Source organism: Mus musculus, chromosome X (genome assembly GCF_000001635.26).
Source record: "Mus musculus strain C57BL/6J chromosome X, GRCm38.p6 C57BL/6J".
Lineage (NCBI taxonomy): Eukaryota > Metazoa > Chordata > Mammalia > Rodentia > Muridae > Mus > Mus musculus.
In genome coordinates this window covers 76,487,081-76,559,169 of record NC_000086.7, presented here as the reverse complement: position 1 = coordinate 76,559,169, position 72,089 = coordinate 76,487,081, and the positions used below count along the sequence as shown (strand labels likewise).

Genomic DNA, 72,089 nt, shown 5'->3' with positions numbered 1-72,089 from the left:
TTCCCAAACATAAAGAAAGAGATGCCCATGATCATACAAGAAGCCTACAGATCTCCAAATAGACTGGACCAGAAAAGAAATTCCTCCCGACACATAATAATCAGAACATCAAATGCACTAAAGATAGAATACTAAAAGCAGTAAGGGAAAAAAGTCAAGTAACATATAAAGGCAAGCCTATCAGAATTACACCAGATTTTTCACCAGAGACTATGAAAGCCAGAAGAGCCTGGACAGATGTTATACAGACACTAAGAGAACACAAATGCCAGCCCAGGCTACTATACCCAGCCAAACTCTCAATTACCATAGATGGAGAAACCAAAGTATTCCACGACAAAACTAAATTCACCCATTATCTCTCCACGAATCCAGCCCTTCAAAGGATAATAACAGAAAAAAACCAATACAAGGACGGGAACCATGCCCTAGAAAAAACAAGAAGATAATCCCTCAAGAAAACTAAAAGAAGACAGCCACAAGAACAGAATGCCAACTTTAACAACAAAAATAACAGGAAGCAACAATTACTTCTTGTTAATATCTCTTAATATCAATGGTCTCAACTCCCCAATAAAAAGACATAGACTAACAAACTGGCTACACAAACAAGACACAACATTTTGCTGCTTACAGGAAACTCATCTCAGAGAAAAAGATAGACACTACCTCAGAATGAAAGGCTGGAAAACAATTTTCCAAGCAAATGGTATGAAGAAACAAGCTGGAGTAGCCATCCTAATATCTGATAAGATTGACTTCCAACCCAAAGTCATCAAAAAAGACAAAAAGCGGCACCTCATTCTCATCAAAGGTAAAATCCTCCAAGAGGAACTCTCAATTCTGAATATCTATGCTCCAAATACAAGGGCAGCCATGTTCATTAAAGAAACTTTAGTAAAGCTCAAAGCACACATTGCACTTCACACAATAATAGTGGGAGACGTCAACACACCACTTTCACCAATGGACAGATCATGGAAACAGAAAATAAACAGGGACATAGTGAAACTAACAGAAGTGATGAAACAAATGGACTTAACAGATATCTACAGAACATTTTATCCTAAAACAAAAGGATATACCTTCTTCTCAGCACCTCATGGTACCTTCTCTAAAATTGACCACATAATTGGTCACAAAACATGCCTCAACAGATACAAAAATATTGAAATTGTCCCATGCATCCTATCAGATCATCATGGACTAAGGCTTATCTTCAATAACAAAATAAATAATAGAAAGCCAACATTCACGTGGAAACTAAACAACACTCTTCTCAATGATACCTTGGTCAAGGAAGGAATAAAGAAAGAAATTAAGGACTTTTTGGAGTTTAATGAAAATGAAGCCACAACATTCCCAAACTTATGGGACACAATGAAAGCATTCCTAAGAGGAAAACTCATAGCTCTGAGTGCCTCCAAAAAGAAACTAGAGAGAGCACACATTAGCAGCTTGACAACACACCCAAAAAGGTCTAGAAAAAAAGGAAGCAAATTCACCCAAGAGGAGTAGACGGCAGGAAATAATCAAACTCAGGGGTGAAATCAACCAAGTGGAAACAAGAAGAACTATTCAAAGAATCAACCAATCGAGGAGCTGGTTCTTTGAGAAAATCAACATGATAGATAAACCCTTAGCCAGACTCACTAGAGGGCACAGGGAAAGCATCCTAATTAACAAAATCAGAAATGAAAAGGGAGACATAACAACAGATCCTGAAGAAATCCAAAACACCATCAGATCCTTCTACAAAAGGCTATACTCAACAAAACTGAAAAACCTGGATGAAATGGACAAGTTTCTAGACAGATACCAGGTACCAAAGCTAAATCAAGATCAGGTTAATGATCTCAACAGTCCTGTATTCCCTAAAGTAATTGAAGCAGTCATTAATAGTCTCCCAGCCAAAAAAAGCCAGGGACCAGATGGGTTTAGTGCAGAGTTCTATCAGACCTTCAAAGAAGACTTAATTCCAGTTCTTCACAAACTATTCCACAAAATAGAAACGGAAGGTACTCTACCCAACTCATTCTATGAAGCCACAATTACTCTGATACCTAAACCACTAAAAGACCCAACAAAGATAGAGAATTTCAGACCAATTTCCCTTATGAATATCGATGCAAAAATCCTCAATAAAGTTCTTGCTAACCGAATCCAAGAACACATTAAAGCAATCATCCATCCTGACCAAGTAGGTTTCATCCCAGGGATGCAGGAATGGTTCAATATACGGAAATCCATCAATGTAATCCAGTATATAAAAAAACTCAAAGACAAAAACCACATGATCATATCATTAGATGCTGAGAAAGCATTTGACAAAATCCAACACCCATTCATGATAAAAGTCTTGGAAAGATCAGGAATTCAAGGCCCATACCTAAACATGATAAAAGCAATCTATAGCAAACCAATAGCCAACATCAAAGTAAATGGTGAGAAGCTGGAAGCAATCCCACTAAAATCAGGGACTAGACAAGGCTGTCCACTCTCGCCCTACCTATTCAACATTGTACTTGAAGTCCTAGCCAGAGCAATTAGACAACAAGAGGAGATCAAGGGGATACAAATTGGAAAGGAAGAAGTCAAAATATCACTTTTTGCAGATGATATGATAGTATATATAAGTGACACTAAAAATTCCACCAGAGAACTCCTAAGCCTGATAAACAGCTTCAATAAAGTAGCTGGATATAAAATTAACTCAAACAAGTCAATGGCCTTTCTGTACACAAAGGATAAACAGGCTGAGAAAGAAATTAGGGAAACAACACCCTTCTCAATAGTCACAAATAATATAAAATACCTTGGCGTGATTCTAACTAAGGAAGTGAAAGATCTGTATCATAAGAACTTCAAGTCTCTAAAGAAAGAAATTAAAGAAGATCTCAGAAGATGGAAAGATCTCCCATGCTCATGGATTGGCAGGATCAACATTGTAAAAATGGCTATCTTGCCAAAAGCAATCTACAGATTCAATGCAATCCCCATCAAAATTCCAACTCAATTCTTCAACGAATTAGAAAGGGCAATTGGCAGATTCATCTGGAATAACAAAAAACCGAGGATAGCAAAAACTCTTCTGAAGGATAAAAGAACCTCTGGTGGAATCACCATGCCTGACCTAAAATTGTACTACAGAGCAATTGTGATCAAAACTGCATGGTACTGGTATAGTGACAGACAAGTAGATGAATGGAACAGAATTGAAGACCCAGAGATGAATCCACCCACCTATGGTCACTTGATCTTTGACAAGGAAGCTAAAACCATCCAGTGGAAAAAAGACAGCATTTTCCACAAATGGTGCTGGCACAACTGGTGGTTATCATGTAGAAGAATGCGAATTGATCCATTTCCATCTCCTTGTACTAAGGTCAAATCTAAGTGGATTAAGGAACTCCACATAAAACCAGAGACACTGAAACTTATAGAAGAGAAAGTAGGGAAAAGCCTCGAAGATATGGATACAGGGGAAAAATTCCTGAATAGAACAGCAATGGCTTGTGCTTTAAGATCAAGAATCGATAAATGGGACCTCATAACATTGCAAAGCTTCTGCAAGAAAAAAGACACCGTCAATAAGACAAAAAGGCCACCAAAAGATTGGGAAAGGATCTTTACCTATCCCAAATCGGATAGGGGACTAATGTCCAATATATATAAAGAACTCAAGAAGGTGGACTCCAGAAAATCAAATAACCCCATTAAAAATTGGGGCTCAGAGCTGAACAAAGTATTCTAACCTGAGGAATACCGAATGGCTGAGAAGCACCTGAAAAACTGTTCAACATCCTTAATCATCAGGGAAATGCAAATCAAAACAACACTGAGATTCCACTTCACTCCAATCAGAATGGCTAAGATCAAAAATTCAGGTGACAGCAGATGTTGGCGAGGATGTGGAGAAAGGGGAACACCCCTCCATTGTTGGTGGGATTGCAAGCTTGTACAACCACTCTTGAAATCAGTCTGGTGGTTCCTCAGAAAACTGGACATAGTACTACCGGAGGGTCCTGCAATACCTCTCCTGGGCATATATCCAGAAGATATCCCAACCGGTAAGAAGAACACATGCTCCAATATGTTCATAGCAGCCTTGTTTGTAATAGCCAGAAGCTGGAAAGAACCCAGATGCCCCTCAACAGAGGAATGGATACAGAAAATGTGGTTCATTTACACAATGGAATACTACTCAGCTATTTTTAAAATGAATTTATGAAATTCCTAGGCAAATGGAATGACCTGGAGGGTATCATCCTGAATGAAGTAACCCAATCACAAAGGAACTCGCACAATATGTACTCACTGATATGGGGATATTAGCCCAGAAACTTAGGATACCCAAGATATAAGATACAACTTGCCAAACGCATGAAATTCAAGAAGAACGAAGACCAAAGTGTGGACACTTTACCCTTTCTTAGAAATGGGAACAAAACACCCATGGAAGGAATTACAGAGACAAAATTGGGAGCTGTGAAGAAAGGATGGATCATCTAATGATTGCCATATGCAGGGATCCATCCCAAAATCAGCTTCCAAATGCTGACAGCATTGCATACAGTAGCAAGATTTTGCTGAAAGGACCCAGATATAGCTCTCTCTTGTGAGACTATGCCGGGGCCTAGCAAACACAGAAGTGGATGATCACAGTCAGCTGTTGGATGGGTCACAGGGCCCCCAATGGAGGAGCTAGAGAAATTACCCAAGGAGCTAAAGGGAACTGCAACCCTATAGGTGGAACAACAATATGAACTAACCAGTACCCGGGAGCTCTTGTTTTTAGCTGCATATGTATCAAAAGATGGTCTAGTCGGCCATCACTGCAAAAAGAGGCCCATTGGACTTGCAAACTTTATATGCCCCAGTAGAAGGGAACGCCAGGGCCAAAAAGGGGGAGTGGGTGGGTAGGGGACTGGGGGGGTGGGTATGGGGGACCTTTGGGATAGCATTGAAAATGTAAACGAGGGTAATACCTAATAATAATAAAAAAAAGAGCAATTTGAAAATTCATCTGGAATAACAAAAACCTTAGGATAGCAAAAATTATTCTTAACGATAAAAGAAGCTCTGATGGAATCACCATGCCTGACTTCAAGCTGTACTATAGATCAATTGTGATAAAAACTGCATGGTACTGGTACAGCAACAGACAGGTAGAACAATGGAATAGGATTGAAGACCTATTAATGAACCCATACATCTATGGTCAGTTTATCTTTGACAAGGGAGCTAAAACCATGCGGTGGAAAAAAGACAGCCTTTCAACAAATGGTGCTGCGACAACTGGCAGTTATCATGTAGAAGAATGCAAATTGATCCACGCTTATGTCCTTCTACAAAGCTCAAGTCTATGTGGATAAAGAAACCCCACATAAAACCAGAGACAATGAAACTTATAGAGAAGAAAGTGCAGGAAAGCCTCAAAGATATGGGAACAGGGGAAAAATTCCTGAATAGAACAGCAATGGCTTGTGCTGTAAGATCAAGATTCAACAAATGGGACCTCATAAAATTGCAAAGCTTCTGTAAGGCAAAAGACGCTGTCAATAACATAAAAAGGCCACCAACAGACTGGGAAAGGATCTTTACCAATCCTAATTGTGATAGGGGGCCTATATTCAATATATATCAAGAAGCTGGAGTCCAGAAAAATCAAATAACCTTGTTAAAAAATAAGGTACAGATCTAAACAAAGAATTCTCAGCTGAGGACTACCAAATGGATGAGAAGTACCTTAAAAATATTCAACATCCTTAATCATCAGGGAAATGCAAATCAAAACAACCCTGAGATTCCACCTCACACCAGTCAGAATGGTTAAGATAAAAACTCTATTGACAGCAGATGCTGGTGAAGATGTGGAGAAAGAGGAACTCTCCTCCATTGCTAGATGGATTGCAAGCAGGTACAACCACTCTGGAAATCAGTCTGGCAGTTCCTCAGAAAAATGGACATAGTACTACTGGAAGATCCAGCAATACCACTCCTGGGCATATACCCAGAAGAAATTCCAAATTGTAGAAAGGACACATGCTCCACTATATTCATCAAAGCCTCATTTATAATACCTAGAAGCTGGAAAGAACCCAGATGTCCCTCAACAGAGGAATGGATACAGAAAATGTGGTACATTTACACAATGGAGTACTACTCAGCTATTAAAAAGAATGAATTTATGAAATTCCTAGGCAAATGAATGGCCCTGGAGGGCATCATCCTGAGTGAGAGAACCCAATCACAAAAGAACTCAAATGATATGTACTCATTGATAAGTGGATATTAGCCCAGAAACTTATAATACCCAAGATATAAGGTACAATTTGCTAAACACATGAAACTCAAGAAGAACAAAGACCGACAAGCCCCTTCTGCTCCACTCGAGCCCTGGGGTACCTTGCCAGCGGAGTCGCCCGACACCCGCAAGGGCCCACACAGGATTCCCCACGGGATCCTAAGACCTCTGGTGAGTGGAATACAGCGCCTGCCACAATCCAACTGCGCGGAACCTGAGACTGCGGGAAATAGGGAAGCAGACTACCTGGGCCTGACCTGAGACACAAGTCCCTTCCACTCCACTCGAGCACCGGGGTACCTTGCCAGCGGAGTCGCCTGACACCCGCAAGGGCCCACACAGGATTCCCCACGGGGTCCTAAGACCTCTAGTGAGTGGAACACAACTTCTGCCAGGAGGCCGGTGCGAACACCAGATATCTGGGTATCTTCCCTGTAAGAAGAGAGCTTGCCTGCAGAGAATACACTGCCCACTGAAACTAAGGAGAGAGCTACCCTCCCAGGTCTGCTTATCGAGGCTAACAGAGTCACCTGAAGAACAAGCTCTTAACAGAGACAACTATAACAGCTAGCTTCAGAGATTACCAGATGGCGAAAGGCAAACGTAAGAATCCTACTAACAGAAATCAAGACCACACACCATTATCAGAACGCAGCACTCCCACCCCACCTAGTCTTGGGCACCCCAACACAACCGAAAATCTAGACCCAGATTTAAAAACATTTCTAATGATAATGATAGAGGACATCAAAAAGGACTTTCATAAGTCACTTAAAGAATTACAGGAGAGCACTGCTAAAGAGTTACAGGCCCTTAAAGAAAAGCAGGAAAACACAACCAAACAGGTAGAAGTCCTTAAAGAAAAACAGGAAAACACATCCAAACAGGTGATGGAAATGGACAAAACCATAGTAGACCTAAAAAGGGAAGTAGACACAATAAAGAAAACCCAAAGCGAGGCAACGCTGGAGATAGAAACCCTAGGAAAGAGATCTGGAACCATAGATGCGAGCATCAGCAACAGAATACAAGAAATGGAAGAGAGAAACTCAGGTGCAGAAGATTCCATAGAGAACATCGACACAACAGTCAAAGAAAATACAAAATGCAAAAGGATCCTAAATCAAAACATCCAGGAAATCCAGGACACAATGAGAAGACCGAACCTACAGATAATAGGAATTGATGAGAATGAAGATTTTCAACTTAAAGGGCCAGTTAATATCTTCAACAAAATAATAGAAGAAAACTTCCCAAACATAAAGAAAGAGATGCCCATGATCATACAAGAAGCCTACAGAACTCCAAATAGACTGGACCAGAAAAGAAATTCCTCCAGACACATAATAATCAGAACAACAAATGCACTAAATAAAGATAGAATATTAAAAGCATTAAGGGAGAAAGGTCAAGTAACATATAAAGGAAGGCCTATCAGAATTACACCAGACTTTTCACCAGAGACTATGAAAGCCAGAAGAGCCTGGACAGATGTTGTACAGACACTAAGAGAACACAAATGCCAACCCTGGCTACTATACCCGGCCAAACTCTCAATTACCATAGATGGAGAAACCAAAGTATTGCACGACAAAACCAAATTCACACAATATCTTTCCAGGAATCCAGCCCTTAAAAGGATAATAACAGAAAAGAAGCAATACAAGGACGGAAATCACGCCCTAGAATGAGCAAGAAAGTAATCCCTCAACAAACCAAAAAGAAGACAGCCACAAGAACAGAATGCCAACTCTAACAACAAAAATAAAAGGAAGCAACAATTACTTTTCCATAATATCTCTTAATATCAACGGACTCAATTCCCCAATAAAAAAGACATAGACTAACAGACTGGCTACAGAAACAGGACCCAACATTCTGCTTCTTACAGGAAACCCATCTCAGGGAAAAAAACAGACACTACCTCAGAGTGAAAGGCTGGAAAACAATTTCCCAAGCAAATGGTCTGAAGAAACAAGCTGGAGTAGCCATTCGATTATCGGATAAAATCGAATTCCAACCCAAAGTTATCAAAAAAGACAAGGAGGGACACTTCATACTCATCAAAGGTAAAATCCTCCAAGAGGAACTCTCAATTCTGAATATCTACGCTCCAAATGCAAGGGCAGCCACATTCATTAAAGACACTTTAGTAAAGCTCAAAGCACACATTGCACCTCACACAATAATAGTGGGAGACTTCAACACACCACTTTCATCAATGGACAGATCGTGGAAACAGAAACTAAACAGGGACACAGTGAAACTAACAGAAGTTATGAAACAAATGGACCTGACAGATATCTACAGAACATTTTATCCTAAAAGAAAAGGATATACCTTCTTCTCAGCACCTCACGGGACCTTCTCCAAAATTGACCATATAATTGGTCACAAAACAGGCCTCAACAGATAAAAAAGTATTGAAATTGTCCCATGTATCCTATCAGACCACCATGGCCTAAGACTGATCTTCAAAAACAACATAAATAATGGAAAGCCAACATTCACGTGGAAACTGAACAACACTCTTCTCAATGATACCTTGGTCAAGGAAGGAATAAAGAAAGAAATTAAAGACTTTTTAGAGTTTAATGAAAATGAAGCCACAACGTACCCAAACCTATGGGACACAATGAAAGCATTTCTAAGAGGGAAACTCATAGCTCTGAGTGCCTCCAAGAAGAAACGGGAGAGAGCACCTACTAGCAGCTTGACAACACATCTAAAAGCTCTAGAAAAAAATTCACCCAGAGGAGTAGACGGCAGGAAATAATCAAACTCAGGGGTGAAATCAACCAAGTGGAAACAAGAAGAACTATTCAAAGAATTAACCAAACGAGGAGTTGGTTCTTTGAGAAAATCAACAAGATAGATAAACCCTTACCTAGACTCACTAGAGGGCACAGAGACAAAATCCTAATTAACAAAATCAGAAATGAAAAGGGAGACATAACAACAGATCCTGAAGAAATCCAAAACACCATCAGATCCTTCTACAAAAGGCTATACTCAACAAAACTCGAAAACCTGGACAAAATGGACAAATTTCTGGACAGATACCAGGTACCAAAGTTGAATCAGGATCAAGTTGACCATCTAAACAGTCCCATATCCCCTAAAGAATTAGAAGCAGTTATTAATAGTCTCACAGCCAAATAAAAGCCTAGGACCAGAAGGCTTTAGTGCAGGGTTCTATCAGACCTTCAAAGAAGATCTAATTCCAGTTCTGCACAAACTATTTCACAAAATAGACGTAGAAGGTACTCTATCCATCTCATTTTATGAAGCCACTATTACTCTGATACCTAAACCACAGAAAGATCCAACAAAGATAGAGAAATTCAGACCACTTTCTCTTATGAATATCGATGCAAATATCCTCAATAAAATTCTCGCTAACCGAATCCAAGAACACATTAAAGCAATCATCCATCCTGACCAAGTAGGTTTTATTCCAGTGATGCAGGGATGGTTTAATATATGACAATCCATCAATGTAATCCATTATATAAACAAACTCAAAGACAAAAACGACATGATCATCTTGATAGATGCAGAAAAAGCATTTGACAAGATCCAACACCCATTCATGATAAAAGTTTTGGAAAGATCAGGAATTCAAGGCCCATACCTAAACATGATAAAAGCAATCTACAGCAAACCAGTAGCGAACATCAAAGTAAATGGAGAGAAGCTGGAAGCAATCCCACTAAAATCAGGGCCTAGACAAGGCTGCCCACTTTCTCCCTACCTTTTCAACATAGTACTTGAAGTATTAGCCAGAGCAATTCGACAACAAAAGGAGATCAAGGGGATACAAATTGGAAAAGAGGAACTCAAAATATCACTTTTTGCAGATGATATGATAGTATATATAAGTGACCCTAAAAATTCCACCAGAGAACTTCTAAACCTGATAAACAGCTTCAATAAAGTAGCTGGATATAAAATTAACTCAAACAAGTCAATGGCCTTTCTCTACACAAAAAATAAACAGGCTGAGAAAGAAATTAGGGAAAAAACACCCTTCTCAATAGTCACAAATAATATAAAATATCTCGGCGTGACTCTAACTAAGGAAGTGAAAGATCTGTATGATAAAAACTTCAAGTCTCTGAAGAAAGAAATTAAAGAAGATCTCAGAAGATGGAAAGATCTCCCATGCTCATGGATTGGCAGGATCAACATTGTAAAAATGGTTATCTTGCCAAAAGCAATCTACAGATTCAATGCAATCCCCATCAAAATTCCAACTCAATCCTTCAACGAATTAGAAAGGGCAATTGGCAGATTCATCTGGAATAACAAAAAACCGAGGATAGCAAAAACTCTTCTGAAGGATAAAAGAACCTCTGGTGGAATCACCATGCCTGACCTAAAGCTTTACTACAGAGCAATTGTGATAAAAAACTGCATGGTACTGGTATAGAGACAGACAAGTAGACCAATGGAATAGAATTGAAGACCCAGAAATGAACAAACACACCTATGGTCACTTGATCTTTGACAAGGGAGCTAAAACCATCCAGTGGAAAAAGACAGCATTTTCAACAATTGGTGCTGGCACAACTGGTTGTTATCATGTAGAAGAATGCGAATCGATCCATACTTATCTCATTGTACTAAGGTCAAATCTAAGTGGATCAAGGAACTTCCTGTAAAACCAGAGACACTGAAACTTATAGAGGAGAAAGTGGGTAAAATCCTTGAAGATATGGGCACAGGGGAAAAATTCCTGAACAGAACAGCAATGGCTTGTGCTGTAAGATCGAGGATTGACAAATGGGACCTAATGAAACTCCAAAGTTTCTGCAAGGCAAAAGACACCGTCAATAAGACAAAAAGACCACCAACAGATTGGGAAAGGATCTTTACCTATCCTAAATCAGATAGGGGACTAATATCCAACATATATAAAGAACTCAAGAAGGTGGACTTCAGAAAATCAAATAACCCCATTAAAAAATGGGGCTCAGAACTGAACAAAGAATTCTCACCTGAGGAATACCGAATGGCAGAGAAGCACTTAAAAAAATGTTCAACATCCTTAATCATCAGGGAAATGCAAATCAAAACAACCCTGAGATTCCACCTCACACCAGTCAGAATGGCTAAGTTCAAAAATTCAGGTGACCGCAGATGCTGGCGAGGATGTGGAGAAAGAGGAACTCTCCTCCATTGTTGGTGGGATTGCAGGCTTGTACAACCACTCTTGAAATCAGTCTGGCGGTTCCTCAGAAAATTGGACATAGTACTACTGGAGGATCCAGCAATACCTCTCCTGGGCATATATCCAGAAGATGCCCCAACTGCTAAGAAGGACACATGCTCCACTATGTTCATAGCAGTCTTATTTATAATAGCCAGAAGCTGGAAAGAACCCAGATGCCCCTCAATAGAGGAATGGATACAGAAAATGTGGTACATCTACACAATGGAGTACTACTCAGTTATTAAAAAGAATGAATTTATGAAATTCCTAGCCAAATGGATGGATGTGGAGGGCATCATCCTGAGTGAGGTAACACATTCACAAAGGAACTCACACAATGTGTACTCACTGATAAGTGGATATTAGCCCAAAACCTAGGATACCCAAGATATAAGATACAATTTCCTAAACACATAGTGTGGACACTATGCCCCTCCTCAGAAGTGGGAACAAAACACCCATGGAAGGAGTTACAGAGACAAAGTTTGGACCTGAGATGAAAGGATGGACCATGTAGAGACTGCCATATCTAGGGATCCACCCCATAATCAGCATCCAAATGCTGACACCATTGCATACACTAGCAAGAGTTTATCGAAAGGACCCAGATGTAGCTGTCTCTTGTGAGTCTATGCCGGGGCCTAGCAAACACAGAAGTGGATGCTCACAGTCAGCTAATGGATGGATCACAGGGCTCCCAATGGAGGAGCTAGAGAAAGTACCCAAGGAGCTAAAGGGATCTGCAACCCTATAGGTAGAACAACATTATGAACTAACCAGTACCCCGGAGCTCTTGACTCTAGCTGCATATGTATCAAAAGATGGCCTAGTTGGCCATCACTGGAAAGAGAGGCCCATTGGACGTGCAAACTTTATATGCCCCAGTACAGGGGAACGCCAGGGCCAAAAAGGGGGAGTGGGTGGGTAAGGGAGTGGGGGTGGGTGGGTATGGGGGAATTTTGGTATAGCATTGGAAATGTAAATGTGCTAAATAACTAATAAAAAATGGAAAAAAAAGAAGAACAAAGACCAAAGTGTGGACACTTTGCCCCTTCTTCGAACTGTTTTTTAGTCTTAATGATATCCAATATTCATAACTAGAATATTGAACAATATATTACAGAACATTAAAAAATAAACAACACAGTTATTAATCTCAAAATAAAATGTTAGATTATAACAGGCAAGAATGGCAGGGATACACATATATAAATTTATAGCCCTCTCTAGTTGAGCAAGAATTATCACAGCCTCAAGCTGTAACAATGAGACTCTCAAAATTCAGGAACAAAGTTAAAGACAACATATTTGTATTGAATCCATTACCTCCTGTCAGCTCTTACATCATTTTCTACATTCATTTTTCTAAAGCTAAAACAGTATTATATTAGTATGAATTTTAAAAGATTAACATTTTAAAATATATTTATGTGTATTGGTGTGTTAATTATATCCATATCTATGTGACAGTTTCTTCAGATGCCACTGATGGCCAAAGCAGGACATTCAATTCCCTTGAAATGGAGATACAGTTAATTGTGCTATGCCATGTGAGTGTTAGGAATTGAAACCAGATACTAAGGAAGAAAAACTAATGCTATTAACCCCTAAAATATTTCTCTAGCCACTAAATGTTTAAATTTATTTGTATGTATGTGCGTTGATGAGAGTGTATGCCATTTATGTGGACGTGCCTTCAGAGACCATAGAATAGATTTGAGTATCCTGAAGTAGGAATTATAGTAGCTGTGAGCCTTGTTAACATGAGTGTTTTGAATTAAAATTGCATCCTATAGAAGAGAGGCAAATGCTCCTAATCTGTAAGACATCTCTCCAGCCCAACAGTGACACATTTTGAATATGTGTCAATATATATTCCTATGCATTCCTATGTATTGACACATATAGGAATAATATAAGCAATATAAGAAATCATTTTCAAGTATATTACAGTCTTGTACAGAATTTCTCTAAAAATAGTCTCTGCCATAAACAGCAATTGTTTACTCATTTTATTTTGTAAGTGTGTTTTAGGAGTTTTCACCTTCCACTGCACCTATAATCTCATTGGCTGTACAATTCACGTGGATCTTTTTATACATCCATGTTAATTAACCACTTTCTTTCTTTGCATGTTGATGCCACATTTGTTACACCACTAACTGGGGCAAGCATTTCTATACATGAATCTATGGAGGCTATTCTCATTCACATCACTATACTTCATTCCCTGGTCCCCATGAAGTTTGTAGTGATATCATGAAGCCAAATGCACTCCATCAAGCTTCCACAGTCCCTATAGTCCTTCACAGTCTGAAAATCTACAGCCTCTCCTGATACTCAAGGCAACCTCCTAAACCCATGCAAATACAAAAAGCAAGACACATATTTTCAACATACAATACATCTATACATTGCAATAAATTTTCTAAAAAACTACACAGGGGATAGATATTACTCTTCAAAAAGGGAGAAAAGGGAAAGCAGCTGTGACAAGTCTGAATCAATCAGGTGTATAATGATCATTAGTAGGAAACCCCACTAGTAAATCCACCAAATATTGCAAATGTTGAAATGAAAGTACATTTCAACAAAAAGCACACACAATTCCTCAGTCTCCCCCATAGACTCAATAGTATTTATAAACATTAATGAAAGAACATTGGTAGGTGATGTCAGCAAGGATTAGAATCTGATGAGTCAGTGGAGTTCTTGGAACTGTGAAGCAGGCCAGTAATAACAGGCCAGAAGCTCATAAGCCAACAAGGAGACTCAACGGACAAGTGAGGGTTGCTGTTTCCTTGTTAGCTCCACTGGTATAATTTATTGAATGCTTTGTCACATCAGCTACCAACAATTCACTTGAAGACAGTATCTCTGGTTAGTAGACCTTCTGCCCATCTTTATTGTTTACTCTGAATAATGAGGTTAAAAATTTATTCATATCAAAATTCACCATTAACAATTTTAACTGTAAAATTTCACAGTGGGAAGAACATTCATTGTTGTGTTATAAAACCATCACAACTTTCAATCTTTTCTAACTAAATTCTATTCTTAGTGAATGACATTTCTTATTTTTCCTTGCTCTGGTCCCTAGCAACCAACAGTATGGGTTTCAGCTTGGTGGAGTTAAACTCCCCAGGGACTTCCTTAGTAGAATCCCATGATATTTGAGATACTTTCTATCGTATTTACTGTTGTATTACTGTGAAAACATCATAGGCAAGATAACTCTTATGAATGTAAGCATTTAATTAGAGGCTTGCTTGCAGTTTGGTTAGTTCATGATATGATGTCAGGAAGTATTGAATCTTTGAATCTGTAGCTGAAAATTCACATCTGATCCACAATAGCAAGCAGAAAGAGGCACACACACACATATACTGAGAGAGAGAGAGAGAGAGAGAGAGAGAGAGACAGAGACAGAGACAGAGAGAGACAGACAGAGAGACAGTGACATATTGCCTTCAACAAGGCAACTATCCTTCCCAAGATACTACACTAACTAGAAACAAATCCTTCATTCATACATATGAATCTTTAAAGGTAGTTCTCTTCCAAACCACTGCATTCTGTGACTTAGCTTTCCTAGGATTTGTAGCACTATCATAATGTAAAATGTCCATTCAGGTTAAAAAGTTCTTATAGTCCATCACAGTCTCAACACTGTTTCAAAGTCTATAGTCTCTCTTGATACTCAAATCTCTTAACAGAAATACCATGTAAAATAAAAAAGCAAATCACATACTTCAAATATACAATGGCACAGAATATATATTACCATTTCAAATCAGAAGAGAACAGATATAGGGAGGAACTACTTGACAAATAAAAGACCAAAAAAGAAAAAAAACCTGGAAGAAAAAATTTAAATCATGTCTTTCTGTGTCTGGTGGTAAAGGGTAAAGATGACTCTTTCCTGATAGCGATATACATCTTTTCTCATAGGTTTGTTTCATACCTTTTCTGTTAGCTCCTCTTGGGAGGTATCCCATGAGTCTTGTATGCCTAACATTTTGGGGGCTGTATTGCCTGACAGGCTTTACTTTCACAGCTTCACAAAATGTATGCCTCCTTTTAGTTTACATGCAGGAACTTCCTAGTTATATAACATGCCCTGGTGTCTTTCATTAAACATAGTGGGTGACCCCACAAACACTTTCCTTATCTATCTTGACTCTAAGTCTAAAACCATGTGATTGATGCTGCTGAGTTATTCTCCTTGCTAGGACTGAATCCTGGGCCCTTCGGTTACATTTGCATATGCTTTCAGTTGTTGGTGTGATGGTTTTCACTGCTGCTTAAGCTTGCATTTAATTTCTTTTAAAAAATTGGAAGTTTAACTGAATGAAGACATACACTGAGGCACCACTCCATTTATTCCATTTTAAACCAGGATTTAAAGAGGTAGTATGTACCTGAAGGAAGCAGAAAACAAGGGGTGAGCCTCTCAGGATTTTACCACATCCTTAGTCTCTATCTTTTATTTTTCTCTACTATGAGGTCAGTAGTCATTGCTACCTGCTCCCATTACAGAGATATTCTATTTTTTCATGCCTGAAAAGCAAAGAATTAAAGTCTGTAGTATAACATATCTGAAAATGTGAGAAATATCAAATAGTTTATACTCCTCTTAAGTTTTACGTCATAACTAGAAGGTAGCCAATAAAAATCTGATTTATGATAGTTCAACTGCATCATGTTTTTTAAAAATAACCCAAAACAATATTGCGTGAAAGAGTAAATGTGCTTATTAGAAGTCATACTTGAATTTTTAATTTTTACATTTTTATTTGTCAAACTCTGCCCTCTAGAGATTTTTGTCTGTTTTAGAAGTGTGATACTTGTGAAAGGCATGTTTGTGAACTCTATATCTCTTGACATAGAGCTCATCATACTTTATTTTTTGTGTTCTGAGTACTTCTGGCTCTTCTAATCTCCATCACAAGCACAGGACTGACCTTTCTGCTACCAAATGAAATTGTATAACTGCATTCTTAACTTTCTAATTGTACCAGTGCATACAAGGAGCTTTTGATTCATTTAGGATTGTAAGTAGAAGGACTGGCCCAGGGAAACACAGCATGATTTTTTAAACTGTTGTCAGTTAAAATGACTTCTCTGACTGGAGATTTTTTTTCTAATGAAAGAGTCTGTATTCTTTTACCTTACCAAATGCTGGAGAGCACAGGCAGCTCATGAATTTAATTCAAGTATTAATATTCATTTTCTTCTAAGTGACTATTCTTATAAGTATATCATAGTATCCAGGTGCCAGTAGAAACAAGAGTATCACAACTTCAGATACATTCTGGACTCCAGAATGATTTTTGAGGGTGTTCAGGCTTATTTCATGTTTTTTTTCTCACATCTGGCAAACAAACCTTAGCAAAAATCATGCATACATAGACTACTTTTGGAATTCAGACAACCTTGTTCAACTCTCAACAGCTTGTGTCAATATAACACTTCAATGGCATTGTGCTTAGCTAATATGCATGATGTGCCAATGTTAATATACAGCAACACAGAAAAGACATGTGTATGATTATCAGGTCAAAGAGAATTATGGCTATCAATAAGACTCTTTGCAGAAAGACTCTGGTTATAATAATGATTTTCTGGTTTCCATCTTTAACAAACCCCTACCTTATTGCAACTGTCCAAGTACTACTATTAAAGACTCTTAGACACTCCCCTAAATGTTTTCCAAATATTCATTTGGATGACTTCACTTGCCTGACTGTCTCCATTTCCTTTAATCTATACCTACAATTTGCCTGCACCTAAAACTGATAATTTGAGCTTTCATTTCAGAGTATATCTCAGGTATGAGGTGAAATCCACTCTCCTCATTACTAATACTTAATAGCCTCCATTTGATTAGGTGAAGGAGAATGTCCATTAAGAATTTCTGGCCTCATGTGGCTCTGTCTCTTTATCTTCAGCTCAACTACAGCATACATTTATGTAGATATACACATTGACTTCTGCTGAGCCCATCTTTAACAAGTATAACCTACAGCTCATGCTACAAATGCAATCTATGGTACTAACAAAGGATTATTAAAAGCTAAACCCATAGTGCCCTTCAATGGTATTTATTGATCAGAAAAAGGGGAGTTTTTTTTTTTTAATTGTAAGTTTTCCCAATTCAGTAGATTGTTGACTTCAGGAACATGAGTTCCCTTTGGCCTTTCTTAAATTAGATCCTTATTTTTCTTCTTGGGAGCACATAGAAGGATGCATATGTAGAGAATTCCTGAAAGTGCATCCTGTGAAAATCTCTTCCAGTTATAGGGGCTTAGATTTGTGGCAGAACATTTCACTAACATGCACTAGTCCTGGTAATCTACATTTACAAACAAACAAACAAAACACACACATATGCATGCAAACACACACAGTAAAACCGCCATCACTATAAAAAATAACAACAATCCTTGTAAAATCTATGTGTGGTGGTCTTGCTAATAACCTCAGTTTAGGTAGTCTGGGTAGGATTATTTTATGTATGAGACCGATGTGGACTACATAGAAATTGGTGAAAAGATTGACTTATACTGTCCAATGTAAACAAACAGAAAAAAGCAAAAAAAAAAAAAAATTAAGGTCTATGACAAAATAATGTGGCAGATTTTTAACCTAAGATAAAGGTAGACCAATCTGATTCTGAGATTCAAATTTATCATATTTTATATAGACCAAATGTATTTTAAGAGAGATAGAAGTAAATACATACATGTTAGAATAGATACAATTATGCTGTGTATGTTAATTTCTCTTTATGTTTCTGGCATTAAGCACTACAAAAACATCAAGTTCCTGGAAAAAAAAAGTGTTTATTTGGCTCACATTTCCAGGTAAGAACCCATCAATCTGGAAAAGTCAAGGTAAAAAAGAAGTTGAAGCAGATAGGCACATGATATCCACAGTCCAGAGAGGGATCCAGGTATTACAACATTCCTTTTAGCATTCAGACAGCTTTCTACACTCATGTACAGCTCATAATCCCCTTCTGAGGGTATGGTACTACCCACACCAGGAAATTCTTCCTAATTCAGTTAACATCAAAATAATCCCTGATAGATAATCCTATAGGTCCACCAAATTTAGACAAGTCCTCAATTGAAAGCCTCTCCCCTGATCATTTTTACATTGTTTCAAGTAGACAATCCGACCTAACTACCAAACTATAAATGTACTTATAGTTTCTGTGTATTTTATAAATGTCTAAGGGTGAGCATTATCCATGTTCACACTTTTTTATAGGATTTGACATATTTTAAATATTCTGGGGAAACATGCTTAAATATGCTTTAAGATAAAATATATTATATTGCACATAGCATAATAAGTTAATTTTCTATTACTTTATGAGTTTCAATTAATTTACTGTCTTTCAGTATTGACGTGCTGCTGTATTGCACACAGCCAATGAGAAGGAGGTTATAAAGAAGCTGAAAACTTCCAGGTTTGCTTCTGGGTATGTAAAATTGGTGTGAAACAGTTCTATAAATTCCAAAATACAAACTATATGAACTTGACATTGTATCCCCCCCAATTGAATACCTTAGTATCAACTCAAGTGAAATAACATTACAATGTATAAACACAAAGTTGCATTTATAGTGATCATTAATACGGTGATGTTCTTAACAGGGAAAGGTTAGAGTTAATCCAAATGGCCAAGAATAATGAACGATCAGGCAATGTTTGACGCATCACTAAGACAAATTTCTCACACTTGCTAACCATGGGTGACCCTTAAAAATATCATGCCAATGATCAGATATAGAAGCTCATGCCTTTCAATATAGCTCTTAGGAAGGAAAGGGAGCATGATTTCCAGAAGTTCGTATAAAATGCAGAATTAAGAAATTTAGAGATCATTTGGATTATCTACCTGCTAGGACATATTGCCTCAGGAGCCTTCTCAGACTCCTCTCACCTCACATTGATAGAATCAGTCCTCCAGGTGAAGGCTTACTCTCAAACATAACACTTTTCTCCTAGTAATGTAACCCTAAATATACTGTCCTTCTCCCAAGTAACCATCTTCACCTTGTGTGTCCTTGCAGTTCTCAAGTATTCACTGTCACCATCATGTTAATGAAAAAGTGCAATCACCAAATGGGAGGTTTTGCTTTGACCACTGTGGCCTGGCTACTCTGCTGCATATCCACAGGCCTCCCTCAGTGGCAAGTGTGGCACTATGAAGATCCTGTGATCCTCAAGCCTACAGTGGCTTTAGTGGGCATGTGGAGAGCCTGCGTTTTCCACACTGACAGCAACACCAGCAACACCAGAGTATGTTACCAATACAAATACGGTGACTCCATTCCTTTGTATATTCGAGTAAACCAGCACTTGCTGCTGGTTTCTAGCTTTCTTGGTCTTTTTGGGAAAATCACCACCATTATTGCTCTTTCAAATGTGCGTATGGGAAGAGTACAGAGGAATGCCACCTGCAATCCATTCAGACTTTCAGGCATACTGAACATCATTGCTAGCAGCTTTCTTTACCTTCCTGTTTTGTTCAATTACATAGCCATCATGCTCAAATGGAAGGTTGCCTTCCCACCATCTTTCAATTTTCCTTTCCAGCCAGACACTCAGAAGATGGGAAGTGCCGTGGCTTTGGCAATTATATCTGCAGTTTTCTTTCTACTAAGTGGAACAATTTGCCTTTCTTCAAATTTAGCCATAGGCAAGATGCCCCGTTCTAAAATTTAAAAGTAAATTGCTATTTTAAATTTTTTGAAATGCCAGCAAAGATAATGAGTATTCTTCGCATGTCTACACAAATTTTCAAAGAACTTAAAAGCATGCCAATTGTGGCCTGTGACAAAAAAAAAAAAAAAGTCCTGTTGACTTTCTCTTATCTTTTTTCTCTTCTGTTGTGTTTCCTTAATGCATTATTTGGATTGTGGGCTTTTATTTAATAAAATCTTACTTTATGGGTAGTATTGAATTGGTGTCCTACTTGCTGTCAACAATAACAAATCAATAAACCTACTCTATATTGAAATGAGTATCAGAGCACATAAACCTTTCACATTGCTCTAGGATTGAAGGCCAAATCAGAACCTGGACTGATCACCCTTTCCCCTCTATCCATGTCTGTCTACTCTAAGTCCATTTCCAGAAAATTCATCCTTCTCCCTAGACAATTACTATATAGATAATTTTTGTGGTTCTATAGATTGTACCTTCATTTCTTTTTTTTCTTTTTTTATTGGTTATTTTATTTATTTACATTTCAAATATTATCCCTCTTTTTTCTCCTCTGCAAACCTCCTATCCTAACTCCCATCACCCTGCTTCTATGAGGGTGCTTCCTCACCCACCTACCAACTCCTGCTGCACTGACTTAGCATTCCCCTACACTAGGACATATTGCCTCCACAGGACCAAGCGCCTCCCCTCCCACTGATGCCAGATAAGTCATGCCTCTGCTACATATGCAGTTGGAGCCATAGGTCCCTACATGTGTACTCTGTGGTTGGTGGTTTAGTCCCTGGGAGCTTTGGCGGGGAGGTGTTTGATATTGTTCTTCCTATGGGGTTACAAACCTCTTCAGCTCCTTCAGCCCTTCCCCTAACTTCACCATTGGAGTCCCTTTGCTCAGTCAGATGGTTGGTTGCTAGCATCCTCATCTGTAGTGGTCAGGCTCTGGCAAAGCTTTTCATGGGAAAGCTATATCAGACTCCTGCCAGCAAGTGCTTCCTGCTATCAGAAATAGTGTCTGGGTTTGATATCCACAGACGGGGTGGATCCCTGGGTGGAACAGTCTCTGGATGGCCTCTCTTTCAGTCTCTGCTTCACTCTTTGTCCCTGCATTTGGGGGAGGAGGACAGGAGCAATTCTGGGTTAATATTTTTGAGATGGGTGGGTGCCCTCATCACTCAACTGGGGGCCATGCATAACCTCTGGATATGCTCCCTACAGGTTCTCTCTCTACCTGGCTGGGTATTTCAGCTAATCTCATCCCCCTTGGATCATTGGAGCCTCTTGCTTTCCTAGCATCCAGGACTTTCTAAGTGGCTACCACCATTTCCCCATCCTCTACTACTAAACCCCTCCATTCAATCTCCTGACACTGTACTTCTCCTCCCACACCTGACCCTGATCTGCTTTTCTCCTCCCTGTCTGCTCTACCTCCCAGGTCTCTCCTTTCTTCTACTTGCCATGTTTATTTTGTTCCCCCTTCAAAGTAGTACTGAAGCATTTACATTTTGGCCTTCCTTCTTTTAGCTTTATATGGTCTGTGAGTTGTATCATGGATATCCCAAGGTTTTTTGTTTGTTTGTTTGTTTTTGTTTTTTTTTCCTAATTTGTACTTATCAGTGAGTCCATATCATACGTGTTCTTCTCTGTCTGGGTTAAATCAATCAGGATGATATTTTCTTGTTCCATCCATTTGCTGGTGAATTTAATGAAGTCATTGTTTTTGATAGATGAGTAGTACTTCATTGTGTAAAATTTACCACATTTTCTGTATCTATTCCTTGGTTGAGGATATCTGGGTTGTTTCCAGCTTCTGACTATTATAAATAAGGCTGCTATGAACATAGTGGAGCATGTGTCCTTGTTATATGTTGGAACTTCTTTTGGGTATATGCCCAGGAGTAGTATAGCTATGTCCAATTTACTGCATCCAATTTTCTGAGCAACTGCCAGACTGATTTCCAGAGTGGTTGTCCCAGATTGCAATTCCACCAGCAATAGAGGAGTGTTCTCTCTCCGCATCCTCTCCAGCATCTTCTATCACCTGAGTTTTAATCTTAGCCATTATGAATGGTAGGGAGGGAGAACCTCAGGGTTGTTTTGATTTGCATTTCCCGGGTGATTAGGGATGTTGAACATTTTTTAGGTGCTTCTCGGACACTTGAGATTCCTCATTTGAGATTTTTTTTAACCTCTGTACCCCATTTCTAATAGGGTTATTTGGTTCTTTGGAGTCTAATTTGTTGAGTTGTTTGTATATATTGGATATTAGCCCTCTATCAGATATAGGGTTGGTAAAGATCTTTTCCCTATCTGTAGGTTGCTGATCTGTCCTGTTGACAGTGTTCTTTGCCTTAGAAAAGCTTTTCAATTTCAAGAGATCCCATCTGTCTGTAGTTGACCTTACAGCCTGAGCTATGGGTGCAATGTTCAGGAAATTTCCCCCTGTGCCATTGTGATCAAAGCTCTTTCCTGCTTTCTATTCTCTTAGAATCAGTGTATCTTGTTACATTTGGACTTGAGGTTTGCACAAGGAGATGAGAATAGATCAATTTGCATTGTCTACATGGCAACCCCCACTTGAACCAGCACCATTTTTTGAATATGCTATATTTCCACTGGACATTTTGGCTTCTTTGTCAAAGGTTAGGTGGCAATAGGTGTGTGGGTTTAATTCTGGGTTTTCAATTCCATTCCATTGTTCTACCTGTATGTCTTTGGACCAATACCATGACAGTTTTTTGTTGTTGTTGTTGTTGTTGTTGTTGTTGTTGTTGTTTTAACACTATTATTCTGTAGTATAGATTGAAGTCAGAACGGGTGATTCTCCTAGGAGTTCTCTTATTGTTGAGAATAGTTTTCGCTATACTGTCTTTTGGGGTTTTGTTTGTTTGTTTGTTTTTGGTTTTTTGGGTTTTTTTTTTATTCCAGATGAATTTGAGAATTGTTTTTTTTTTCCTATCTCCAAAAATAATTGAGTTGCAAATTTGAAGGGGATTGCATTGAATCTGTGGATTGCTTTTGGTAAGATGAGCATTGTTTCTATGTTAATCCTGCCAATTAATGAGCATGGGAGATCTTTCCATCTCCTGAGATCTTCTTTGATTTTTTTATTCAGAGACTTGAAGTTCTTGTCATACAGATTTTTCATTTGCTTGGTTAGAACCACATCAAGACATTTCATATTATCTGTGAATATTTTGATGGGTGTCATTTCCCTATTTTCTTTCTCAGACTGTTTATCCTTTGAGTAGAGGAAAGCTACTGATTTGTTTGAGTTAAACATATCCAACCATTATGTTTATCAGCTTTAGTAGTTCAGTTGAGTGGTCACTTAATTATACGATCATATCATCTATAAATGGTGATATTTTGATTTCTTCCTTTCTAATTTGTATCCCTTTGACCTCCTTTGGTTGTCTAACTGCTCTAGGTAGAATTTAAAGTACCATCAGAAGAGAATGAGTAGTCTTGTCTAGTCCCTGATTTTAGTGGGTTTCCTTCAAGTTTATCTCCATTTATTTTGATGTTGGATACTCATTTGCTGTATAGTGCTTTTACTATGTTTAGGTATGGCCTTGAACTCCTGATCATTCCAAGTATTTTAACATGAAGAGCTGTTGTATTTTGTCAAATGCTTTTTCAGCATCTAATGATAAGATCATGTGTGGTTTTTGAGTTTGTTTATATAGTATATTACATTGATGGTTTTCCATATATTGAACCATCCCTGCACCTTTGGGATAAAGCCTACTTGATCATGGTGAATGATCATTTTGATGTGTTCTTGTATTCGGTTTGAAATAATTTTATTGAGTATTTTTACATCGATATTCATAAGCAAAGTTGGACTGAATTTCTCCTGCTTTGTTAGTTTGTTGTGTGGTTTTGGTATCAGTGTAACTGTGCCTCCATAAAATGAATTGGGTAGTTTTCCTTTGTTCCTTCTGTTTCTATTTTGTGGAATAATTTGAAGAGTATTGGTATTAGGTCTATATTGAAGATATGATAGAATTCCTCATTGAAACCATCTGTTCCTGGACTTTTTTGTTTGTTTGTTTGGGAGATTTTAAAGACTGTTTCTATTTCTTTAAGGTTTACAGGACTGTTTAGATGGTTTATCTGATCCTGATTTAACTTTGATACCTGGTACCTGGCTAGAAAATTGTCCATTTCATCCAGATTTTACAGTTTTCTTGATTATAGTCTTCTGTAGTAGGATCTGATGATTTTTTGAATTTTGTCTGTGCCCTATAGTAAGTTTGGCTAAGGGTTTCTATATCTTGTTGATTTTTCTCAAAGAACCAGCTAATAGTTTGTTAATTCTTTGTATAGTTCTCAGTAGGCTTATGGGTCCTGTTCTGCTCTACCACAGGGCTTGGCCTCTTAGGGAGGCAGTACACTGGAGTTAACAATGCTTACCCCAGACTGTCACTGGGTAGATGTGGGAAGTGCCTTAAGGAAGCCCTAGGACACACTGCTCCATGGGGGGGGGCACAGTTTATGGCATGGGACAGACAGAACTGGCTCAGAGTTTCCTGAGCCTGCAAGGAGGCCAGGCCATCTGGTTTTCAGTCTCTATTACTTCCAGGTGTCATTGGAAGCCACATAAAACCTGTGAAAGGAGTGTGGGTTGGCAGGCTGGATCTAGCCTGGAGCCATGTGGGAGAAGGAGGACCAGTTTCAGCTGGTCCCATGGGGAAAATTCTTGGCTTGACTGAAGAGGTGGGCTTGAGCTTGGCTTGGCCATGGCAGGGAGCACAGAGAGGCTTCCTACAGGATATTAGATGGTAGCTCTATAGGTGAAGGCCTTGTCCATGGCTCCAATGGTGGATCCCAACGAGAAGAGACAGTCCATGTTTTTAAGGTATTTATTGTCATAGTGGGAAGTGGATGAGTAAAACTACCCCACTTCTCAGGGCGGGTATGAAATTAAATAACATTTGCAGGGAGGAGTGTCTGGGTAGGAAAGCTTATTGGCTAAGCCCTCCAGATCTTTATGTACCTCATTAAAATGGAGATCTGTATTGAGCCTATGTGACTATAGGTCATGTCCTTTACATGTGAAGGGGCTTGGCGTATTGCCCTTATATGACTGATGGCCACAAATCTATGAAGGGCTGTGGCTTAGTGACAGACGCCTGGTGCATAGGAACAGGTGAAGTGTATACTGCCACTTCAGAGTCTCTGGGGCTTCTAGCCTTAGCTCAACATGTAATCAGGCTACCCTTCATGCTTCCATAGTTCTCTTTGTTTCTATTCCATCAATTTCAGCCCAAAGTTGATTATTTCTTACAATTTACACCTCTTGGGTGTATTTACTTATTTTTCTTCTAAATCTTTGAGATGTACTGTTAAGTTGCTAATGTATGATCACTCAGAGCTATGAGTTTTTCTATTAGCAGTGCTTTCATTGTGTACTCTAAGTTTGAGTATGTTACACATTTATTTTTGTTAACTTCTAAAAAGTCTTTATTTTCCTTTTTATTCCTTTCCTGACTAAGTTATCATTGAGTAGATAGTTGTTCAGATTCCATGTATATGTGTGCTTTCTGTTGGTTTGTTATTGTTATTGAAGTACAACCATAGTCATTAGTGACCAGATAGAAGGCATGTGACCATTTCAATCTTCTTTTATCTGCTGAGATTTGTTTTGTGAAAAATTATATGTTCAAAGTTGGAGAAGGCTCCATGAGCTGCTGTGAAGAAAGTATATTCTTTGATATAGGGTGGAATGTTCTGTAGATATCTCTTAAAACCATTTGGTTCAAAACTTGCTAGTTTCACTGAGTCTCTGTTTATTTGCTGTTTCCATGGTCTGTTCATTAGTGAGAGTTGGGTCTTTAAGGCTCCCACTATTACTGTGTAAGGTTAAATTTGGAGTTTTAATTTTAGTAATTTTTTTTTAAACAAATGTGGGTGCCTTTGCATTTTGGGCATAGATGTTCTGAATTGAGACTTCATCTTGATAAATTTTTTTTTCTTTGATGAGTTCTTCTTATTTTTTTTAATTTATTTCTTTTCAGTCATTTTTATTTTTCATTAAACTAATAACATTTATTTTAAAATACACAACTCAGTATTGACTTTTTAAGTCATAAAAATAATTCATAATTGTTAAATGCCTCTCAAATATACAAGATATCTTTGGAAGCTAAAAGTAATATGCACTCAACCAGTTTTTAAAATCTATTTGAAACATTAAACATCATAGAAGTAGAAAAAAAAAAACATCTCTTATAAAGTCTTCAAATAAAAGGAAATTGTGACAGTTACCTAATTAGACAGAAACTGTTTCATCTCCAAAAGAGAATACACAGTGTAACTGTGGCTTCATGGAATGAATTGGGTAGGGTTCCTTCTGTTTCTACTTTGTGGAATAGTTTCAAGAGTACTGAGTTTAGGTCTTCTTCGAAGGTCTGATAGAATTCTGCACTAAACCAATCTGGTTCTGGACTGTTTTTTGATTGGGAGATTTTAATGACTGCTTCTATTTATTTAGGGATTATGGGACTGTTTAGATGGTTCATCTGATCCTGATTTAACTTAGGAATTTGTTATCTGTCTAGAAAACTTTCCATTTAATCCATATGTCCCAGTTTTGTTGATTATAGGCTTTTGTAGTAGGATCTGATGGGTTTTTATTTTTATTCTTAATTTTCTCTGTTTTAGTTGTCCTATCTTCCTTGTTTGTAACCTCCCCCAGCCTGAAGCAGGCTGAGCCAGACCTTGACTTTGCTGCCACTAAGGAGATTACCTAGGATGGAGCCTTCCTCCCTAGATCACTCTATTGTTCAGCCACTGCCTCTGTTCCCCTTCAGGATACTGCTACTTGCTGGGAGGCCCCTGAGCTATTCCAGAGATTACAGCCTATCCTACATGTCATCACTTGCAGTTGGGCTCCAAGAATGAATTGGCGGGAATGGGCCTTTACCTCCCCCACACACTTTATAAGCGCATTTGCCATTAAAGATTTGAGCTTTGATCAGGAATCTTGACTTAGCTCCATTTTTCTCTCAATCGCCTAGTTTCCCCTCTCTTTTCAGGCCCGGCTTGCCTCCCAGGTGTACCCCATTTCATGTGAGCCATGGGTCAGTTTCTAACACTTGTCTTTTCTGATTTTGTTAATTTGGATACTGTTTCTGTGCCCTCTGGTCAGTTTGGTTAAATGTTGTTGATTTTCTCATAGAACCAGCTCCTTGTTTTGTTAATTTTTTTATAAAGTTATTTTTGTTTCTACTTGGTTGATTTCAGCCCTAAATTTGATTTTTTTTTTCTTACCAGCTATTCCTCTTGGGTGTATTTGCTTTTTGTTGCTGTTTTGTTGTTCTAGAGTTTCAGGATTTCTGTAAAGCTGCTAGTATATGCTCTTTCCAATTTCTTTTTGGAGGCATTCTGAGCTGAGTTTTCCTCTTAACACTGCTTTCATTGTGTCCCATAACTTTGGGTACATTGTGCCTTAATTTTCATTAAATTCTAAGTCCTTTAATTCTTTTCTTTATTTTTTTCCATGACCAAGTTTTTCATTGAGATCCACATTGTTCAGGTTCCATGATAATGTGGGCTTTTTGTTGTTTTTGATGCTATTGAAGACCAGCCTTAGTCTGTGTTGATATGATAGGAAGTATGGGATTATTCCATTCTTCTTGTATTTGTTGAGGCTTGTGTTGTGACTGATTATATGTTCAAATTTTGAGATGGTTCCATGAGGTGCTGAGAAGAAGGTATATCCTTTAGTTTTAAGATAAAATGTTCCATAGATATTTGTTAAATCCATTTGGTTCACAACTTCTGTTAGTTTCACTCTGTCTCTATTTAGTTTCTGTTTCCATGATCTATCCATTGATGAGAGTGGGGTGTTGAATTCTCTCACTTGTATTGTGTGAGGTGCAATGTGTGCTTTCAACTTTAGTAGAGTTTCTTTTATGAATGTGGGTACCCTTGCATTTGGAGCAAAGATGTTCACAATTGAGATTTCATCTTGGTAGATTTTTCTTTGATGAGTATAAATGATCCTTCTTTATACTTTTTGATAACTTTTTGTTGAAAGTTGCATTTATTTGATATTAGGATGGCTACTCCAGCTTGTTTCTTGGGACCATTTGATTGGAAAATTGTTTTCCAGCTCTTTATTTGTGATAGTGTGTGTGTTTTTCACTGAGGTGTGTTTCCTGTATGCAGCAAAATGCTGGGGCCTATTTTTGTATCCAGTCTGTTAGTCTATGTCTTTTTAATTTGGAATTCAGTCCATTGATGTTAAGAGATATTAGGGAATAGTGATTGTTGTTGCTTCCTGTTATTTTGCTGTTAGGTTGAATTATGTTTGTGTGACTATCTTCTTTTGGGTTTGTTCAAAGTTTATTTTGGGTTTGTTGAAAGATTACTTTTTCTAGGGTGAGGTTCTCCTCCTTGTGTTGGAGTTTTCCATCTATTATCCTTTTTAGGGCTGGATTTATGGAATAATATTGCATAAATTTGTTTTTGTCAAAGAATATCTTGGTTTCTCCATGTATGGTAATTGATAGTTTTGTTGGGTATAGTAGCCTAGGCGGGCATTTGTTTTCTCTTAGTGTCTGTATAACATCTTCTCTGATGAGAAGTCTGGTGTAATTCAGATCGCTCTGCCTTTATATGTTGCATGACCTCTTTCCTTTACTACTTTTAATATTCTTTCTTTGTTTTGTGCATTTTTTTTTGTTTTGTTTTGATTATTATGTGATGGTAGGAATTTCTTTTCTGGTCCAATCTATTTCGAGTTCTGTAGACTTATTGTGTGTTCATCACTTCTCTTTCTTTGGGTTAGGGAAGTTTTATGTAATTTTGTTGAAGATGTTTACTGGCCCCTTGAGTTGGGAATCCTTGCTTTCTTCTATACATATTATCCTTACGTTTGTTTTTCTCATTGTGTCCTGGATTTTCTTGATATTTTGGGTTAGGAGTGTTTTGCATTTTACATTTTTGACTGTTGTGTCAATGTTTTCTATGGTATCTTCTGCACCCAAGATTCTCTTGCCTATCTATTGTATTCTGTTGGTAGTGCTTGCATTTATGACTCCTGATTTCTTTCCTAGTTTTTCTCATTCCAGAGTTGTCTCCCTTTGTGATTTCTTTATTGCTTCTACTTCCATTTTTAGATCCTGGAAGGTTTTGTTCAATTCCTTCAATGGTTTGATTGTGTTTTCCTTTAATTCTTTAAGGGATTTTTGTATTTCCTTTTTAAGGGGTTCTAGCTATTTACCTGTGTTCTCCAGTATTTCTTTAAGGGAGTTATTTATGTCCTTCTTAACATCCTATATCATCAGGTGATGTGATTTTATATCCGAATCTTGCTTTTGAGTTGTCTTTGTGTATCTAGCGCCTGGGAGAACAGGGTTCTGATGATGCCTGGCAGCATTGGTTTCTGTTGCTAATGCTCTTACATTTGCCTCTTGCTATCTGTTTATCTCTGCTGTTATTTGGTCTTCCTGTCTCTAACTATAGCTTATCCCTTCTGTGAACCTATGAACTTGGATGTGTTAGCACTTCTCGGCGACCCACGTTGAACCCACTGGTTGTAGGAACCACCATGTAGGCAGCAACATGGTCCTTCTGATTTCCTCTTACACCTAGGAGTTGACCCTGTGCTATATACCTCTCTGTTGTGAATAGCCTTGGGGCTAATTATATTTAATATTAATTCCATTCCCCTGTGAGTGGCTGCAAGCAAGAAATGAGTCAGCACTCAGGTAATTTCCTGTAAACCTGCTTCCCACCTTAATTTGTAAAATAAAGGAGAGCTGATGACTGGGCAGATAATAGGGAAGGTGGAGAAGAAGGTGGGGAGAAAGAACAATGAAAAATGGAAGAGGGAGAGGATGCAGAGGATGAGGAATGTGGGGCATTGGGCTATGGACAGACAGTCTGGTCTCCAGTCGAGCTGAGATGTTGAATCCCGGGACCCAGTGTTGATAATTTACCTACATGGGATGGAAGGAGTTCTATCATGCTCCTGCAACTCTGGCTCCTGCCTATGTTACTGCCCCCATAGCCCCCACAAGAGAAGCATTGTTAGAAGTCACATAGGCAATGTCCCAAACTTCTGACCTACAGGCTAAACTCCTCCCCAGTTACCTAACAACAGAAAAGATAGCAGCATACCATAAAAAGGGCTTTTTTGGCCCCTCCTTGTTCTCTCTCACTCCTCTCACTCCTCTTGCTCTCTTGCTCTTTCCTCTCCTCTCCTCTCCTCTCCTCTCCTCTCCTCTCCTCTCCTCTCCTCTCCTCTCCTCTCCTCTCTTTGTTCTCTCTTACTCTCTCTCCCTCTTACTCTCTAGCCTTTCTTCCCTCTCTCCCTTTCCCCTTTGTTTCCTCTTGGCCATGGCCACTTTCTCTCTCTCTCTCTCTCTCTCTCTCTCTCTCTCTCCACCTTTTCTCTCCTTTCTCCCTGACTTTCTATAATAAAGCTCTAAATCCATAGACAGTCTCTGCTCATCAAGGCCCACTGAGCTGTGAAGATGGGATAGGCTTTCTCCTAATGAGCTGTTTCTAATCTCCCAATGGAACACCTTCTTGTGCTCAAGCCAAAGTCTGCTGTGCTCATTCTTGCTTGTGTGGGAAACTCTCTTCCCTCAGCCCTCTCTTCCATAACACCAGGCTACAGGGTGTAACTCAGGGGCCCCTTTTGGTTTCAGGGGCTGCCCCTTGTCCACCCCCCATCGAGTGGGTCAGAGGCTTAGATGCCCACCTGGGGCTGGGTAGAAAGTATCAGGTAGCCCTCCGGTGTCTTCCTGCCCATAGCAAATTGGAACTCTGGGCAGATATGGGCTATCCTCCCTCCCCGTTCTTTTTCCCGGCCCCTTTTTAGTTCCCACAGAGGAAAACAAAGAAAAGTGGAGCAGAATCATATGGCCTGGAGAAACTGCAAGTTCTAAGGGGTCTTATAGATATGGAAGATGGTGGTGTAGCAGTAGATCTGCCCAATCTAAGCACACAGCGTGCATTCATATTAACTGTGTTGTGTTTTCATTGCTGGGGCATATTTGGGAGGAGATTTACTGCAACACCCCTCCATACCCCAATCCCACCCAGAGAAAGCTTGACCCCAAGGAGTGTTTTTTTTTCACCTGTGAGCTTGGGTGTGTCAATGCTACTATGTACAAGTTTTCTATGGCCATGATTGGGGTGCAAGGGGCTATAGCATAAGGTCAGCTCTAGGGTGCAGATGGAAACTGGAAGGCTTCTTCTTTTTCTAAGACAGAGTTTATCTGTGTAGCCTTGGCTGTCCTGGAACTTACTCTGTAGACCAGGTTGAAATTGAACTCAGAAATCTGCTTTCCTCTACATATGGAGTGCTGGAAATAAGGGCTTGAGTCACCACACATGACTGGTTGTAGCATTCTTAATGAAGAATTTACAGCTAATATTCACATGCAAATGAGCAAATACATATCGTATGTGTCTTATTGGATCTTGGTTACCTCAATTGGGTTGATTTATTTCTAGCTCCACCAATTTAGCTAAAAATTTCATGATTTTGTGTTTTAAAATCTGAGTAATAATCCATTTTGTAAATGCCCCACATTCTCTTTACTTTTTCATTCATTGACAGACAACTAGGCTATTTCCAAATAGTAGATATTATGAATAGAACACCAAGGAACAATGTTGAGCAAGTGTCTTCATAGTAGGATATAGAGTCCCTTGAGTGTACATTCAAGTGTAGTGTAGCTGTTTCTTGGCATAGGGTTCTTCATAGCATGACAGTAACTACCACACTGATTTTCACAATGGGTGTACAAATTTATACTCCCACAATTTCCCACTAGATGGTCTGAAAAGACTGTAATGTTAGACACTGTTCATTGAGGCAAAGACAAAATAACCACCCACATTAGAACAAAAATCAAAGTTAGTTTTTTGGCTGACTCCCCAAGATTGGTTCTTCATGCAAAGTTTTTACTCCAAAAATTGCTTTGTTGAACTACTTTTTCTTTGTTTGTGAGTTCTTCTGTGGGTCCCCAAGATTGTTTTCTCTTTCTAACAATTCTGATTACCTAAATGTTTACACTGCTGAGGGCTCCTAACATGTGTCATAAAGTTTGGCTTGGCCAACCTATCTTCATAGGTCCTGATTCAGAAAGTAAACAAAACAAAACAAACAAACAAACAAAACCTACAGCCACCACCAACAACAACAAAAATTCATTGTCCTTATCTTCTGTCATTTTCTTTGAGATGCTGACCTGAGTCTACATATAGTTTTATCTCCCTAGTACTGTGGTATTACTTATTAAAGTTTTCATCCTCTCCATGTGACTGCCTGCTATCATTTGACTTGTATAATCTAAACCCAAACCACGTCATATTCCCCCCCCCCTTTTTTTTCTACAGTCTTTTCCTCTGGGCAATCATTAGTTTTATACTTTATCTGATGTGAGTTTTTTGGTTTATTTTTCTAGTCTAAATTGTCTATGTGTTTTCATTTGAGTCTGTCTTTGTACTGGCTTGGGTTGGGTCAACTTTCTACAAGCTAGAATCATCAAAGAAGAGGAAGTTTAGTTGAGAAAATGTCTCCATAAAATCCAGCTCTATGGGATCTTGCAGTGTATTTTCTTAATTAATGATTTATAGGGGATGGCCCAGGCCATTGTGGGTGGTGCTGTCCTTTGATTAGAGGTCCTATACATTATAAGAAAGCAGATTGAATAAGTCAAGAGGAGCAATCCAGTAAGTAGCACACATCCTTTGCCTTTGCAACCAGGTCCTTACTATGTTTGAGTTCCCTTCCTTACTGCCTTTGATAATGAGCATATAAGCCAAGTAAACATCTTCCTGCCAACTTGTTTTGGTCCTGGTGTTTCATTGCAACAACAGTCCCTTTAAGACAATCCTTAAATCATTTCATTAATGAGTCTAAAAAATATCAAGAGAGAGTTTCCTTGGTATTTTATGTTGACTCCATTGTGATGTTCCATGATTCCCCAAAAACACTTCTTTACTGACTTTTATTTTTGTAATCATAGGAGAAAATTACCTGTCCCTGTATTATAAGAGAGCATCAGTTTGGAAGTCATCCTGGGTCTATTGATGAAATTGCTTAAGGGGTTCTTCTAAGTGTGATTCTAACTCCCCAGCTATCAGTGAATTTGAAAGTATATCCTGGGTTCATTACTGTTAAAGATCAAGAAAAATGAGGAAGAATCCTTTGGATTGTGAGATGTGCTAGATCAAGGAGATTCTAATAAACTTTGACTTGATCTGTCTATCTCTCTGTATCTCTCTGTCTGTCTCTGTCTCTGTCTCTGTCTCTCTCTCTATCTCTCTCTCTCTGTCTCTCTCTCTCTATCTCTCTCTCTCTCTCTCTCTCTCTCTCTCTCTCTCTCACACACACACACACACACATACAATCTTATAGCTGAGGATCGTGGTGCACACCTTTAGTGCCATCATTCAAAAGGCAGCCAGATCTCTGTCCCCAGCCAGTTTGATCTACAGAGTGAGTCTAGAGCAGCCAGGGCTCTTACACTGAAAAATCCTGTCTCAAAAATCAGACAAAAGCAAACAAACAAACAAATAAACAAACAGACAAACAGAAAAATAAGATGCAACAAAACCCTTGTATACTAGTGTTCATGTCTACATCTTCACTTTTATAACTTATCATGCCTTTTACCTCAACCCTGCTACAAATGTCCTTTCCCTCTTTCATCTGGTTATTGTACAAAAGGAATTGACAATGTAATTTGGGAGCCTATATAAGGACTAAAAATGAGGAACCCAAACTACCACATCAAATTATACCTTCTAGGAGTTAGATATCACAATTACTCACTGCCGCAAATCCTAAATAATACTTGAGGTTACCTCTTCAGAAGCAGAAATATGTTGTGAACATGAGATAGAAGATAGGCATCATACAGCAGGGACAATTAAAGCTACAGTTCCAGAAATGTCCCTGGTTCCGGGCCTTGGAACTGCTATTAGGGAAGTATAATTTCTTATCTCCAACATGAGTACCCAAGTCTGAAAGCTGTATGTAATAATGGGATTTAGAAAATCAGTCCAGACACTGATATCTTCTGCAGAACAACATTGTAACTCTGTTACTAGATTCAGGGTTTAAATGAGTTGTATCTATTCCCTATTTTACTCCATCTCAGAAAATTTTATGGTTACTTCTTCAAAGTGTGGAATGATTAATAAAGAATGGACTCCCTGGTCTGCCATTTGCACCCAATATCTGAGGCTGCTCCACAGCTTTCTGTACACAGTTCCCACCAGGAAACACCTATTATCTCAGGAGTGTTTTTACTCCTGGGCTCAGAAAGCCATTTCTCTCCAAAAACTGTATGGAGTTATACTGGCCAGGAGTACACAGGGCACAAGATCAGTGGAGCTGCTAGGACAGGATCCATTCAGTCCACAATCTGCACCCTCAAGCTTGGGCTGTTCCAGAGCCCTCTGTACACATGTTCTGTCAGGAGGGAGATGGTATCCCAGGAGAGCTAACAAAGACTTACAGACCCACAACAGGAACAAGGTCCAGCCAGAGACAGCCAGAACATCTAACTCCAGAGATAACCCGATGACAAATGCAAGAATCTTACCAACAGAAAAAAAGATTACTTGGCACCATCAGAACCCATTTCTCCCATCAAAACAAGTCCTGGATTCCCCAACACACCGGGAAAGCAAGATGTGTGATTTAAAAATGACATAAATAACTCCTTTAAGGAAATATGGGAGAACACATCAAAACAGGTGAAGGAACTGAAAAAACATCCATAATCTGAAAATGGAAGTAGAAGCAATAAAAATAGAAAAAAAGGGAGACAACTCTGGAGATAGAAAACCTGGGAAATAGATCATCAGTCATAGATAGTCCAGCATAGTCATCACCAACAGAATACAAGAAATGAAAGAGAGAATCTTTTTTTTTCCATTTTTTATTAGGTATTTAGCTCATTTACATTTCTCAGGTACAGAAGATAATATAGAAAACATTTATAGAATAATCAAATAAATTGCAAAATGCAACAAGATCCTAACTCAAAACATCCAGGAAATCCAGGACTCAATGAGAAGACCAAATCTGAGGATAATAGGTATAGAAGACAATGAAGATTTCCAAGTTAAAGGGCCAGTAAATATCTTCAACAAAATTATAGAAGAAAACTTCCCTAATCTAAAGAAAGAGATGCCCAGGAACAAACAAGAAGCCTACAAACACCAAATAGTTTGGACCAGAAAATAAATTACTCCCATCATATAATAATCAGAACACCAAATGCATAAAACAAAGAAAGAATATTAAAAGGAATAAGGGGAAAAGGTAAAATAACATATAAAGGCAGACCTATTAGAAATATATAAAACTTCTCACCAGAGACTATGCAAGAAAGAAGATCCTAGACAGATGTTATACAGACCGAAAGAGAACACAAATGCCAGCCCAAGCTACTATACCCAGCACAACTCTCCATTTCCATGAAAAAAAACAAATTCACACAATATCTTTCCACAAATCCAGCCCTTCAAAGGATAATAAAGGGAAAACTCCAAAAGAAGGAGGGAAGTTATTCCCTAGAAAAATCAAGAAAGTAATCCTTCAACAAACCTAAAAGAAGATATCCACAAGAAAAAAATCCCAACTCTAACAACAAAAATAACAGGAACTAACAATTACTTTTCCTTAATACCTCTTAATATCAATGGACTGAATTCCCCAATAAAAAGACATAGACTAACAGACTGGCTACATAAACAGGACCCAATCATTTCCCTGCATACAGGAAACCCACCTCAGGGACAAAGACAGACACTACCTCAGAGTAAAAGGCTGGAAAACAATTTTCCATAAAAATGGTCAGAGGAAACAAGCTGGAGTAGCCATTCTAATATCAAATCAAAAAAGACAAGGAGGGGCACTTTATACTCATCAAAGGTAAAATCTTCCAAGATAACTCTCAGTTCTGAATATCTATGCTCCAAATGGAAGAGCATCCACACTCATTAAAGAAACTATAGTAAAGCTCAAAGCACACATTGCATCTCACACAATAATAGTGGGAGACTTCAACACCTTACTCTCATCAATGGACAGATCCTGGAAACAGAAACTAAATGGAGACACATTGAAACTAACAGAAGTTATGAAAGAAATGGATTTATCAGATATCTACAGAATATTTTATCTCAAAACAAAAAGATATACCTTCTTTTCAGCACCTCATGGTACCTTCTTCAAAATTGACTATATAACTGGTTACAAAACAGGCCTCAACAGATACATGAAGATTAAAATAATCCCATGCATCCTATTCACCACAGTCTCAGGCTGGTCTTCAATACCAACATAAACAATAGAATGCCTACATACATGTGGAAGCTGAACAACCTTCTACTCAATGATAACTTGGTCAAGGAAGCAATAAAGAAATTGAAGACTTTTTAGAGTTCAATGAAAATGAAGCCACAAAATACCCAAACTTATGAGACACAATGAAAGCAGTCCTAAGAGGAAAACGCATAGCTCTGTGTGTCTCCAATCAGAAACTGGAGAAATCATAAATTAGCAGCTTGACAGCACAACTGGAAGTGCTAGAAAAAAAAAAAAGAAGCAAATTCACCCAAGAGAAGAAAGCAGAAAATAATCGAAGTCAGGTCTGAAATCAACATAGTGGAAACAAAAAGAACTATAGAAAGAATGAAACAAACCCAGAGAAGGTACTTTGAGAAAATCAACAAAATAGATAAACCCTTAACCGGACTAACTAGAGGGCACAGAGACAGTATCCTAATTAACAAAATCAGAAATGAAAAGGGAGACATAGCACAGAAACCGAGGAAATCCAAAAAACCATCAGATCCTACTACAAAAGACTATACTCAACAAAACTGGAAAATCTGGATGAAATGGACAATTTTCTAGACAGATATCAGTTACTAAAACTAAATCAGGATCAGACGAAGGATCTAAACAGTCCAGTATCCCATAAAGAAATAGAAACAGTCATTAATGTTCTCCCAGCCAAAAACATCCCAGGAACAGAGGGTTTTAGTGTAAATTTCTATCAGACCTACATAGAAAACCTGAATACTAATATTAAAGTAGGAATACTAATACTCCTAAAACTGTTCCACAACTTAGAAACAGAAGATACTCTATCCAATTCATTCTATGAAGCCACATTTTTTCTGATGCCTAAACCACACAAAGACTCAACAAAAAAAGAGAATTTCAGACAAATTTCCCTTATGTATATCGCTGCAAAAGTACTCAATAAAATTCTCACAAGAAGGCAGGTCCACTTGGGAGTGCACAGGCCACAGAAGCAGCAGGGCTTCTGGGACAGGGACCTTCCAGCCTACATCTGTGTCCAGAAGGTGGAACTGATCCTTGGTGCTCTGTGCACCTTACCTGCAAGAGAAGACCTTGCCTCCAGGGAGTGCTCTGACACCAGGACTGGGGGGGGGGTGATCATTTTCTCTCCAGTGACTAAGACAGGTGCACTTGGGAGTGCACAGGCCACAAAGCTGCAGTGCTTCTAGGATAGGGTCCTAAGAGACTACTTCTGTAGCTAGGAGGCGGGGCTATTCCACAGCCTTCTGTGCACTAGTTTTGCCAGAAGAGAGCTGGTCTCCCAGGAGTGTTGACACATGCTTACAGACTCACAGGAGGAACAAGGTCCAGACAGAGACAGCAAAATGATCTAACACCAGAGATTAGCAGATGGTGAAAGGCAAATGCAAGAATCTTACCAACAGAAACCAAGACTACTTGGTATCATTAGAACCCAGTACTCCCACCACAGTGGGCCCTGGATACCCCCAACACCCTGGAAAAGCAAGATTCAGATTTAAAATCATATTTCATAATGATTGTAAAGGATTTTAAGAAGGACATTAATAACTCCCCTAAAGAAATACAGAAGAACATGACTAAACAGGTAGAAGCCTTTAAAGAGGAAACACAAAAATTCCTTAAAGACTTACAGGAAAACACAATCTAACATGTGAAGGAATTGAACAAAACCATCCAGAATCTAAAAATGGAAGTAGAAACAATAAAGAGATCACTAAGGGGGACAACTCTGGAGATAGAAATCGTCAGACAGAAGTCAGGAGCCATAGATGCAAGCATCACCAACAGAATACAAGAAATGGAAGTGAGAATCTCAGGTGCAGAAGATTCCACAGAAAACAGATACAACAATCAAAGAAAATGTAAAATGCAAAAAGATCCTAACTCAAAACATCCAGGAAATTCAGGATACAATGAGAAGACCAAACCTAAGGATAATAGGTATAGATGAGAATGAAGACTTTAAACTTAAAGGGACAGTAAATATCTTCAACAAATTTATAGAAGAAAACTACCCTAAATGAAAGAAAGAGATGCCCATGAACTTACAAGAAGCCTACAGAACTCCAAATAGACTAGACCAGAAAAGAAATTACTCTTGACACATAAAAATCAAGACACCAAATGCAATAAACAAAAATAGAATATTATAAGCAGTGAGGGGAAAATGTCAAGTAATGTGGGACTGTAATAGGCAGCCTATTTTGGTTGGATGTGGCTTGCTCCAGCGACCCAGTAGATAACTCTACATGGGAAGGAAAAGCGAGCCACATTCCCAGAGTCAGGTTCCGGATATCTCAGAGTCCCCAGCTCCTTAATTCTGTAACTATAACTTATGCAGACAATGTCACATGCTTTTAGCATTCTGGCTAGACTCCATCCCCACAGTTATCTGACTATAGCCAGGTATGCTCCTCCCCACAGTTACCTGGCAACAGCAAGATAGCCCAGCCCACTATAAAAGGAGCTGCTTGCCCACTCCTCACTCTCTATAAGATTTCACCTTTCTTACACTCTTCTCTAGCCCTCTTTTTCTCTCTCTCTACCCTTTCCCCCTCTCTCCATGTGCACATGGCTGGCCTCTCTCTTTCTACTTTCTCTCCCTCTCCCTGCCTTTCTACAATAAAGTTCTAAAACCATAGACTGTCTCTGTTCATCAAGGCCTGCTGTGTTTAAATGATGGGATAGGCTTTCCTCTAATGAGCAGCATCCAACAACAAAAATAACAAGAAGCAACAATTACTTTCCCTTAATATCTCTTAAGACCAATGGAATCAATTCCCCAATAAAAAGACAGAGGCTAACAGACTGGCTTCATAAACAGGACACAACATTTCCCTATACACAGGAAACCCACCCCAGGGAAAAAGACAGACATTCCTCAGAGGAAAAGGCTGGGAAAAAATTTCCAAGCAAATGGTCACAAGAAACAAGCTGGAGTAGCCATTCAAATACTGAATAAAATCGACTTTCAATCTAAAGTTTTCAAAAAAGTCAAGGAAGGACATTTCATACTCATCAAAGGAAAAAAATCTATGAAGATGAATTCTCAATTCTGAACATCTATGCTCCAAATGCAAGGGCATCCACATTCATTAAAGAAACTTCATTAAAGTTTAAAGCACACATTGTACCTCACACAATAAGAGTGGGAGAATTCAACACCCCTCTCTCATCAATGGATAGATCCTGGAAACAGAAACTAAATAGAGACAGAGTGAAACAAACAGAAATTATGAAATGAATGGATTTAACAGATATCTTCAGAACATTTTACCCTAAAACAAAAGGATATATATTCTTCTCAGCACCTCATGGTACCTTCTCCAAATTGACCATATAATTGGTCACAAAACAGACCTGAACCGATACAAAAATAGTGAAATAATCCCATGCATCAAATCAGATCACCACGGACTAAGGCAGTAACAGCATAACATAACAACATAACATAACAGAAATAACAACATAAATAACAGAAAGCCCACATACACATGGAAGATGAACAACAAACTACTCAATGATAACTTGGTCAAGGAAAAAATAAAGAAAGAAATTGAAGACTTTTTAGAGTTTAATGAAAATGAAGAAATAATATACCAAAAAATTATGGGACATGATAAAAGCAGTTCTAAGAGGAAAACTCATAGCTCTTTGTGCCTCTAAAAAGAAATTGGAGAGATCATATACTAGTAACTTGAGAGCACATCTAAAAGCTCTAGAACAACAAAAAAAAAAAAAGCAATTTCACCAAAAAAGAGTCGACCTTAAGAAATAATCAGCCACAGGGGTGAAATCAACCAAGTAGAAACCAAAAGAACTATACAAAGAATCAACCAAACCAGCAGCTTGTTCTTTGAGAAAATCAGCAAGATATATAAATGCTTAGCAAGACTAACTAGAGGACAAAGGTGTAGTATCCTAATTAACAAAATCAGAAATGAAAAGGTAGACGTAACAACAGAAACCAAGGAAGTCTAAAAAATCAGCAGAAACCTACTACAAAAGCCTATACTCAATAAAACTGGAAAACCTGGATGAAATGAACAATTTTCTATATAGATAACAAGTACCACAGTTATATCAGAATCATATTAACAATGTAAATAGTCCCATATCCCCTAAGGAAATAGAAGCAGTCATTAATAGTCTCACAACCAAAAAAAAAAAAAAAAAATCCCAGGATCAGATGGGTTTAGTGCAAAGTTCTATGAGACATTCAAAGAATACCTAATTCCAATACTCTTCAAACTACTTCAAACTATTCCACAAAATAGAAACAGAAGGTACTTTACACAATTTGTTCTATGAAGCCACAACTACTCTGATACCAAAATCACACAAAGACCAAAACTTCAGACCAATTTCCCTTATTAATATGTATGCAAACATACTGAATAAAATTCTCCCAAAACAAATCCAAGAATGCATCAAAATTATCATCCATCATGATCAAGTAGGCTTCATCCCATGGATGCAGGGATAGTTCAATGTATGGAAATCCAACAACAGAATCCACTACCGAATAAAGTCAAACACAAAAATGACATGATCATCTCATTAGATGCTGAGAAAGCACATGACAAAATCCAACACCCCTTCATGATAAAAGTCTTAGAAAGATCAGAAATTCAAGGTCCATAACTAAACATAATAAAAGCAATATACAGCAAACCAGTAGCCAACATCAAACTAAATGAACAGAAACTTAAAGCAATGATACTAAAATCAGTGACTAGACAAGGCTACCTACTCTCTCCCTACCAATTTTATATAGTACTTGAGGTCCTTGCCAGAGCAATTAGACAACAAAAGGAGATCAAAGGGACATAATTTGGAAAGGTATAATTGAAAACATCATTATTTGCAGAGGGTAAGTTTATTATATATAAGTGACCACAAAAATTTTACTAGAGGACTCCTAAACCTGATAAACAACTTCAGTGAAGTAGCTGAATATAAGAGTAACTCAAACAAACCGGTAGCCTTTCTGTAAACAAAGGATACAAAGGATAAACAGGCTGAGAAAGAAATTAGGGGAACAGAGCCCTGCAATGGTGGCGCATGCCTCTGATCCCAGCACTTGGGAGGCAGAGGCAGGCAGATTTATGAGTTCGAGGCAAGCCTGGTCTACAGAGTGAGTTCCAGGACAGCCAAGGCTACACAGAGCAACCATGTCTAAAGGAAAGAAAGAGAGAAAGAAAGAAAGAAAGAAAGAAAGGAAGGAAGGAAGGAAGGAAGGAAGGAAGGAAGGAAGGAAGGAAGGAAGGAAGGAAGGAAGGAAGAAAGAAAGAAAGAAAGAAAGAAAGAAAGAAAGAAAGAAAGAAAGAAAGAAAGAAAGAAAAAAAGAGAAAGAAAGAAAGAAAAATTAGGGAAACAATACCCTTCATAATAGTCACAAATAATATAAAATACCTTGGTGTGACTCTAAGAAAGTGAAAAATCTGTATGATAAGAACTTCAAGTCTCTGAAGAAGGAAATCAAAGAAGATCTCAGAAGATGGAAAGATCGCCCATGCTCATGCATTGGCAGGATTAATATAGTAAAAATGGCTATCTTGGTGAAAGCAATCTGATACCAAAACCACACAAAGACCAAAACTTCAGACCAATTTCCCTTATTAATATTGATGTAAATATACTGAGTGAAATTTTCCCAAAGCAAATCCAAGAATACATCAAAATGATCATCCATCATGATCAATGCAATCTCCATCAAAATTCCAATTCAATTCTTCACAGAGTTAGATAGGGCAATTTGCAAATTCATCTGTAATAACAAATAATCCTAGGATTAAAAAAAACTTCTCAGAAATAAAAGAACCTCTGGTGGTACCTCAAGCTGTACTACAAAGCAATTGCAATAAAAACTGCATTTTACTGGTACAGTGATAGACAGGTAGATCAATGGAATATAATTGAAGACCCAGTAATGAACCCACACACCTAACCCACACACCTATGGTCACTTGATCTTTGACAAAGGAGCTAAAACCGCCCAGGGGAAAGAAGACATCATCGTCAACAAATGGTGCTGGCTTCTAGCATGTAGAAGAATGCAAATCTATCCATTCTTATCTCCTTATACAAAGCTCAAGTCTAAGTGGATCAAGGAACTACACATAAATCAGAAACACTGAAACTTATAGTGCAGAAAGTGGGGAAGCCTTGAAAATATGGGCACAGGGGGAATTTTTCTGAACAGAACATCTATATGACTTATGCTGTAAGCTCAAGAATCGACAAATGGAACCTCATAAAATTGCAAAGCCTCTGTAAGGCAAAGGACACTGTCAAAAATACAAAATGGCAACCAACAGATTGGGAAATTATCTTTACCAATTCTAAATCTGATAGGGGGTTAATATCCAAGATATACAAAGAACTCGAGAAGCTGGATGCCAGAAAACCAAATAACCCTATTTTTTTAAATGGTGTACAGTGCTAAACAAAGAATTCTCAGCTGAGAAGCACTGAAAAAAGTATTCAATATCCTTAATCATCATGGAAATGCAAGTGAAAAACAACCCTGAGATTCCACCTTACACCAATCAGAATGGCTAAGACATATCTCTGTAGACAGCAGATGCTGGCAAGGATGTGGAAAAAGAGGAACACTCCTCCATTGCTGGTGGGATTGCAAGCTGATACAACGACTCTGGAAATCAGTTTGGCAGTTCTTCAGAAAATTGGACATAGTTCTACCAGAAGATTCAGCAATACCACTCCTGGGCATATACCCAGAAGATGCTCCAACTTGTAGCATGTGCTCCAAGGTCATGTGCTCCACTATGTTCATATAAGCCTAATTTACAATAGCAAGAAGCTGGGAAGAACCCAAATGTCTCTCAATAGATGAATGGATACAGAAAATGTGGTAAATATACACATCGGAGTACTACGCAACTATTAAAAACAATGAATTTATGAAATTCTTTGACAAATGGGTGTATCTAGAAGATATCATCCTCAATGAGGTAACACGATCACAAAATATTAGCACACATTTTATGCACTTACTGATAAGTAGATATTAGACCAGAAGCTCAGAATACCCATGATACAATTCCCTAAAACACATAGAAGAAGGAAGACCAAAGTGTGCACACTTTGATCCTTCTTAAAAGGGGGAACAAAATACCCACAGACAGAATTACAGAGAAAAAGTTTGGAGCAGAGACTGAAGGAATAGCCATGCAGAGACTGCCCCCTTGAGGATCCATCCCATAAACAACCACCAAACCCAGACACTACTGCTGATGCCAACAAGAGTTACCTGACAGGAGCCTGATAAATCTGTCTCCTGAGAGGCTCTGCCTGTGCCTGACAAATCCAGAAGTGGATGCTCACATCCACCATTCGACAAAGTACAGGGTCCCCAGTGAAGGAACTAGAGAATGTGCCTAAGGAGCTGAAAGTGTCTGCAGCCCCCTAGGAAGAACAACGATATGAACTAACCAGTACTCCCAGAGCTCCCAGGAACTAAATCACCAACCAAAGAGTACATATGATAGTACTCATGGCTCCAGGTGCCTTTGTAGCAGATGATTGCCTAGTCAGTGAGAGGAGAGGCCCTTGGTCTTGTGAAGGCTCTATGCCTAAGTGTAAGGGAATGCCAGGGCCAGGAAGTGGGTCTGGGTGGGTTGGTGAGAAATGGGATGGTGGAGGGGATAGGGGGTTTTAGAGGGGAAGCCAGGACAGGGGACAACTTTTGAAATGTAAATAAAGGAAATATCTAATAATTTTTTAAAAATAAAGAATGGACTCTACTTCTAGGTGGCGCATGCTTTTTCTCCTCTTGAACAGTTATTCCAGATGGTCAGGTCAATATCATGGATTAAATGACCATTCCTAGTGGATTGGGTCCACCTGGAGATGAGGTATTTTTCCTTCCCAGAATACCTAGAATTTTTGAGCCACCACAAGTTTCAGTGTCTGCCAACTTTTCTGAGTCCAAATACATAAATATTTTTCTTCTCTGTCTTTTTCTTTTGGATGTTTGCCAGACGTAGAGATGTTTTTAGCTCCCTGACACTTTTTGGCTTCCTGACTCTACTACAGCCCTGCATCACACCCTACATTCAAACGGCTAACCTCAATAAAGGCTTATCTCAAAAGGCATGTTTTATTTTTCCTGGTTCTTTTCTTTATTCTGTCCTCTACAAAATTGCCATATTACAGATTGCTTGTATTATGCATTCTCTTTTAAACTCTACCACATTGTTTCCCAGCTTATAAAAGAGGGGGCATTTCCTGTATATGCTATAACTTTTCAGGTTAACTGTCATTCTTTTAAAACCTTTATATACTTATTCTATAAATATAGGAACATTTCCTGAAATATTTATGTACATCATTTGCATCCCTTATCATAAAATCCCGAAGGTGATAGAGATTCTGTAACTGTTGATTCAAAGAGCCGTTATCTACCTTGTGGGTGTTGGCCATAAAAACTGGGTCTTCTAAAAGAGTAACAAGGGATTTTAAAAACAGCCATTTCTTTTAGTACTGCAACAATACTTCCTTAACATCAAATACTCAAAAAATTTGAAACTTCTTCCCTTGTTGTCTACTAATTATACATTTATTTGATTTTTGTTTTATTTTATTTCTGTTTGAATTGTGTATCATTTCTTTTTGAAAATATTATTTTATTTTAAATTTATTTTTACACTCCATATGCCATACCCTGCCCCCATCCAGCCTCAGTCTGCTCCGTATCCCACACCTCTTCTCCAGTCTCCATGTGGATGCCCCCAGCCCCTACCCTACCTGACCTCTAAACCCCTTGGGGACTCCAGTCTTTTCAGGGATTGTTGAATCATCTCTGAATGAACACAGACCCGGATGTCCTCTACTGTATGTGTGTTGGTGGCCTCATATGACCTGGTGTATGCTGTCTGTTTGGTGGTCCAGTGTTTAAGAGATACCGGAGGTCCAGATCAATTGAGACTGCTGGTCCTCCTACAGGATCGCCCTTATCCTCAGCTTCTTTCAGCCTTTCCTAATTCATCAACAGGGGTTAGCTGCTTCTGTCCATTGGTTGGGTGCAAATATCTGCACCTGACTCTTTCAGCTGCTTGTTGAGTAATTTGGAGGGCAGTCGTGATATATCCTTTTTTGTGAGCACTCCATAACCTCAGTAATAGTGTCAGGCCTTTGAGCCTCCCCTTGAGCTGGATCCCACTTTGGGCCTGTAGCTGGACCTTCTTTTCCTCAGGCTCCTCTTCATTTCCATCCTTGTAATTCTTTCAGACAGTAAGAAATATGCGTCAGAATTGTGACGGTGTAATGGCTACCCCATCCCTCACTTGATGTCCTGTCTTCCTTCTGGAGGTGGGCTCTATAAGTTCCCTCTCCCTACTGTCCAGCTTTTCCCCTAAGGACTCTCTATTAGAGTCATGTGAGTCTCTCACTTCCCAGGTCTATGGTGCATTCTGGATGGTTGTCCCAACCTCCTATTTCCTGAAGTTGCCTCTTTACTTCCTGTCTGCTGGCCCTCGGAGCTTCAATCCTTTTCCCTCACCCAATACCAGATCAGGTTTTTCTCCCCCCTCCCCCAGTTCCCTGCCCCAACTCATCCACTTTCCCTCCCAGGTCCCTTCTTCACTATCTGCTGGTGATTGCTTTCTTTACTCTTCCAAGTGGGACTGAGGTGTCCTCACTTGGGCACTTCAGCTTGTTGAGCTTTTTGAGTTCTGTGGACTTTATCTTGGGTATTATGTACTTTTTTGGCTAATATCCATTTATTAGTGAGTACATACCATGCATGTATTTTTGGGTCTGAGTTACTTCACTCAGGATGACATTTTCTAGTTCCATCCATTTGCCTGTGAAACTCAGGATGTCCTCGTACTTAATAGCTGAGTAGTATTCCATTGTGTAAATGAACCACATTTTCTGTATCCGTTCTTCTGTCATGGGACATTTAGGTTGTTTCCAGCTTCTTATGCAGTCAACAGTTATTTTAGAATTCCTTCTTGCAGCTCAAGAATATTACAATTGAATAGACACAACACAGGGATTCATAAGGCACAGTAGAAAAGGTTAGCTAGAAAAGGAAAACCGAATGCCCATATCACAGAAGGAAATAGCAGAAGTCATTAAACACTTCCCAACCAAAAAAAGACGAGGGCCAGATGGGTTTAGTGCAGAATTCTACCAGACTTTTAAAGAAGATCTGGTACCAATATTTCCGCAGACCCTCTGGGCCCCTTTGTCTGCGTGGAACGGGTCTCTAGTCGCGGGTGGGCAAAGCATTGGATGAATTTGACAGACAGATGCACACAGGAGAGGTTGTGTGTAGAATCTGAATGTATTTTATCAAGTCGAGCATCAGACTTTTTATGCAGAAGACAATAAGGAAGTTGGGTGACATACCCACAAGTTACAAATGAGGTAACTGGATTCTTACATAAAACAGAGGAAAGCAAACACAGAAGGTATAACAGGAACCACCTGGGATAGAATTCATTGTTAACAACTGGGCTCAACAAGGGCTCCACCCAAGATTCACTTAATCTTGGAAGCCAGGGTCAAGGGCTTTGTGCCCTTGCCATAGTTCCTATTTTAGTCCATTGTATAGTCAACCTTCCCCTTAGGCCATTGTAAATACGTATGTATGGGTGTAACTCTGCTATAGTTCTAAGTATCTATTCTGGTTTCTCCTTCAGTCTGAAACTTCCTTCTTCCTTAGTGATGGTAAACTCATGTGTAAGGGAGTGACTTAGCTTTTACATTCTTACTGAATTTCAAGCCCATGTTCTTGCTCAAGGACGTTCTAGGACTGTTGGAACACTAAGGCTTTGGCTATGTCAGAATTCAATCTTAAAAGGCACTTATAATAGGATAATACTGGAAGAGAGCACGTGGATCCATACACTAGACTAACTGGAGAATGGAAAATTAATGTATGGGTTAGAGAGAACGCCAGACTCCAGGAGGAGAGGTTCTTTGAAACTCTTTGCCTCATGAGTGACTTTTAAGCCTCTCAGCTTCTCAAGCTGACTCGACCAGAGCGTGTGGCACAGTATTCCTCAAACTATCCCACAAAAGTCAAACAAAAGGAACACTACATAACTCGTTCTATGAAGCTACAATTACTCTGACACAACCAAAAAAAAAAAAAAAAGAACTTCAGACCACTTTCTCTTATGAATATTGATGCAAAAATACTCAATAAAATTTTTGCAAACCCAATCCAAAAACACATCAAAACCACAATTCATCATGATCAAATAGGCTTCATACCAGGAATCAGTTTGCTATACTATAAAAAAAGTCCATTAATGTCATCCAATATATAAACAAACTCAAAGAAAAAGTCATGATCATCTTCTTAGATGTATAAAAAGCATTTGACAAAATACAACACCCCTTCATTTTAAAAGTATTGGAGAGATCAGTAATTTAAGGCCCATACATAAACATAATAAAAGTCACTTACTGCAAACCAGCAGCCAATATCAAATTAAAAAAAGACATACTTGAAGAAATCCCACAGAAATTGGGGATAAGACAAGGATGCCCACTCTCCCCATATCTATTCAATATAGTAAATGAAGTGTTAGCTAGAACAGTAAGAAAAACAAAAGAGATCAAAGGGATACAAAATAGTAAAAAAGAGATAAAGGTATCACTATTCCCAGATGACATAATAATATACATAAATGACCCTAAAAATTCTTCCAGAAAACTTCTCCAGCTGATAAACAACTTCAGCAAAGTGGCTGGATATGAAATTAACTCAAATAAATCAGTAGCCTTCCTTTATACAAAGGATAAACAAGCTGAGAAAGTAATTAGGGAAACAATTCCTTTCAAAATAGCCACAAATAGTATAAAATATCTTGGGGTAACTCTAACCAAAGAAGTGAAAGACCTGTATGACAATAACTTCAAGTCTCTCAAGAAAGAAATCGGAGATCTCAGAAAATAGAGATATCTCCAATGCTCATGGATTGGCAGAATTAACATAGTAAAAATGACCATCCTACCAAAGGCAATCTATAGATTGAATGCAATTCCCATCAAAATCCCAACACAATTCTTCAAAGACATGGAAAGAGAGATTCTCAAATTCATCTGGAAAGGCAAAAAACCCAGGATAGCAAAAACAATTCTTAACAATAAAAGAACAGCTGGGGGAAATCACCATCCCTGACCTCAAGCTTTTAGTACAAAGAAATAGTAATAAAAAATGCATTGCATTGGGACATAGACAGACATGTTGATCAGTGGAATAGAATTGAAGACCCAGAAATAAAACCTCACACTTATGGTCACTTAATCTTTGTCAAAGATGCCAAAAATATACAATGGAAAAAAGAAAGCATTTTGAATAAATGGTGCTGGTCTAACTGACTGTCTGTATGTAGAAGAACGAAAATAGACCCATATTTGTAACTTTGTACAAAGCTCAAGTCCAAACAGATCATGAACCTGAACATAAAATCAGATAACCTGAATCTAATAGAAGATAAAGTGGGAAAGAGCCTTGATCTCATTGGCACAGGGGAAATTTCCTAAATAGGACTTCAATTGCTCATGCTCTAATATCAAGAATTGATAAATGGGACCTCATGAAATAGGAAAGCTTCTGTAAGGCAAAGGACATTGTTAATAAGACAAATTAGCAACCTACACATTGGGAAAAAATCTTTATTAACCCCACATTTGATGGAGGGCTAATAACCAAAATATATAAAGAACTCAAGAATTTTATCACCAAAAATACCAAACAACTTTATCAAAAAATGGGGTATAGAGCTAAACAGAGAATTCACAACTAGAGATTCTTGAATGCTTGAGAAGCACCTAAAGAAATGTTCAAAGTCCTTAACTAACTGTCAGAGAAATGCAAATCAAAATGATCCTGAGATTCTATGTTACACAAATCAGAATGGCTAAGATCAAAACCTCAGGTGACAACACATGTTGGAGAGAATGTGAAGAAAGAGGAACTCTCCTCCATTGCTGGTGGGATTGCAAACTGATACAAACATTCTGGAAATAAATCTGGAGGTTCCTCTGGAAATTGGAAATAGATCTACCTGAAGATCCAGCTATACCACTGTTGGGACAATACCCAAAACGTGCCCCAACATGCCACAGGGGCACATGTTCTACTATGAATAGTGTATCATCTCTTAATGTTACACATATTTTTCCTTTTTTTCATGTTTTTTTAAAATTAGGTATTTTGTTCATTTACATTTCAAATGTTATCCCAAAAGTCTCCCATACCCTCCCCCCCACTGCCCTACCCACCCACTCCCACTTCTTGGCCCTGGTGTTCCCCTGTATTGAAGCATATAAAGTTTGCAAGACAAAGGGGCCTCTCTTCCCAATGATGGCCAAATAGGCCATCTTCTGCTACATATGCAGCTAGAGACACGAGCTCTGGGGTTACTGGTTAGTTCATATTGTTGTTCCACCTATAGGGTTGCAGACCTCTTTAGCTCTTTGGATACTTTCTCTAGCTCCTCCATTGGGGGCCCTGTGCTCCATCCAATAGCTGACTGTGAGCATCCACTTCTGTGTTTGCCAGGCACTGGCATAGCCTCACAAGAGATAGCTATATCGGGGTCCTTTCAGCAAAATCTTGCTGGCGTATGCAATGGTGTATGCATTTGGAAGCTGATTATGGGATGGATCCCCGGGTGCGGCAGTCTCTAGATGGTCCATCCTTTCATCTCAGCTCCAAACTTTGTCTTTGTAACTCCTTCCAAGGGTGTTTTGTTCCCAGTTCTAAGAAGGGGAAAAGTGACCACACTTTGGTCTTCGTTCTTCTTGAGTTTCATGTGTTTTGCAAATTGTATCTTGGGTATTCTAAGTTTCTGGGCTAATATCCACTTATCAGTGGATATGTATCAGTGAATATGTATCATGTGAGTTCTTTTGTGATTGGGTCACCACACTCAGGATGATATCCTCCAGGTCCATCATTCCAGATTTTACACTCTGGAAATTATCAATGTCTGGTATTTTATATGCAAAAACAATGTGCTTGCCTAGTGATAAAAGGCTGATGTTTCAATCCAATAAGAACTAAGTAACTAATTAGCTAGCCTCAAAAATAAATAAATGTTTTAATGTTATCATCATACTTTGGGTTACTATTGCTTTGGTGAAATATGACTAAAGAAATTTGGGGTTGTTATTTGTATTTCATTTCTTTATCACTGTTCATCATCAATGAAAGTCAAGATAGGAACTCGAAGAAGACAGGAACCTGGAGACAGGAGCTCTTGTAGCAGCCTGTTTTTCTTAGGGGCTTGCTCCCACGGATTGATTGCTCAGCCTGCTTTTTTCTAGTACCCAAGATCAAAATGCAGGTATGGCACCAGTCACAATTGGCTGACTTCTTCCTTATCAATCACTAATTATGAAAATCCTTAAAAGCTTGCCTGTACCCACATATTATAAAGACATTCTCAATTAAATTTCATTTCTGATGACTCTAGCTTGTATAAAGTTGACATAAAACTAAGTAGGACAAATATCAAATACAAATCAGTTTTAGCATCAATAATGATGTATGTGTGACCAATCACATTTGACTGAACCCTTTCTCTCTCCACCAAATCAAATCATCTCTTATCTAAAAATATATCATTGTAAATATACATATTCAATCCACGCATACTTTATAAAATGTTCAGTAATGCATTTGGTTTGCACAGTGGCACATTGGCTCAATCCTCAGAAGCTAATTTCTTCCTGAGACACACAATGTTGCCTACTTCCTCTTGATTTATCTTGCTGTGTGTAGCAGTAAATCTCTCCAACCAAAATATGCCCTGGCAATGAAAACAAGATGCAATTAATATGAATACATGCTGTGTGTCTAGATTGGGCAGGTCTACCACTACACTACTATTTTTCACATCTATGGGACCCCTTTGAACTTGCGGTTTCTTCAGGCCGTATGCTTCTGTTCTGTTTTTCTTCTTCCTCCTCCTACTCTGCATCCTCTCTCTCTTCCATTTTCTCCTTCTTGTCCCCTTATCTTCTGCTCCTCTTTCACTTTTCTGTCCAATCATCAGCTCTCCTTTATTTTACAAATTAAGGTGGAAAACATGTTTACAGGAAATCACATGTAAACTCATTCCCTGTTTGTAGCCATTCATAGGATAATGGAATTAACATCAAATATTATTAACCCAGGGCTATCCACAACAGCTGGGTTTCTATTTCCCCAATCCTTTGTTCAGCATTCACTTCCCTTATGGCCTTAGACTAGGTCCAGAGTATATGTTATTATCAGTAATATGTCAGATAGCTATGTAGCTAGGTTCACCTTAGTGTTTTAGGAAGCACCTCTTCCTCAAGCAACATCTCATCTTGATCTTGTTCTTTGTCACCTGTGTGTCTTGATATAACATTGTGACCACATAGAAACAGGAGGCTGTCTGCTCTTGCTTCAACAGAATGTATAACACACATTTTGAAACATTTTGTGACTATTAGAACAAAACTTTTAACCAATTCTTCCTCGCCCCCTTCCGACTTTGGATTATTATTATTTTGATAATATTTCACTATGCCACACATACTTACCTCGAACTTTGGTCTATTTCTCTCAGCAACTACAGTTCTGCGACTATAAATATCCATCATTGTAGCTGCCTAAAATCTCTTAGTTTAATCAAGCAGGCAGTGATCAACATTAAATAAGTCAAAATCTGTTACATGACAAATAATAGCTCATACAAAAGAGAAAGTGAAGCAAGGGAATTGTCAGGGCACTCTGGTGGAGTCAGCTTGTGAGGCAGAAATGCCAAAAAGCTGCTCATGAGAAATGAATTTCTAGGACTCTCCTCCTGGATATTCTGGAGAAAGCCAACTCTACAGTTTGGATCGGTTTGTCAGGCAAAAAGCCTGGAAGCTGTTTCACGAGGATAAGAGTCCATGGAAAATTTCCTCCCAGAGTTATAGCATCTCTTTCTCTAACCCATTATATTCAAATTTCCACCACATTAATCTAGTATATAGATTCACGTGCACTCTATTAAGCATTACCTTATAGTAAATGCCTTTTAAGATTGTATTCTAACACAGCTAAAGCCTTTTCCCAGTGTTCTTAGATTCCAGATAGCAGCAAGGAGTTTAACCTATTCAGTAACTAATTAAGCTCTACCATAAAACAATAAAGCACTTGCCATTAACTCAGCAGTCTGCAAAAAGAGAATAAAAGTCTCACTGAGATAGAAATCTTTTACTACAGGCTACATTCCATGTCAAGAATAAGTTGATATGCTACCCTGATAAGGGGGAACTCTCCAGACAAGATAAGTTTTACTAGACCTAAGAATTTAGAGCTCCTGATAACACACTACTCTTAAGGCCTATCAAGAGTTAACAACTCCCTGATGCTTTTAGGCTGATCCTAGGCAGGGCTTGTTATCCCTAATGTAAACATTTAATTAGTCCCTGCAAATTCCTTTCTGCTGTAACTGGTGAATTTCAGTGTACCTTGTCTTTTTGTGATTTGTATCCTCTGATAATTCGTTGTAATATAAGTCTGAAGCTCAACCAGAACATTACATTCAGATTCAACACCTCTCTTGTGTGTGCCTGATTGTCATTTCATCCGACTCCTTTGCCCATCTGCCTAAGAAATCCCGCTCCTCGCAGACCAGGGACCCAGAGGGTCTGCGGCAGGGAATCATTCATTCATTGCTGGTTTGACTGTAAACTTGTATAGCTACCATGGAAATCAGTGTGACAGTTCCTCAAAAAGTTGGGAATTTATTTCAAGATCTAGCTATACTACTACTGAACACATTCCCAAAGGACTGTACATCCTACTACAAAGATATTGCTCAACCATGTTCATTGCTGCTCTCTTCAAAATAGCTTAAAGTTGGAAACAATTTAGATGTATTTCAACAGAAAAAAATGGATAAATAAAGTGTGATACTTTTATACATGGAGCCATTAAGAAATGAAATTAAGAAATTCACAGGTAAATAGATGGAACTAGAAAAGACCAACCTAAGATAATCCAGACCCCAAAAGACAAATATTGCATGCATCTTCTTATATGTGTATATTAGCTCTTAAGTCAATAATGAGATTTATAGAACCACCATAGTTACATATAAAGAAAGTGACTGGCTAGAACAGATGGATCCTATAGGAGAAGAGTAAATAGATAATTTTTGATGAATGGGGAAACAAGTAGATTTAGTAGTTCAAACAAGGAGGAGGAAGGAGGATAGGGATGAATAGGGGAAATACGAAGAAGGAAAGCTAAAATGAAAGCAATTTGAGGATTGATGTGTAGATCTAGTAAAGTAGAAGCCTCTTAAAATATATACAAATATGAGGAAGATCAAAATGAAATCATCAAATAATATGGAAGCCAGAACACCAAATAGATATCTCTTGCCACCAAACTAAGCTTGTAATACTGGGAAGTGGTTGCATTCCATTGACTTGTTGGCTAAAGAGGTTCTACTGGAAACCCCAAATAACTCTGGCTGTTGTTAAGGCTACAAGTTGTTCTCACCAAATTGATAACACAACCCAATTGCTGAGGACAGCACTTTCACAACTCATTGAACAAGGGCTTAGATGGAGCCTTCATACCTACAAGCTAGGGTTAATGGTACTAGAACTTTCTATGCATACTAGTAGAGAATAATAGAAACACCAAACTAATTAGAAACCTTTGTTGTGCAATGGAGTCAAGCCTATGTGACACAGTAATATCATAAAGTTGGTATAAAGCTTATGGGAGTCACCAGCCTGTATATGATTTGACTAAAGGCATACTCCACACAGTGGTGCCCTTATCTAATACTCCTAGAGTGATATAGAACCTGATTGTAGGTAGCCCAGGGACTAAGCGTTCTACTAAAGGAAATCTGGGATAAAGTTATATTCTGTTATACTCATAGATCAATTTGTTGCTCAGCCATCACCAGAGAAGCTTCCTCCTACAGCAGATGGGTAGAAATAGAGTCCTACATCTGACAATATCCACAGTGTGAGAGACATTTAAATACTCAGCTCTAAGTGGCATGCCTCCATTTAGTCACTTTAGGGGTCAGGGAGCCCATGGTCAAAGAGGAATAAAAGTATAAGAGCGAGAAGAGGACACCAAGAAAACAAGGCCTTATATAAACAAAACATACACACATAAAAACTCAGAGACTGTGCATACAAAAGACCTTCACAAATCTGCACAAGAGGTTGCTAGAGTTAAGAGTAGAAGTAGACACATGTCCCCATCCTTAACACATAAGTTATTTTCAACTAGTAACTGTAACCTCCACAGCCTGAAACCTGTTTGCTCAGGTTTCAGTGTTACAGAGCATCGGGTGGAGCTTGCCACCCTATCATTCTGCCACTCTCACTCCCACTGCTGCTGCCTGCCTGCCACCTAGCTGTTCTGGAGCTATCACGTGGTCACCTGCAACCTTACTCCAAGATGATTTGGTGGGAATCGGGCCCCTTCCCCTGCTTCATAACCCAGTGTCAGAAATAGTGAAATCGAACCTTGATCAGAGCCTTGTCTTGGTTCCGTTTCTCTCTCACGCTGCCTAGGCTCCCCCTCTTCTCTTTCAGGTTTCCAAGATGCCTTTCCAGACTAGAACCCAGGCATGTGAGCTGCTGGCCGGCCACAAAAGATCTGGCGCCCACACTGGACTGTGAAACGGCAGAGGACATGTGGAAGAAGCACTGCTGACTTGGAGCTCCATAAAAGAAGAAAATAATTAAAGGAAATTCATACCGGAGAAGGTCAGTATGGGCTAAGTTGAAACAGCGTTAAAGCTGATCGCTAATTCACTTAGGTTCAACAGTGAGGCTTATCAGGAGCTAGGAACTTAACGGTAGCTCCCAGAAGCTACATTTTTAGGTGTGAAGAAAAGAAAGGGTTTATTAAAAGGAAATTAATAATCAGGCAGATGGCCGCAGTTAAAAACTGCATCATGCAGAAGGAAAATGTCCCAAAAAGGAGAGAAATTTCAAGAGTGCCCTGCTTTGTTCTCTCTGGGCCTTACACCAAAAGTGCTCTGCCCTCCTTGTGTCTTTGTCTAATGTCTGGAGCACCAGTCCGTTCACATGTTCATGTCCAGTCTGTATGAATGAATGTTCTATGTTTTATGTTGGATAATAAAGATGGCTAAAAAACTTTATCTGCAAAGCTGAGAGGGGCCACAGGCTTCAACCAGGAAACAGACACACAGCAGGAGGGCCCCTGCTGGAAAAACTGTTCATTATAGGAAGAAATGGAGAGCCTACAACCTCTTAGTTTCAGGGTAAAAAAGGTGATAATTTTTTTTTTCCTGGAGGGTTCTCTACAATCGTGATTAATGTGTTTGGCAAATGATAAAGTGCTTTTATTCTATTATTGTAGCTAGAAAAATTAATGTTCTCTAATTGGTCGAAATGTAACTGCTTCATTTTTTATTGGTAATGAGCTCTACATGTTTTCACAATCAGCTCATAAGTTGTTGGTTAAGATTAATAATTGTTACGTTGTTAACAGATGGTTAGTCTTAAAATTGATAACTCAAGTTTAGAGTCCTTCCAACATGTGGCATAAGGCAGGCCAAGAGGCTGGGTCTCTAAGGACATTTCTAGTTGAGATAATAATTAATGTGGTGCCTATCCTAGAAAGTAAAATTAAAGATAAGATTTAAAACAATGTCTCTTTATTAAAGCTTGCATGTATTCATAGGTATTAATTGGCAGCCAAACTTTGTAATATGATAGTAATGCTTCTAATATTAATTCTATAAGTAATAAATTGTTTTGAAATTGGGTTTTACTTTCCCAAAGTTAATGTTGCAAAAGAAACTTATAAATTCTTTACAGATCTAGCCAGATGCTGTTTTAATGAAGTTCAAATTCATAGTTTATAAAGAGTCAATCAGACCGTAAAATTTATCAAGGCATTACAACCTGGTTTGCCTACCTTTTATATAGTTATTATAGATCCGAAGGTTTGTTTCTTTTTCTCTCTCCTTTGCATCTTAATGATTGTAAAGGTTTTGATTCTAGTGAATTTGTAATAACTAAAATATTTTGCCTCAAATATGGCTAAATATTGATCTACATAATGTAAAAAATTATCATTTCTGCTTCTATATTAGAAGCCAAGAGTTTTAATCTTTCAATGTATATTGTTTCCTAAGTGGAAAATGTTTTATTAGCTAATGCTTCTCAAGGGAAGTTTACCTTAAATCCTTGCTCTCACCCAAAAGATTCAGAGACAATATCTTTTTATTACTTAGGGTTTTAGTTTACTACTAAAGGTTTTGCAAAAAATAAGAAAGCTTTTATGATTGTTATTAATTGTAATCATTGGTAATTAAATATTAGCTGTGCACAAAACAATTCTTTGGCAAGTAAAAACATTATTGTAAAGTCATTTTTCTCATCCTCCCAGCTGATCGTTGGCCCACGTGGGCCCAACTAGCTGCTGGCTGCTGTGGGGTGTGGCACTGAGACATAAAGTTTCCCTGAACTATAGTGGTGCAAAAAACCGCCAAAAGGCAGACAACTTTACACTGTACTCAGGAGAGGGCTGTGTTCACCTTTGCCCCATGAGCCCCGAGCCTCCAAGTGTCCCAACCAGAGTAGCCATACTGTTGTCACTAAGACCCACAATAAATTTTCTGGCCTACAATAAATTGGGCTGCCTTCAGCCTCTTCTTCCTGAGAAAAAGGCCTAGGGCAGACGGCCAAGGTCGAAGTGGGTTTCACCTCAAAACAGTTTCAACTCTGGTACTAATAAAAAATTGTAAAGTATATTCGTATATTTTTTAAAAAACCTATAACAAAAATTGTGTCTTAAAAACCTGACTAGTGCATGCACCTTGTTCAGTACAGCAATTTATTTGGTTATTACCAAATATTAATAATTGACCTATTGCATACCATCATTTTAAATAGATTAACAATCAATATCCCAAAGATGAGTTAAAATTGTTTTTATGCATGCCTTTATATCTTTATAAATTCACGCATGCATACATCCCAATTATTGTGTTTAATAACAACCCCTATTTGAGACGTAAGTAAATGTAAATTAGATCACATGCTTAGTCTCTTAAGTTTCCTCCTGTTTCAGCACAAATAATCTAGTTGTGTTTGTCCCTCAGATGCTATTAATTCTCAAATTTGCAATTGCTTATGCGTATACAACTCATAGAAAAAATGCTGTCCTTTTAAGAAGGCAGTTTTTAGACATTTATTAAATTGTTCTAATTGCCTGGATATTTTAAAACAACTCCAGGCTAGATTTAAATCTCAGACAGTCTATAGGTCATACATATAAGATAGTTTGGATATATAACCTCGTTCTTTATATATTCATAACAGTTATGGTTTAAGATAATATTTTAGTATTCTTAAAAATTGTGCATGTATAATTCTTTCCTTCTAGTGTCCTCAGGTACTGCTTGTTTCCACATAATAGTGTTAATTCTTGAGGACATTTACTTAATAATTTGCTACAAATAAATGCTCTTATTTCTAGTTAATAAATAAATAAATTAAGCACATGTGAGTATTAATAACTTTTCAAGCTTTCTAGTTACAACCGCTCCTTAAGAGAAATAATTGAAAGTGCAATTAGTCACTGCCTCTTTACAGTCAAGTATTTAAAATGTTTTGTCAACAACTTATTAAGTCAAAGGATTAGATATTGTAAAACTTTAAAACTTTACCTTCTTAAAAGACAAGAAGGGGGAAATTATATCCATGTACATACTATTTAGTGCATTCCCATGCACCCTACTTAAATCATACCTTTTCAAATTTTCAAATTTTAAATTTAAATGTCAAAGAATTTAATAAATACTTTATAGTATCTTAAAAGGATCTACTTATTGGCTTATAGATTTGTCCTAAACATCTACATTATTAGGGAAGGGAACAACAGGTTCTCTCCACAGAACGCTGAAGAAGCATGATGGGTAATTCGTGTGATGAGCTGGCAGGTAAATTGACTCAATGCCCTGATTGAAATGACTAGGAAACTAAATTGCATGTTTTAGATCCATCCTTGCTTGCCATTTTTCCAGTTTAGACTAGCTTCAAGCCTTTTAACTTTATGGTAATAGTACATCAGTGACTGTATATTCTGACTTAGTAAGATTAGTCATTTAATAGAGTCATAATGATTTTTCTCTTTTCTTCAGTGTGACCAGTTATTCTAACTCAATCTTAGATTGGTCTAATATTTAGTCCAATATTAGAGAATCCTATTGTAGATAACTAATATTCTTAATTACCTAACAAAGTTAATTCAGAGCACATCCCCCACTTCCAGAGAATTTCTGGCCTTTTTATTAATTCTAAAACCAGCCCAGAGACTGAGCTTGAGCCTTGCTAATTTGCAACTAAATAATGTACCTGGACTTCCCCAAAAGAAGATTTGCATTGTTACTTATTCATTGTCTGGATCTCCTTTTCAAGCAGGTCAATCAACACCTTCAGCCTGACTGCAGCGGGCATGCATCCCCACCCCCAAGGGCGTGCAGGTGGCAGCTGCTATTTTCATTCCAAGGACATTCCAGCACATATTGTGGGTTTTGGTCTGAGTTGCGATTTAGGTTTGCTACGAGGGCTAGAAAGGTGAAATTTACAAATATTAGAAGAAATTGGTTTTTATTCTGATAGACGGGCTTAGTCTCTTAGGTGGTCTCTGGTTTTCCACCCTTGCTGTTATTGCAAGGTCCCCTTAGTTCCTCAGGCTGTGGAAATAACAGAGATGAAGTCGGTGACTTCCAGCTCCTAAAATAGCCTAAGAGCCACAAATTGTGGTATTACTAGTGACATAATTCTTGTCAAGGCCTTGCTAAATCTGAGGTTGACAATTCTCCTTTAGGAGCTGCACAGTACTCAGAACTGTGCATACTGATTCGTAATCATATCAATACAGTATGGGTACCAGCTTGGGTGCAGAGATTTACTGCAGGGGAAGGTCCAACTTGACCATTTCTGGGTTCCCTGTGAGATACACCTGGTTTGGATGGAGGTTGGTATCTAATTCCAGTTACAACCAAGAATATTTTGCTAAGGCTCTGCCTCCCCTCCCCAAAAGATACCAAAAGCCACAAGTGTGGGTCGTGACAGCACCCACGGGAGGAATCAGGTCAATATCCCCCCCAGCCATGGTTAAAGCCCACTCACCTAAGGATGAGAAAATCATTTGATCACCTCAGTTAAGCGTGGTCTTATTTAGTTTAATTAATAGGAGGGAGAGAATTTGGAGTCCATACTGTCAGAAGGGCAAGCCCTTCACAGCCTCCCACCCTAAAAAGCCAATTGGCCCTGTACTACGGAGCAGATCGTCACCCCCTCCTCTCTGTTTCCCACCTGTCATCCAAGAATTTGGAGGAAAATCCACATACTCTCCTTCAGTGTTATCATAATAAAGTGCTTTTCATATTCGCACAGTCAGCCTTCACCAGGGTTCCAATGCCCTAGAAAGACCTTGTAGCTGACTACTTGGTATTCAGTAAAAATTTCAACAAAGAAGTTACCTATTCAGTACTGATTAACATTATAAAAGACAGAGCCAACAGCTCAGGGCTAGTCTGCTAGATGTTTACTAAGACAGAAAGGACAGTCTTATCCAGATACGGTTTTCCATAAAAATAGTTAAGAAATCCCACTGAGACAGATTTCTTCATTAGGCCCTTAGAATTCAGGCAGAACTATAGGGCATAAATAAATTTTATGCCTCGTCCCAGCATTTTCTTTTTTATATTAACAACAGGGAGGAGATGTAACCTCCCCAGCCTGAAACCTGTTTGTTCAGGTTTCAGTGTTACAGAGCATCAGGGCAGAGCTTGCTGCCCTATCGTTCTGCCACTCCCACTTCCACTGCTGCTGCCTGCCACCTAGCTATTCCCGAGCTATCAAATGGTCACCTGCAACCTTACACCAAGATGATTTGGTGGGAATAGGGCCCCTTCCCCTGCTTCATAACCCAGTGTCGGAAATAGTAAAATCAAACCTTGATCAAAGCCTTGTCTTGATTCCATCTCTCTCGAGAGCCGCCTAGCCCACCCCCTTCTCTTCCAGGTTTCCAAGATGCATTTCCAGACTAGAACCCAGGCATGTGAGCCACTGGCTGGCCACAACAAGCAACCACTTGAAACTGGAAATCTAGTTTTCTCATCTCATTAAGGAACCACTACTTTTAAGTATATAGCACATGCCCAAGAGTTGATGGCCATTATAAAATGAATTCAACCATATCTTGGAGAATCTTTGTCTCATACTGTCATGTTAGCCCCCCGCCCTCTTCCTCTTCCTGTCTTCCTTCCTTCATTCTTTCCTTCCTTCCTTTTTTCTGTTTGACTGTCAATCTTTTTATTATTTTGTGTGTGGGTGGTTTTTAGCCCCACAGGTCTTTTGTGTGTATATAATTAATTTGAGCTTTATGATTTTATGGGATTTCTCAGTATTAAAACAAGTGGGTCTCTGTGCTTATGTCTGTTTGTTTTGTGTTTTCTTGACTCTTTTCCTTCTTTATGAGTTCTATTCATATTTCTTTTTCTTTTTTTTCTTATTATATTATACTATTATATTATCACCATGTAGATAATAAAAATCCTGGATTTTTAAATTACATAAAGAAAGGAGTAGACCAGAATGAGAGGGGAGATGGGGAGGAACTGAGAGAAATAAAAGGAAGGAAAAGAAAAATCAAGATACATTGTATGAAAAAAAGTTATTGTCAGTGAAAAAATAAATTTTTCCTGTGAATGATAATTTATTTGAATTACTTGGAGAAGTAAAAATTAAAATGATAAAATTATAAGAGCCTCACTCCAAGGTGGGCTGCCTCAATGGATAATACCAAGTAAAAAAGTTAAATATTTTTGGCATGCTAATATATATATTCACATATATGTGTGTATGTGTATATATGTGTGTACCACATATATGTTTTGGTGTGCAGAAAGGTGAGAAAAGGGCATTGCCTCCCTTAGAACTGAAATCACTGTGAGCTGACAAGTAGGTTTTGGAAGCCAGATCCAGTCCTTCTGCAAGAGCAGAAAGTTTTGATCCAAACCACATTCCAGATCAAAATATGAGAAGCAAATCACATAACCTTTTTCAATGTCCATTGCAACAGTAACTAGGGGAAGACTTACTAGAAAAATCTCAGAATTATCTAGCAAATTTTGACCCATATACTCTTATCTACTATGTTTTCTATGACACCTCACAATCTGAGATGGAATCCTGAGATATATATGGTAGAAGGAGAGAATTAACTCCCACCAATTATTCTCTTCATCTATACATGTACTGAGAAATACTTGTGCTTTTGGAAGCTGATTATGGGATGGATCCCTGGATATGGCAGTCTTTAGATGGTCCATCCTTTCCTCACAGCTCCAAACTTTATCTCTGTAACTCTTTCCATGGGTGTTTTGTTCCCAATTCTAAGAAGGGGCACAATGTCCACACTTCAGTCTTCGTTCTTCTTGAGTTTCATGCGTTTAACAAATTGTATCTTATATCTTGGGTATTCTAAGTTTTTGGACTAATATCCACTTATCAGTGAATACATATTGTGTGAGTTCCTTTGTGATTGTGTTACCTCAGTCAGGATGATGCCCTCCAGGTCCATCCATTTGCCTAGGAATTTCATAAATTCATTCCTTTTAATAGCTGAGTAGTACTCCATTGTGTAAATGTACCACATTTTCTGTATCCATTCCTCTGTTGAGGGGCATATGGGTTCTTTCCAGCTTCTGGCTATTATAAATATGGCTGCTATGAACAGAGTGGAGCATGTGTCCTTCTTACCAGTTGGAATATCTTCTGGATATATGCCCAGGAGACGTATTGCTGGATCATCTGGTAGTATTATGTCCAATTTTCTGAGGAACTGCCAAAGTGATTTCCAGAGTGGTTGTACAAGCTTGCAATCCCACCAACAATGGAGGAGTGTTCCTCTTTCTCCACATCCTTGCCAACATCTGCTGTCATCTGAATTTTTGATCTTAGCCATTCTGACTGGTATGAGATGGAATCTCAGGGTTGTTTTAATTTGCATTTCCCTGATGATTAAGGATGTTGAACATTTTTTCAGGTGCTTCTCTGCAATTCAGTATTCCTCAGGTGAGAATTCTTTGTTCAGTTCTGAGCCCCATTTTTATTTTATTTTATTTTTTTAGATTTATTTATTTATTTATTATATGTAAGTACACTGTAGCTGTCTTCAGACACTCCAGAAGAAGGAATCAGATCTCGTTACAGATGGTTGTGAGCCACCATGTGGTTGCTGGGATTTGAATTCCAGACCTTCGGAAGAGCAGTCGGATGCTCTTACCCACTGAGCTATCTCACCAGCCCCGAGCCCCATTTTTTAATGGGGTTATTTGATTTTCTGGGGTCCACCTTCTTGAGTTCTTTATATATATTGGATATTAGTCCCCTATCTGATTTATGATAGGTAAAGATCCTTTCCCAAAATGCTGACACCATTGCATACACTAGCAAGATTTTGCTGAAAGGACCCAGATATAGCTGACTCTTGTGAGACAATGCCGGGTCCCAGCAAACACAGAAGTGGATGCTCACAGTCAGCTATTGGATGGATCACAGGGCCCCCAATGGAGGAGCTAGAGAAAGTACCCAAAGAGCTAAAGAGATCTGCAACCCTATAGGTAGAACAACATTATGAACTAACCAGTACCCCAGAGCTCTTGACTCTAGCTGCATATGTATCAAAAGATGGCCTAGTTGGCCATAACTGGAAAGAGAGGCCCATTGGACTTGCAAACTTTATATTCCCCAGTACAGGGGAACACCAGGGCCAAAAAGTGGGAGTGGGTGGGCAGGGGAGTGGGGGGGTTGAGTGTATTGGGGACTTTTTGGATAGCATTGGAAATGTAAATGAGGAAAACACCTAATAAAAAAATTAATTCTAAAAAAAAAAAAAAGAAAAGAAATACTTGTGCTACCTACTCACCTCTCAGGTATAGTCACACACACAGTCAATAGAAGAAAATGAATCACTCTAGCAAAATGCACATAAATTCACACATATTCATAGAAAAACATAAGTTATTTAACTGTTCACCAAACATGCAAGCATATTTATGGTAGATTCAATCAACATGACATTTTACACTACTGAAATATCTGCAATTAAGAGTTACTTAAGATTCCTGTCTTCATCTGTACCCAGGTGCTAGAGCTGAGGCACAGCTCTCCATACCCAAACCCTGCCTTAAGAGAGTAGGTCTCCCAGGAGTGCTATCACTACCATTTTTGCTCCAATAACTAGCCAAAGAGGTACCTACCAGGAGACACCAGGGCTTAGGAACTGAAGAACAGGGACAGGATCCTTCTAGTGTCCATCTGTGCCCTAGAGTTAAGACAGACCCACAGCTCTCTGTCCTGCCCAAGGAGAGCTGGTCTCTTAGGTGTGCTGTCACTCCTAAGTTCACAGGGAAGAACACACTTGTCCTCCAATAACTTGCCAAAGAGGGGTTCAACATAAAACCACAGGGCACAGGAACTCCAGAGCAGATGGTGATGGGATCCTTCCAGTCTCCATCTGCTCCCACCAAGAGAGCTGTTCTCCTAGGAGTGCTGACACACCTAAGATCACAGTTCTCTGCACAACATTATCAACTAGAGAGGGCTTGTCTCTCAAGAGTGCTGGCATGTGTAATATCACAGGCTCACAGGCTCACAGGGGGGGAAGCTCCAGAAATATACAACAAGACTAACACCAGAAATAACAAGATGGCAAAAGGCAAGGACAAGAACATGAGCAACAAAGCCAAGGATAGTTGGTATCATCAGAACCCAGTTCGCCCACCACAGCAAGTCCAATTTGCCCGAACACATGACATAAGCAAGACTGATTTAAAATAATATCTCATGATAATGATAGAATACTAAATGAACCGACACAACTATGGTCACTTGATCTTTGACAAGGGAGCTAAAACCATCCAGTGGAAAAAAAGACAGCATTTTCAACAAATGGTGCTGGCACAAATGACAGTTATCATGTAGAAGAATGTGAATTGATCCATTCCTATCTCCTTGTACTAAGGTCAAATCTACGTGGATCAAGGAACTCAACATAAAACCAGAGACCATAAAACTTATAGAGGAGAAAGTCGAGAAAAGCCTCGAGGATATGGGCAAAGGGGAAAAATTCCTGAAAAGAAGGGCAATGGCTTGTGCTGTAAGATCAAGAATCAACAAATGTGACCTCATAAAATTGCAAAACTTCTGTAAGGCAAAAGACACCGTCAATAAGACAAAAAGGCCAGCAACATATTGGGAAAGAATCTTTACCTATTCTAAATCAAATAGGGGCCTAATATCCAATATATATAAAGAACTCAATAAGGAGGACTCCAGAAAATCAAGTAACCCCATTAAAAAATGGGGCTCAGAGTTAAACAAGGAATTCTCACCTGAGCAATACCGAATGGCTGAGAAGGACCTGAAGAAAATGTTCAGCATCCTTATTCATCAGGAAAATCAAAACAACCCTGAGATTCCACATCACACCAGTCAGAATGGCTAAGATAAAAAACTCAGGTGACAGCAGATGCTGGCAAGGATGTGGAGAAAGAGGAACACTCCACCATTGTTGGTGGGATTGCAAGCTTGTACAACCACTCTGGAAATTGGTCTGGCAGTTCCTCAAAAAATTGAACATAGTACTACCAGAGGATCCAGCAATACCTCTCCTGGGCATATATCCAGAAGATGCTCCAACAAGTAAGAAGGATACATGTTCTACTATGTTCATAGTATCCTTATGTACAATAGCCAGAAGCTGGAAATAACCCAGATGTCCCTCAACAGAGGAATGGATACAGAAAATGTGGTACAGGTACACAATGGAGTACTACTCAACTATTAAAAAGAATGAATTTTGAAATTCCTAGGCAAATGGATAGACCTGGAGGGCATCATCCTGAGTGAGGTAACCCAATCACAAAAGAACTCATATGATATGTACTCACTGATAAGTGGATATTAGCCCAGAAACTTAGAATACGCAAGATATAAGATACAATTTTCAAAACACATGTATCTCAAGAAGAACAAAGACCAAAGTGTGGACAGTTTGCCCCTTCTTAGAATTGGGAACAAAATATCCATGTAAGGAGTTACAGAGATAAAGTTTCGAGCTGAGAGAAATGGATGGACCATCAAGAGACTGCCATACCCGGGGATTCATCATATAACCAGCCTCCAAACGCTGACACCATTGCATACACTAGCAAGATTTTACTGAAAGGACCCTGATATAGCAGTCTCTTGTGAGATTATGCCGGGGCCTAGCAAACACATAATTGGATGCTCACAGTCAGCTATTGTATGGATCATAGGGCCCCCAATGGAGGAGCTAGAGAAAGTACCCAAGGAGCGAAAGGGATCTGCAACCCTATAGGTGGAATAACAATATGAACTAGCCAGTATCCCCTGGAGCTCGTGTCTGTAGCTGCATATATATCAGAAGGTGGCCTAGTCGGCCATCACTGGGAAGAGAGGCCCATTGGTCTTGTAAACATTATATGCCAAAGTATGGGGATCTCCAGGACCAAGAAGTGGGAGTGGGTGGTTAGGGCGCTGGGGGGAGTGTATGGGGAACTTTCAGCATAGCACTTAAAATTTGAAATGTATATAAAAATAATATCTAATAAAAAACGATATAAATAACTACCTTAAAAATATAAAAGAGGACACAGGTTAACGGGTAGAAGCACCTAAAGGGAAAACAAAAATGTCGTAAAAGAATTACAAGAAATCACAATCAAGCAGGTGAAGGGACTGAACAAAACCATCCAGAATCTAAAAATGGAAATGGAAACAATAAAGAAAACAGGGGGAGAACCCTGGAGATAGAAAAACTAGGAAAAGTTCAGGAGTCATAGAAGCAAGCATCGACAATACAATACATGAGATAGAAGAGAGAATCTGATGTACAGAAGATACCATAGAAAACATTGACACAACAGTCAAAAATGTAAAATGCAGCATGCCCCTAAACCAAAATATCAAGAAAATCCTGGAGAGACCAATCTGCTCAGGAGAGTGCACTGGCCACAGAAGCAACAGAGCTTCTTAACAGGGGCCCTTTGGGCCTTCATCCTCAGCCAGTAGGCAGAGCTGAAATGTAGATCCCTGGGCAACTTCCAGCCATAGAAGAGTTGACCTCCAGGGAAGACTTTGACCCAGGGACTCAGGTGAGAGGGCCATCTTGCATCTCAAGTCTCTCAGAGACAAGTCCCCACAGGAGAGCATGGGGACCAGAGGAGAAACAAAGTTTCTTGGACAGGGTCCTTTCGGGCTTTCATCTTCAGCCAGGAGGCAGAGCTGAGACCCAGACCTCTGTATACCTTCCCTTTAAGAGGAGATCTTGCCTGCACAGAGTGCTCTGACCACTGGGACTCAGGAGAGAGTTGGACTCCCAGGAGTGCTGACAGAAACTAACGGAATCACAGGAGGTACAAGCTCCAGCCAGAGAGAGCTAGAACATCTAACACCAGAGATTACCAGATGGTGAAAGGCAAATGTAAGAATTTTACTAACAGAAACCAAGACCACTTAACATCATCAGAACCCAGTACTTCCACCACAGCGAGTCCTGGATACCCCAACACACCTGAAAAGCAAGACTTGGATTTAAAGTCATATCTCATTATGCTGGTAGAGGATTTTAAGAAGGGCATTAATAACGGACTTAAATACAGGAGAACACTGCTAAACAGGTAGAAGGTCTTAAAGAGGAAACACAAAAATCCCTTAAATAATTATAGGAAATCACAAACAAACAAGTGATGGAATTGAACAAAACCATCCAAGATCTAAAAATCGAAGTAGAAACAAACAAAACAAAACAAAACAAAACAAACCAACCAAACAAACAAAAAACCAAAGGGAGAAAACTCTGGAGATAGAAATCCTAGGAAAGAAATCAGAACCCATAGATGCAAGCATCAGCAACAGAATACAAGAGATGGAAGAGAGAATCTCAGGTGCAAAATCTTCCATAGAGAAGATGGACACTACAATCAAAGAAAATGCCAAATGCAAAGAGATCCTACCTCAAAACATCCAGGAAATCCAGGACACAATGAGAAACCAAAGCTAAGGATGATAGGTATAGACAAGAAAGAAGATTTTCAACTTAAAGGGCCAGTAAATATCTTCAACACCATAATAGAAGAAACATTCCCTAACCTAAAGAAAGAGATGCCCATGAACATACAAGAAGCCTACAGAATGCCAAATAGACTGGACCCAAAAAGAAATTCTACCTGACACATAATAATCAGAACAACAAATGCACTAAATAAAAATGGAATATTAAAAGCAGTAATGCAAAATGGTCCAGTAACATATAAGGACAGACCTATATGAATCATTCCAGACTTCTCTCCAGAAACAATGAAATCCAGAAGATCCTAGACAGATGTTATATGGACCCTAAGAGAACACAAATGCCAGCCCAGCCAAACTCTCAATTACCATAGATGGAGAAAACAAAGTGTTCCATGACAAAAGCAAAATCACACAATATCTTTCCACGAATCAAACCCTTCAAAGGATAATAAAGGGATAACTCCAATACAAGGAGGGAAATCACACCCTAGAAAAAGCAAGAAAGTAATTCTTCAAAAAACCTAAAAGAAGATAGCTGCAAGAACAGAATCATAACTCTAATAACAGAAACTACAGGAAGCAACAATTACTTATTCTTGATATTTCTTAATATCAATTGATTTAATACCCAATAAAACAACATAGACTAACAGAATGGCTACATAAAATGGACCCAACATTTTGCTGCATACAGGAAACCCACTTCAGGGACAATGACAAACATTACCTCAGATGAAAAGGCTGGAAAAAAATTTCCATGCACATGGTCCAAAGAAACAATCTGGAGTAGTCAGTCTAATAAATCTACTTCCAACCCAAAGTTATCAAAAAAGGCAAGGAGAGGCACCCAAAGTTGAAATCTTCCAAGATGGGTCCTTAATTCTGAATATCTATGCTCCAAATGCAAGGGCATCCACATTCATTAAAAGCTCAAAGCACACATTGCAACTCACACAATAATAGTAGGCGACTTCAACTCCCCACTTTCATCAATGGACAGATCCTTGAAACAGAAACTATACAGAGACACAGTGAAAGTTACAGAAGTTATGAAACAAATGGATTTAACAGATTACTTCAAAATATTTTACCCTAAAAAAAAAACGATATACATTCTACTCAGTATCTCATGGTACCTTTTCCAAAATTGACCATATAATTGGTCACAAAACAGGCCTCAAAAGACACAAAAATATTGAAGTTATCCCATGCATTCTATCAGATCACCACAGAGGAAGGCTGGTCTTCAATAACAATATAAATAATAGATAGCCAACATTTACATGGAAGGTGAACAACACTCTACTCAATGATAACTGGTCAAGAAGAAAAAGAAATTAAAACTTTTTAGAGTTTAGTGAAAATGAATCCACAACATACCCAAACTTATGGGACACAATGAAAGCAGTCCTAAGAGGAAAACTCATAGCTCTGAGTGCTGCCACAAAGAAAGTAGAGAGAGCACAGAGAACACCTTAAAGCACTAGAAGAAAAGGAAGCAAATTCACCCAAGAGGAGTAGAAGGCAGGAAATAATCAAACTCAGGAGTGAAATCAACCAAGTGGGAAAAAAAGAACTATTCAAAGAATCAACCAAACAAGAAGCTGTTTTTTATTGAGAAAATTAACAAGATAGACAAACCCTTAGCCAGACAAACTAGAGGGTACTGGAACAGTATCCTGATTAAGAAAACCAGAAATGAAAAGGGAGACAAGGCATCTGTGGGAGACATCTTGGTTCCAACTTTCACGTGGAAACTGAACAACACTCTACTCAATGATAGCTTGGTCAAGGAAGGAATAAAGAAAATTTAAAGACTTTTTAGAGTCTAATGAAAATTAAGCCACAACATACCCAAACTTATGGGATACCATGAAAACATTTCTAAGTGGAAAACTCATAGCTCTGAGTGCCTCCAAAAAGAAACTAGAGAGAGCACACATTAGCAGCTTGACAACACACCTAAAAGCTCTAGATCAAAAGGAAGCAAATTCACCGAAGAGGAGTAGAATGCAGGAAATGATCAAAATCAGGTGCGAAATCAACCAAGTGGAAACAAGAAGAACTATTTTTAAAATCAACCAAATGAGGAGCTGGTTCTTTGAGAAAATCAACAAGATAGATAAACCCTTAGCCAGACTTACTAGATGGCACAGGGACAGCATTCTCATCAACAAAATCAGAAATGAAAAGGGAGACATAACAACAGATCCTGAAAATATCCAAAACACCATCAGATTCTTCTGTATAAGGCTATACTGAACAAAACTGGAAAACCTGGATGGAATGGACAAATTTTTAGACCAAAGTTAAAACAGGATCAGATTAATGACCTAAACTCTCCTATATCACCTAAAGAAATAGAAGCAGTCATTAATAGTCTCCCATCCAAAAAAAGCACAGTACCAGATGGGTTTAGTGCAGAATTCTATCAGACCTTCAAAGAAGATTTAGTTCCAGTTCTTCTCAAACTATTCCACAAAATAGAAACAGAATGTACTTTACAGAATTCATTCTATGAAGCCACAATTACTCTGATACTGAAAACACAGAAAGACCTAACAAGATAGAGAACTTCAGACCAAATTCCCTTATGAATATCAATGCAAAAATGCACAATAAAATTCTCGCTAACTGAATCCAAGGAAACATCAAAATAATCATCCATCCTGACCAAGTAGGTTTCATTCCAGGGATGGTTTAATATGCGGAAATCCATCAACGTAATCCAATATATATACAAACTCAAAGTCAAAAACCACATGATCATCTTGTTAGATGCTGTGAAAGCATTTGACAAATCCAACACCCATATATGTTAAAAGTCTTGGAAAGATCAGGAACACTCCTCCATTGTTGGTGGGATTGCAAGCTTGTACAACCACTCTGAAAATCAGTCTGGCAGTTCCTCAGAAAATTGGACATAGTACTACTGGAGGATCAGTATACATACAGAAAATGTTCCAACTTGCAGGAAAGACACATGCTCCACTATGTTCATAGCAGCCTTATTTATAATAACCAGAAGCTAGAAAGAACCTAGACGTCCCTCCACAGAGGAATGGATACAGAAAATATGGTACATTTACACAATTGAGTATACTTCAGCTATTAAAAAGAATGAATTTGTGAATTTCCTAGGTAAATGGATGGACCTGGAGGGTATCATTCTGAATGAAGTAACCCAATCAAAAAAGAAATCACATGATATGTACCCACTGATAAGTTGATATTAGCCCAGAAACTTAGAATACCCAAGATACAAGATACAAGTTGCAAAACACATGAAATTCAAGGAGAACGCAGACCAAGGTGTGGACACTTTGCCCCTTCTTATAGTTGGGAACAAAACACTCTTGGAAGAAGTTACAGAGACAAACTTTGGAGCTGAGACGAAAGGATGGACCATCTAGAGACTGCTGGATCTGGGGATCTTTGCCATAATCAGCCTCCAAATGCTGACACCATTGCTTATGACAGCAAGATTTTGCTGAAAGGACCCTGATATAGCTGTCTCTTTTGAGGCTATGCTAGTGCCTGGCAAACACAGTAGTTGATTCTCACAGTCAGCTATTGGTTGGATCACAGGGCCCCCAATGGAGGAGCTAGAGAAAGTACCCAAGGAGCTAAAGAGGTCTACAATCCTATAGGTGGAACAAAATTATGAACCCCTGGAGCTCGTGTCTCTAGCTGCATATGTAGCAGAAGATGGCCTTGTTGGCCATCATTGGGAAAAGGGATCCCTTGGTCTTGCAAACTTTATATGCCTCAGTACAGGGGAACACCAGAGCCAAGAATTGGGATTCCGTGGTTAGGGGAGTGGGGAGAGGAGGGTATGGGGGACTTTTTGATAGCATTTGAAATGTAAATGATAAAAATACCTTATTTTTAAAAATTGGAAATGATTTAAAAAAAAGAAATGCTAGGTACCCCCTTTTTTTTACAGTTTCTATGTTCCTATATGCCCTTGCTGTTGTCCTCTTTATGTCCTTCTCTGTCCCTCCTCTCTGCCCTCATGGTTCTGCTCCCATCTTTCTATCTCTACCCCTTCTCTAGGTCCTCAGTCACCTTTTCCCACCTAAATAATCCTCCCTTATTTCAGGTCTGCCATATGGCATGATTTCTCAGAGGAACACCTTAGCATGGGCCTGCCAGATACCCCTGCCCACTGCCACATTATATTTCATAACAAAGACCCAGGCCAGTGTGGGTGGCACCATTTCCTAGGCATGAGTGGAGAGAGCTGACACTAGCAAAAATGTGAGTAATGATGTGTGAGTTCATTGCTTTCTGCTCTCAGCTGTGGATGTGAACAAGCATTTGGAAGTCCCTTGATTTCCCAACACTATTGAATTATAACC

The 72,089-nt window shown here is 38.7% G+C and overlaps 1 pseudogene; it reads left to right on the top strand.

Annotated features, from left to right (window-relative positions):
- Positions 18,917-20,491, top strand: Gm5793 (predicted pseudogene 5793; annotated as a pseudogene).